We start from the raw sequence: 71,116 nt of genomic DNA on the forward strand, positions 1-71,116 counted from the left end.
CACGATCTTGCTTTCAGTTTTAAAAAAGCAACAACACTACTTTCTTTTAAAAAGAAGCTGATAAAATAAAGTTTGCACGAAGATAGAGGGAAAGCGGAAAAGATAATACAAAACGCTACCAGAAGATATTACAAAACAGTAACGTTTAGACAATAACGAAAACATTGAATATTTAGGCCCTTAGAACCTAAAACCTTGGACTTTTGGTGTACTAAGTACATCATACTGTATTTAGCGTATTCATATCTCCATATTGATAAGGAAAAAAATCTCCATTTTGATATTTGCAAGTGTATGAACAGTTTTTACTCTTTCCCACCAAACTCTTCATGCTTTGACAAAAATTAATCAATACAGGGTTACCTCTAAAGTAATAGAATTATAAGGTTTGGTTAGTCCAAGGCAGCTTTAAAGAGTTTTAAGCTGGTAAAGTGATGTAATATTGGTTAAATCGTGAGCAAGACTCGCGAGTGGGACTCCAAGACTCTTTGCACCACATGCACCGAAAACACAACATAGGACCAAGAGAAGTTAAATAAATTATCATATATGAAAAAGAATACGACTTTAGTCTTTCATTAGTACCACCAAGAAATCCAATATATTAATTTATAGTCCTATTTTTATCTACCATTAGAAGTTGTCTTTAAATTTTGGATCAAATTGTTACTATCTACGTATATTTTGGACCTTTACAAGTTTGTTACAATAATATTATTACACGCTGCATAGATAACAAAACCAGATTACTTGAACTAAATCAATATCTAATCTATTAAAACCATCCAAAATATTAAACTAAAACTAAACGACGTCTTATTTACTATTAGAAGAACAATATAATAATTCTAAATTGGACATCATGTTAGTATTGACGATCGCTTTTGTTTCTCTTCAGATCACTAACTGCAACATAAAAAAAAAACTAATTATTTCATATTTTGTTCATCTTTCACTGAAACATTCTAACAACTAAAATAAATCTGATTATTGACACAATATTTTCTGCATGTAAGCTTCAATCATATAAAGATAGATCATGTTCACTATTCACGTTACATATTTTTTCTTTTTAAATTAATAGATTAGATGTTCACTTATATATATTAATAGATTAGATATTTTGTAATTTCAATTAGTTTAATATCTATTAATTATCTACATAAAATCGTTATTCAGAGTATCCTAACCACATTAAGAATATCAATAATTAATATCAACAACCACCAATATATAAGCTACTAGGGTCGGCCCGCCCTACGGGCGGGATTATTTTTTAAAAAATTATGTAAATAGTTAGAGTAAATATTTAATATAAATTATTATATTTTAAAATATACATATTAGTTAAATTCTGTATATGTTATTGTATTTGAAGATTAAATATATCATGATGTATTGATAAGCAATTTTTTGCATGGTACCATCACATAATTTTTAGTAGTTTTCTGGAGTTGGATGAATCTAAAGAGTACCGTGAGGATAAAGACGAACTTGTAATTATAGATTAAGTAAACATTTATTAGTAAATTTTTTTATTAGGTCGGTTAATTATTAGTTGTGTAAACCGGAAACAATAATATTAAAGTATCGTATCTTGACATGTTGGACAGCTTAAATTTGATAAGTTTGGATTATCATTTTTTTTCGTACTCAATATATATTATGTGTTGACCTTGAAAAAGTGACTATAAATTAATAAGCTGTTAAATTCTCACTGAAAATTTGTGATTGATGTTTAGATAATTATAACATAATACAAAAGAACACAAAATCGTACGAAAAATATTTAACAACTAAATATTTATTGTATTAAACTAAATAATTATTCAAAATTTGATCTAAATATATGCATTTTATTTTGAATATCAATTGTTAATTAGTAAAACAATCACCAGTTTCAATTTTTTATCTAATATATATAGTTTTCCATCAAAATATATGAATGACTATTTCTACTTAACAATAAATATTTATAAAAAATATGAAATCTATTTTTTTTTAAATACTACTATTATTTTTTTAGTTATAAGTATGTTTGATTAGTTTTTGTTGTATGGATAATATTTTATGAGATTATGTTATGCACCAGTTGTGTCGATTTATTTGAAATATATTTATTTTATTTGCTGTGTAAATACGGTAGTAAATACATATTAGGGACTTTGTATATGAAGCCAATTATTTAAGTAATAGGGTCAGTTTTAATAGGATGTTTTATTTGGTCACTCCCTTTCATAAAAAAACAATTTTTAATCAGGATAAGCAGAGTAAATCAGTTGTATTCATACGCTAAATTGTCAAACAATCCTGGATGTTTTTTAATCTCTGAGCAATCAATATTTCAATATTTAATTATACAGAAGGGAGTGTATGGATTACTTGATCCTTACGCAATCTTAACTTATATCAATACATCTATCTACGAATCAAAATTCATTTGTGATGAGTGTATGGATTTACTTGATCCTTACGCAATCTGAACTTATATCAATACATCTATCTACGAATCAAAATTCATTTGTGATGTATATTTTATTTTCTATCAAACCGAAACAGATATTTGACAGCAATGCCTAAGAGGTATTAACAAAATCTGATCTGTCTGCTCGAATATTACAAAATATAATTGATCAAAAATACCAAACTTCTAAATATTATTCTCTTCCATCACACCAAATAATAACGCGAAACCATAACTCTGCATGAGTATTTAAACAAAACACTAAAAATCTACATGAGTATTTAAAGAAAACTCTAAGATCTCGTAGGAAAAGTGTTTGGAATTACTCTATCCCTGCCCAATTTAGAAGCATCATAAGTATAATGAACATTTTTACCCTCTCTGAAATTTCAACAATTATACAGATTCCCAACTTCTTATTAAGCAGAAACATAAATCCACATATATATAGAGGTGGAAATAAATAGAAATAGCTTTTCTTAATTATACTGAAACTGACGGACAATATTTGGTAACCAAAGCATGACAAAGCTGAAACAAAGATAGTCAAAGACGTGAAGAAACTGGATACTGATACGAAGCATTATTTAAACCCAAACATAACGACTGGTAACTCATCTCAGACAACACGGGCTTTCTTGGCAGCCTTATCAGCTGAGCGGATAACATTTTTAGGTGAAGGACCATTTGGAATCTCTTCAGCATCATTAGCTGCACCACTACTGCCCTCTCCATTTACGACCTGAACAGGAACTGCACTACCATCTGCCCCATCATCATCATCAGCATCGTTTCCACCCTAATCCATTCGTATAGTTTAGAGAGTATTAAAATCATGATTGCGTAGACGACAAAGATTATTAATAGATGATGAAAACTAATAAAGTCATTCTTACATTGACTACAAAGTCAGGAACTGGAACCCGCCCATGTTCCTTGAGGATGCGTGTGATAGTGAATGTCTGATGGTGCGCAGTGAAGTTGTATGAACTAACCCTGACTTGGAACGTTTTTCCTTCCATGTCTGTGATAAATGGAGGAACTCTAGACTCTTCAGGATTTACACCTTCCTCAGCCTAGTTGTCAGATTCAAGTCACCGTATGTTAGCAGCTATCTATAATAATCATGGTATAAAAGATAAAGCATAACTCACCAACATCTGACCAGCTTCACTTACTCTAAGGTTGTGCAGCTTAGTCATCACACCATCAAAACACACGAAAGCACCTTCAGCAGTATCATCAGCAATTGCCAACTCCACACGATAACTAAAGATAATAGATATTCATACTTCAAGTCAAAGCACTGTCACGAATGTATATGCGTACAGACACATCTAATTATATACTTAAGAGTACAATACGCACCGGAGAACCCCGACAGCATTAGCATTACTGCATCGCATACACTCCAAAGCAGAGACAGTACGCTGCAACTTTTTACTGCATTTGGAGCAGGCAACATAGCACCATCCCTTGTCCACGTCGAGTCGAACGACTTTACCGGTGCAAATAAAGTCAATTTCCTATACACGTTGAGAAAGATCATATATCGAGTATCATGATCTAAATAACTGAAACACACAGCTCTAAATAAGATACCTGTGATGATGCAGAGGCTATAAAACCATTGAGCTCTGATACGGTCAGGGTCTCGACCTTTGCATATCCTTTCAGCAATGGCGCAGCAGGTGGGGCTCCAGTGTCTCTAGCAACCAGCCTAAACAAATACCCAAATCTCAGTAATAATTCAGGATGAACTCGTAGATATTTAACAAAAAAAATTTGCTTACTTGTAGAAGTAAACCTCCCCTGCATTTGTCTCCTTGTCAAAGTAGATGTGTGTTCCTGATGTTGCATTGAGGAACAACCCGCCTACAGATCATAGTATATATAATTAGATTTATAATGAATTATATCTCAGACAAAATAAGTAGGTTATACGGGAGATTACAGTACCTCCAACCATCTTTGGGTTTATGCTAGTAGCGACAATCACCCTTGGATCACCATTCATGTCTTCAAGTTATTTGTGGAAAGACACAGCCTGAGCATCGAATAGGCTTAGAGTGACCGTTGTTTCACTGCAAATAAGCAGATTTTTAACATTACATTAACTTTGTGTCCACCACGTCATATGAAAACGCATGCATACTCAGCAAATAAAAAATGTTAAAACTAAAGAATACTTATCCAGCTTGATAGTTGCCATGATACGGTTCTTGTCTCCAAGAGTATCGCTCACAGTGCTCTTAACTGAAGTGATCTCACCTATAATGTCTTTGAGAGATAAATGCATTAATCAGTAGGTTGCTTGATAGAAAGGATCATGTCAATAAACTAATTTTACCTGGGAGCTGTGCGTTCGTGTTAGCTAATCCGGCGAGCTCAGATTGATTGCGGAACCGGAATCCTTCTTCAGGCAGGGGAGAAACCGGCTCGGTCAGCTCTTCAAAATCGGTTAACTCATTAAACCGAATCAGCAAAGGGGAGTCGGAAAGCCTGTATCTCTGAGCACATCTGGCCACATCGAAACCGGAGATGGAATACATCTTCCCAGCGGCAAGCTTAGACCGGAATCTTGGAAGCCGGTTGGCATAGATGGTGGCTTGCATTATGGTCGCCTGAACAGAATCAATATATGACAGAAACAACAACCAGCCAGAGAATTTAAACCAAAAATATACAAAAGAGGAAACAAACTGTAATAGATTCGCCGGGTCTCGAAATAAACTTACATTGACATCGATCATCAGCATGTCGACCCACATCAGCTCACCGCCGCGTTTCACATTCCGAGCCTCCCAGTATCGCAGGAGCCTAGCCTCGACGACGGACGAACATTTGCCGCCGGACTTCAAATCGGAAAAGAACATTCTGGTAGCCATATCACAGCGAATTAGATAGAGCAAAGAGATATAAAGAGAAGATGAGTCCAAGAAGAGAAATACTCACATCTATTTATATAGATTTCAGACCGCCTTTCACATCTAAGACCAAACATTGAAGATGGATCGTGGTGGGGTGAATCAATTTGATTAATGACGCAGCCCTTAATAACACCGTTTCAGATCGACAACGGAATCGCGAAAGTCCATGCTTCGCCGCCGCGTCGAAGAAGAAGAACGATATCGTTCTCTCGTGATTTTGTATCAGGTCTAGCGCAAGCAGCACAATCGGGCCATATCTCTTAAAGCCCAACACGAACTCTCGATGTCACAAAAACGCAGCCCAAACCTGATTTCGTTTTAATAAAACGTGGACAGATGTCGCAAGGATATTAAGTGACTTTCCTAGCTGGATCCTAGGTGGCATCACAGGAGAGAAACAACATCTTTTTATATAATTAGATTTCCAAAAATATACCTATCTAATATTTGTTTAAACTAAAAAATATTTACTATTTTAAAATAATATAGGTATATTCAGACTTGGTATATAACCTTCAGATATACTAACATATTTAAAATATAAAGAAAATCAATAAGACAAAATAAAAACTAGAAAATGTAACCAAAAATATCGCTATATAAATGAGAATCAAGATTAAAAAAATTACATATCCCTATCCTAACTCACGTGCTAAGATTGAACTCAAAATTTTAACCAAACCAAAACCCAAAATAAGTAAACACAAACAAAACTCAAATTCATAAATAACCGAACATTTCTTATATTTCTTGAACCGAAAACCAAAAAGATACAACCGAACCGAAAACCAAAAATACAATCTGAAAGTGGATCGAAAATTAATGACAGAACCTAAACATATAAGTGAACAAACAAACATATTAACAAATTTGTAAATAAAAATAATCCCGCAGTTTTAAGTATGGGTCATATACTAGTTTAAAATTAAAACAAACAAAACAAAGATGATATTTAAAATTTTTGAAAAAGAAACATGCAACAAAAGCATTAGCAAAATTTTAATATTTGTTGTTTGTTAAAAGTGTCTAGGTCAAGAATAACTATTTTTTCGTTTACAAAAAAAAAAAAACTATTTTTAAGTTTTCTAATATATTAGTTTTTGCCAACTGGGTTTCGTTACATGTTCAGATCTGGCTATACCCACCAACCATATTTTATTTTGGTCAGACAATATATATGCAAGAATGTTCTCGAGTGGGGACTTTATGACTTTAGGATGACATAGACCAAATACACAACTAAAAAGTGAAAGAATTCGGAGCTAGATAGAAACACTATTCTTGGATTGTTTGGTATTTAATTTATGAAAAACTCGTAACGATAAAATGTTTCGAAAAATCACATGGGATGCTCTTGAGTTAATTAGTATTAAGGAAATATATCATTATCGATAATGACTATATTTCTGATTTCCATATTGTTTGTCATAATTCTTCCAATATGACAAGGATGAAGTTTCATAGTTTGATAAGGCTTTGGAATATGTTTAGCTGACTTTGATATGTTGATATACAGTTTAACATGAACATCATTAAACAAGTTAGTTCGATATCTTATTCTAAATGTTCTACATGGTATCACTGTGGTGCGGTCTACTTTTTAACGATTGTTGATGACTTTTCTCGGGCAGTATGGACATATCTTCTGCTTCCAAAGTATGAAGCTCGTAGTGTTCTGATGAATTTTCTTGTGTACGCTGAAAAATAATTGGTAAAACTGTGAAAATCGTTCGTAGTGATAACATGATAGAGTTCATGTATCTCTCTGCTTTCTTCTGCGAGAAGGGTATAATTCATCAAACCTCTTGTAATTCAACACCACAATAGAATTGTCGAGTGGAGCGCAAGCACATACACATCCTCAAAGTGTCAAGAGCTTTATTATTCTAGGCATGTTTGCCAATTAATTTTTGGGGAGAGGCGGTTCTTACTGCTTCTTACTTGATTAACCGCACACCAAGATCTCTCCATAAAGGCCGGTCGCCATTTGAAGTCTTGCATGGAAGTAAACAAGATTTTTCTCAGTTCCGAGTGTTCGGCTATGCTTGTTATGCTCACCGAGTAACAAGAGACAAGGACAAGTTTGGTGAACGCAGCATACCCGTTTGAGAAGAAGGGATATAAGGTCTTTGACATAGAGCCTAATGAGTTTCTTGTCTCACGGGATGTTGTGTTCTGAGAAGATGTTTTCTCGTTCGCAAAACAAACATCAGCACCACAGCCATTAGGTCTAGTGATGGAAACATGTGATGATGATTGGTTTATTGATATCATGCCACTAGACAGGGGGAGTACTACCCTGAAACCTGATGCGAGCTCTCCTTCTCCCACTACAGCACCATCAGAGTAAGTCAATAATCATGGAAGAAGTCGAAAACATGGAAGAACTTGAAAATAATCATATAGAGGAGAATGAAGGTACATAAAATATTTCACGAGTGTTGATATTGTTGAGTCACAAGCTACTGAAGAGCTTGTCCATGGACATATAGAAAGCATGTTCCCTCTGTTCGTCTGTAGGATTTTTTCACCTATAATGCAAAGCTCTTCCCAGTGGTCAAGTACCCCTCACACTCTCATCAAATTCTCTTTTAAGGATTCGGTATCTGTAACATCCCCGAACCGTCCTAAGTATAGGTCGACCCACCGGCCAACAATCAAACAAGAACATGACCGATGGACGACCCACACCAAGGGTTGGAGATGAAATGCCAACCGGCCAGCCAACAATCAAACAAGAACATGACTGACCGTCCAACCCAACACCATGGTCCGGAAGCGCTACATGACGGGTTAACGGGCAATCCGGCCAAGGTCACAAGAATTGCAATTCGTGACTAGGCCAGTTTACGCATTAACACGTCCCGTCAGATTCAGGCCTAAGGCTTTTCAACCCGTACTAGAACCTAACGTTGTGTTAGCTGGACAAGCTAATATCAAAAACAACAAGTCATTTTACACAAAATATTCCTTTATTTATCATATATGATTCATGTTCGCAAACACAACATATTATACAAGTAATGGCTAGCCAAACGAGTAAAAGTACATACTTATATTCTGAAAACGTCTTTAGCAAAAATATGCAAACTCTACACCAGCCGGCTTATCTCCCCGCGACTTCTACAGGCTGACTCGGTCTACTGGTCACCTGAAAACAACAACGAGTGAGGAGTGAGTAATCTAGTATTACTCAGCGAGTTACAATCCCCAACTAACAAATACAACCCCTCGCTATCCCACCCCAAACAATATAAAGCGAGAGGTTCACCTAACAATAAATCAATCCAATTCAATAAATAAGCATTCTGAGAAATAATAGCAAGATAATTAATGATATGAAATCATAACCGCTAATGACTTGCTAACCACTTAAACTCAAACTCAACTCAATCTAGGGTTCAACAACCCTCTACACCCTCTACACTAAAACTAGGGCCCTTTGTGAGTTAGTGTTCCTCCTCTATCCTCGGCAATATCCTATCTCCCTACCACAAAGGCCAGAAGAAGGAACTTTCAACCGAACGCGGCCCACAGTACGTTCGGGTCACCACGCGACAGCCCCAGTACGTTTGGTCCACTGCCGGTTGTCACACGACGATTTCGGCCCACAGTACGTTCGGGTCACCGCAAGACAGCCCACAGTACGTTCGGGTCACTGTCGGTCACTACCCCGTCATGCAACAACTCAGCCATAGGCCATGACCCTGTCTCTCTGAGTGTTCTCGATCCAGCGAATAAGGAGTTTCCTTAAACCCGCTGGGTACGAGGTCGAGGAAACACTAATCCACCTCAAACATGCCTAGCATTGTGGGTTACACAAATGCTATATGGCCATACATGACTAATACTAAACCCGGTAAAACAACACAAGGTTTCAAGTAGTAATCACAACCCCAATCAAACACATTCTAGAATCTAGCATAAAGACTAATTCCAGAATACCTAACTATCCACAACTTAGTGATATCATCTAAGCATTCAGCATTCGCTAACTAACCAATCAACATAACCATTAGCATGCTACTATGGTTCTCAAGCAGTAACTAAGCATGCTATCAACTCAATCCACCAAACCTCAACAATTAACTAATCAAACCGTTACTCAGTTAGACCCGGCCCCCTGCCATTATCCAACTTCCAAGTAACGGGAACCTGCATGAAAACAAGTCAGCAATCAATTGATCATAACTCACAATTCCTTGGCTGAACGTGGCCTTGACCCCAAATCCGTCTTCTGTGATCCGAACCCTTTTTCCCGAACTTCTCAAGTAGACTCACGTCTGGACTGGTCTTGAACTGATCTGGTCTTCACTTGACTAATCTCCACTCAAACAGAACCTCCCCTAGGCACTATCCCAAAACTGGCAGAAAAACTGTTCTCGAAAACTGCCTAAAACTCCCGAAAAAGCTCGAAAACACTTGCTTTCTTTTTAGGTTTCTCTCTCACGTTTTTCACTATCTTTGAAGTGGTCTGGATGTCCTCAAATGAGCTGGGGTCGTGGCCTATTTATATAATACAACAGCCAATCAGATTCAGGTTGGTGGCCGCCCGTGTGTCGCTCTGCATGGTTTCGGACGCATGCACGGCGACACCTCGTGCTCCACATGTTCTTCAGCATGCCAAGGACTCATGCAGGGCGCCACCACTCCTCCCATATGTCAGGCTCCATGACTGGAACTCATGCAAGGCGCCACAGCAGCTCACACCTGGCTGGCCGCATGCTTCAGTTACATGCGCGGCGACACCTCGTGCTTGGTTGATCCACCTCGTGCTTCTACATGTCAGGCTGCATGTACTGCTTCCATGCATGGTGACACCTCTATCTTCTATAGACACTCAGTTTTCTGGGTAGTTGACACCACGTTCTGAACACTCCCACCAAGCCACATCGTGCTTCTCGGTCTATTCGTCTGATTTCGACCCTTCCAGTGAATTTTCGTCCCGCAATCAATCCCAAATATTTTTCTACACCCTTTGTCATGCTCTAAACATTTTAATAAACTCCACTTGATCTCTGAAGTTGAGAGAAAATATTTCTCGAGCCTCCGGCTTCCTCGAAAAATTCCATACTACCGAAATTAGGGTTTTTGCCCAACTTCGGGTCTTCATGTCGTGCTTCCAACAATGTCATGCTTTAGACGTCCTTTGTATCAATCTACCACATTGTCTAACCATGGTATAGTGGCATACTTGACTCATGGTTCATAGAAGCACAATCTGATTGCCCGCGACTCGACCACCACAAAGATACTCGACCTTTTTTTTTTTTTTTTTTACGGGTTTCTAAAGTATCGGTCAAAGGTAACTCACTGTATCCTTAACAAATTTCATCTCCGATACTAATTTATCTCCATTGCATCATGATTTCCTAACCGCTATTAAAGCTGCTGTTGAACCTAAGCACTTTAAGGAAGCAGTAGGAGTAAAAGTATGGGATAACTGTATGACCACTGAAGTTGTCGCACTTTAGCGTCAACACACTTGGGATATTTTTGATCTACCATCGGGAAAAATAGCTATTGACAGTCAATGGGTGTATAAGATTAAGTATAATGCCAATGGAACAATCAAATGGAATAAGTCTCGTGTTTTAGTGTATGGGAATAAACAAGTTGCAGGAGAAGACTATAACGAGACATTCACACCAGTGGTGAGAATGGTGATTGTTTAGAACACTGTTTCATCTTGGTTGCAGCACATAAGTCGGAAGTTTTACCAAATGGATGTTAATAATGCATTTCTCCATGGTGATCTTGAAGGGCAGAGGGGGGGGGGGGGGGGGGGGGGTTGCATGAAACTTCCTCTTGGTTTTCGACACTCACATCCCAACAAAGTGTGTCATTTTAGGAAGTCTCTTTATGGTCTTAAACCGGCACCGAGATGTTGGTTTAAAAAGCTATCAGATTCATTTCTCAGGTTTGGATTTGTACAGGAATACAAAGGAGTGGTGCTTCATGTCTTAATATATTTTGATGATTTAATCATTACTGGAAACAATTCATAGATGATTAAGAATTTTAAAGAATACTTAGAAGATGTTTCTCAATGAAGGACTTGGGAAAGTTGAAATACTTTCTTGGTATTGAAGATAGCAGAGGGCTAGAAAAAGTACGCTTTAGACATCGTCACTGTAACATCCCCGAACCGTTTTTAGACTTTTGTCAACCATTCAGACAACAATCAAACAAGAACATGAACATGCCCAACGACCTTCCTAAGTGTTACAACGGGTTGAGAATAGACTTTACAAGTCACAAAAAATAATTCAGTAACCCAGAATATCCATTCAAAACTCATTTCCTCTAATATTTGGCCTGAGGCTTTGCAACCCATACCGAATCATAGAGTTGTGTTAGGTTGGACTAACCTAATATCAGATTCAACACGTCACGAATATAAAACATACTTTATTTCATATATGTAAAACATGAAATTCACAAGCCCAAAATATTATACATAGGATCCATGGACGCAGCCGAAAGTAAAACATACATTCATATATCTTGAAAACGAGTCTTTAGCAAAAGATGTCTAATCTACACCAGCTCCTACAGTTCCGCGAGCGCTATGGTCCTTTCTACTGGTCACCTGCAAAAGAATGTGAGGAGTGAGTGAACTAGTTACACTCAGTGAGCCAGTGTTCCTTATCTAGCATATACAACTACCCGTCAACCTAAACCAAACCCCAAACACAAGCAAAACGGGTAGTTCATCAATCAATATTCAAGATAATAAAGCATAAACAATTTAAGCAAGTAAACCATAATAAATCAAAACACTCTTTATGAGTGTCAGCACATCAATCAACCATATATATATATATATATATAATCATAGGGCCCAACAAAATCATTCTTCCTCCACATAAGGGACACCGGCAATCCCTTCACTATTACACCACACAGGCGTAGGCGCTTGGGAGTCGCCCTGTCACGGTCCTCAATCGGAATCGCCGTGCCTCGGTCCTCTATCGGACTCGCCGGGGGGATGTCACATCCACGTGTGACACTCGACCTTGGTGATCAAGCCAAGTTAAACCGAGCCCACCACTTTCCGGACCACGACCGGCTTAGTGGTACCATTTGAGGAAGCAATCACCTGAAACTACTACTAGAACCACCACAAGGTTCTCACACAACAGTACCAACACGAGGTACACACCATAACAACATATAATAATCACACAATCACAATAACCCGGGTGCTTAGACCAGTCTGGCTATCTACTTAGCCCAGACATCGTCTCAAGGATCCACAAACTGACACCTAGACCGGTCCGGCTTTCATAGCCCGGAAGCCGTCTCCGATGTCAGGAACCTGCATTAATTTTTTTTTAACAAACAATTAACCGTAACTCACAGTGATTAACCGATGTGGCTTGAATTTTTGATTCTGGATGTTGACCAAACCCTTTTTACCCCCTCCAAATCTTCGTCTTGGTACCGTGATGTTAAATCCCAAAACCCAACGTCAATGTCTTGAATGGACTGGTCTGGACTAATCAGGACTCGGAAAGAACCTTCTTTCACTTCTGGACAGTCTTTCGGAACTTCCCGGCAGTTTATAAGTTTTCGGAAATGTCTATACTTCTAAAGCACCTCACTTCTTTTTCTCTATCTCTCTAACCCACGTTTTGGGGTGTCTTTGGTGTGTCTGAATGAGTGAAAATGAACCATGGTAGCTGGGTATATATAGAAGTTGCCGGCCAATAAGAATGAGCCACCCGGTCGCATGTGTGTCGTCCCGCATGCTTCAGGTCACATATGTGGCGACACACGGACGTCCAAATGCCCTGTTTCATGCCTCCTTTACATGCCAGGAGACACCACCATGTCCACATGGCTCTCAGCATGTCTGAGGTTCATGCATCGCAACACACAGGCAACTCGATGTCAGTTCGCATGCGCTGTTTGCAGATACTGCGACACCTCGTGCTTCTGCTCGTCAAGATGCATGAAACACTCCTTCCTGCGGAGACATGTCGTGCTTCATAGAAGAATAGTTTGCTAAGTGATTGACACCATGTTCTGATCCCTTGCGTTGTGACACTTCAAGGTTCTCGGTCGATTTGCGCGATTTCGACCCCTTCCGGCATATTTTCGACCCGTGATCAATCCCGAATATTTTTCAGTTCCCAATCTGATGAGCTGAATATTTTTAATAAACTCCCGACTAACTTTAACCTTGAGGGCAAATATTTTCCGAGCCTTCGGCTTCCCCGAGAAATTCCATAATATCGAAATTAAGGTTTTTGTCCAACTTGGGGTTTTCCCGTCGATACTATTCTGAGCTCTGTATTATTATTATTATTATTATTATTATTATTATTTTAACACGGGGTATTACAGTCACCGACACATGAAATATTGGCTTGGGTCCTGCACCGACACCTCTCGAGAAAAATACCAACTTGCAGTCGTCGAGAGTAAATTGCTAGCTGATCCTAAGAAAATTTGGTGTCTCATGGGTCGTTTAATATATCTTTATCATTCAAGACCAAAGTTGAGCTACTCAATACATATTTTGTCTCAGTTTATCTAAAATCTGAAAGAAGCTCACTGGGAGTCTTCTCTTCGGAGTTTCAGTTACTTAAAAGGCTCGCTTGGTCAAGGTGTGTCATGTTCAGTTCGTCTCTTGGTCTGTTATTGACCATTTACTGTGACTCAGATTGGCCATCATGTCATATCACCCATAGGTCTCTTACTGTGTTTGTTGTCATGCTTGGTAACTTTCTGGTTGACTGGAAAACAAATAAGCAATACACAGTATCTCATTCTTCCGCTGAGGCTGCATTTTGTGCAATGGCAGCTGCTCTGTGTGAAGTTATGTGACTGCAAAAAAAGTTGAAAGGATTAGGTATCAAACAATCACCCACCCGGTTCTATTAGATAACAAAGCCGCTATACACATTGCTTCTAATTTAGTTTTCCGTGAACGTACAAAGCACATCGAGAATGATTGTCATGCACTGTGTGACGCAGTTTGTGATGGTCTCATCAGTCTCTACCACATACATACGACTGATTAGGTATCCGACATTTTGACTAAACCGCTTCTGTGGGCTCAATTCAGTATGATGTTATCCAATTTGGGAGTTCGTAATCCTCAAGCTCCAACGTGAGAGAGAGTATTACATAAATATATCATTATAAATAATGACTATATTACCTATTGACATATTGTTTGTGATAATTCTTCCAATATGGTAAGGATGAAGTTTCATAGTTTGATAAGGCTTAGGAATATGTTTAGCCGACTTTTATATGTTGTATATATACAGTTTAACATGAACATCAATAAACAAGTTAGGTCGATATATTATTCTACAATTAGACACTGAAAGCATAGATTGACGCAAATTCAAAAACATCGGATGAGACTGAAACAATAAACCAGTCAAGTAATATACAAGTCTTAAGCTTGAAGAATATTTATCTGGTAGATGGATCATGGACTACTGAGGCACAATACAATGGATACGGTTGGGTATGGATGGATGAATCAGGAATTGAACAACTTCTAGGGATGGGAAACAAGTATAATCTTATGGCTTCTTTGCATTCATAACTGGAGGTATAAATTTGAGCAATCGAATCAATGCTACAACACACGAACTGTCAACATTTTTGGACTTACTGCAAGGATGCTTAAGGACCCGAAAGAATGGCCAAGTTTCTCCACGGAGCTGGGGGAGGTGGCATTACTTCAGAAATGATTTCCGGACTTCAAAATTTCTCACATACCAAGAGAGCAGAATCAGACAATAGATGGCTTAGCTAGGATTACTCGTACTTTTCATTGTAGTTTACATTTTGTTGATTGTTCTAGTCCGGTCTGGATCTCAGACTATCTCTAGTTTAAATAATAGAATAACCTTTTGATGTCAAAAAATGGAAGAAAGTCTTAATTAGTTATTACTAGAGATTGATCCGCGCAACCGCACGGGTATTATTTTTTACATTCTTATACATTGATATTTGTTTTTCATAATTAGTGTCATATATTTTAGATGTGTCGTACTATAACTAATTGTATTTAAAAGACCTGGATCGCATCGAGTAATATGGTTATTTTTGATACAAATATCCAAACATGTTTCAAATACATTTGTTACTTAGATATTTCAGGTTTATATACATCAGAAAAATCATCCATGCTCAGAAGGACCCAACTCAAAACCCACACATAAATTTATAATATTCAAGTGAGGTCTAATTAAAAAAAAAACGATCCCAAAATGATAGCCATGTTCATGCCTAAATAATTTTATAAACTAATAAAATGACCTTTTCTATGTGTTTGGCTAAATTAAGTGAAATAAAAAGAATTTTTTTATTTAGTAAAATAATTATATGGAGTGAAAAATTAAGTGAAAATAAATGTAATACATTTTTGTTATTTTGATTCAATTTATTATTTTATTTACAAAAATATGTCTTTGAATTATGTTTTTGGCTACCTAATTTTCTACTGATTGAAACAAAAATAAAAAAAAAATAGTTTTAGTAAAACAAAATAGGCCGAACGTTTAACCATATGTAAAACCCATATATTTTACATTTTTGATTTTATAATTGACACAAAGTTAATGTTAAATAACTAATAAATAAAAATGTGCATTATTATTATTACGATAATATAGTTAATGACATGGCATATTGAGTGCAATATAAAAAGATAATTAATAGAATTATATTAATGAAATTAATAAAAAGACATTGTACCTTCCTGGAAACTTCAACAATCTCGGAAAAGTCGGAATATGTGGCATTCATCTGGATATCTTAATACCAAGTTTTACCATGCTCTAACAAAGCAGCATAGGGTCCGTAATAAAATAGTAGGACTCCATGATGAAATGGGTAATTGGATATCTGAGGAGAAAGGAATTGAGAAGGTGGCGGTTGATTATTTTGAAGGTCTGTTTAGTACCACCACTCCAACGGAATTTGATAGTGTTTTGGAAGAGATAGTACCGTCTATTTTCCCCCAAATGAATCAAGTATTATTGAGAATAGCAACAGAGGAAGAGGTCCGATAAGCTTTATTCATGATGCACCCGGAGAAAGTGCCATGTCTGGATGGAATGACAGCCCTTTTTTCAGCATTCCTGGTATGTTATTAAGAAGGATGTGGTTGAGATGGTGAATATATTTTTGGTTCAGGAGACATGGATCCACGGTTAAATATCACTAATATTTGTATGATTCTGAAAGTAGAGAAACCTACAAGGATGACGGAACTGAGGCCGATAAGTCTATGTAATGTGGGTTACAAGATTATTTCAAAAGTTCTGTGTCAACGACTGAAAATTTGCCTCCCACGACTAATATCGGAGACACAATCGGCTTTTGTGGAAGGAAGGTTAATATCGGATAATATTCTTATAGCGCAGGAAATATTTCATGGACTGAGAACCATAAGTCATGTCAAAATAAGTTTATGGCAATCAAAACGGATATGAGCAAGGCATATGATATGATAGAGTGGAGTTTTATTGAGGCTCTTCTTCACAAAATGAGGTTTGATCCTCGTTGGATCAATTTAATGTTGAAATGTATATCTTCAGTTCAATATAGGATACTTCTCAATGGTCAGACGCGAGGCCTTATAATTCCCCAGCGGGGCTTACGTCAAGGGGACCCTTTGTCTCTTTATTTATTTATTATGTGTACTTAGGCTTTAATTATGAATATTAAGAAGGCGGAGAGAGTGAAACAATTAACCGGTATGAAAGTAGCAAAAGCTTGTCTAGCAGTCTCTCATTTGCTATTTGCCGTTGATAGTCTTTTCTTTTGTAAGACAAATAAAGAAGAGTGTCAAACTATTTTCAGAATTTTAAAGGAATACGAGGCTGTTTCAGGGCAACAAATTAATTTCCAGAAATCTTCAATTCAATTTGGACATAATATCGAAGAATCCAGTCGCCAAGAATTGAGAGATATTTTGGGTATTCAAAATCTAGGAGGAATGAGATTTTATTTAGGGTTGCCCGAAAGTCTTGGAGGATCTAAGGTACAAATGTTTGGTTTTGTTCAACACCGCTTGAATAATAAGGTTAATGGATGGACATTTAGATTCTTTACTAGATGAAGAAAAAATGTGATAAAATCTTTTTAAACAATATCAAAATGTATTTTAGTTTTAATAATATAGATAGATATAGACAAAGAAATATAAAAAAATAATCTTATAATTTTCACTGATAGTACCAAATATTGTCTAAATGTATAATTGGCATCGTAAGAGAACCATAAAAACAAGCAACTAAACGTTATTATATCAAGAATCTTTGTTGTTTAGTTAAATTATTGAAGTTAGGAATAACTAATTTTGTTGGGGTTTTGTTATTATTACACCAGAGTGCCGACGTGTTAATGTTATTATATCAAATAGGCGCTTGATCGTGTCACCATGATGTTGATGTGAATGATAAACTAATCATAATGATATACTAAAATAATGGGTATATTTGGCCAACAAATCTGTAAGTTGCCTTGAGACTTTATTCCTATCAGAAACTAGTAATCAGATATTATTTATTACTGATCCGAAATAGTGTATAAAATAAGTAGGGAGAATTTTTCTTCCAGACAAAAAAATAGTAACTATGTTCCATCAGAAGAATCTCATATAATTTATGTCCTATTAAACTAATTATTTTCAAAATAGCAAGAACATCCTTAATTTCAGTTATAAATTTTAAATTAGAATTAAAAAATAATTATTAAATATTAAAATATAATAAATAATTAAAGTAATTAAAATAAAAGAAAACATTAAAAAATCCTCAAACCAAAAACAAAACTGATTATTTTCTTTCCATATTTATTCATATATGGAAACTAAATATTTTCAAATACTTTTTTCCCATATATAAAACTCGGTTTCTACAGGTTTTCAGATTTAAAGTAATGTGTAAATTTTAATTTCTACAGGTTTTAAATTTACAATGTATTTGTAGAAATCATTTTCTACATGTTTTAAATTTACACTAATATGTAGATTTCGATTTATACAAGTTTTATATTTATAAAATATGTAGATTCTGATTTCTACAGATTTTAGAGCGATAGGTTAAGCGCAAAATGTGTATTCTAATTTTTTCAAAGTACTCTTATTTACGTAAATCATGTATTCCAAATATATTAGATTCAATAAAAAATGGATTTCAATTTCTACTTCGTAGAATGCCAATTCTATTTTATGTAAAACATAATCTGAAATTATGATTTAAACATGTTTAGAATTGGAAAAAAAAATACCACTAAGTTCATATAGGTATTTCATCCGTAGTTACTATTTTTTCAATTTTTTTGTGTTCGTAAAACTATTTATTTAATTTATTTTCAAAAATTCTAAAGGGAGCTAGAGGCAAAAAAATAGTACAAAATATAAATTAGTCTAACGGAATATAGTTACTATTTTTTTGCTAAAAAAACAAATTTCCCAAATAAGTATCCTTTGTCTACTAACTTGATCATGCAACCAAGGATGGATGCAAATGTGGGCCTGACTGGTCTAACCGCAGCTGTTGCGGTTGAGGGAGTTTGTGGATGCGAATGGTTGTGGTTTTAAGCGGTTTTAAAAGATTTGTATGAGTGATACTGTGGTTAAAAATTGGTACGTTTGCGGAATACTTATGATTGGTAAACCACCAAATATAACAGCAGTTAAATAATAAATTAACAATATTTACATTTATATAATTATAAAAATATTAAACAACATAATATTATAATAAATATAAAAATTATATTTATAAAATTATATTTTAATTTTTTTTTAAAAAATATAGAAAATATTTTTATTTAAAAATTTATAATATAAATTAATATAATAGATATATGTTAGTATTTCTATTATTTTAATTTAAAATTTTTATTTTATTTTTGTATTTATATTCTTTAAAAAAAAAAATTCCGCAACTGCCCGCAACCGCAAACACGTTGGAATCAGCTTTCGAATTTAAGAGGTTTAGAACGGCTTGAAGCGGTTTAGAGCGGTTTGAGTGATTGTTACAAAACACCAACAACCACAACCAACCACAAAAACTGCGTTTGCGGGTGGTAGCGGAAAAACCAAGCATGCCTATAATACGTTTTCTATTCCTCCTAAATTAATCTTATTACTTAGTATTTTTCTAGTGATAAACGTTAAAGAACTATTTTAAATACATCGTGAAAGTCAAGAAACATTATAACTACTGGCTTAAATAAGAAAATCTTTTCTAGTAATGCAACCATAATTCTGGAACTTTTTGAGCATTTTATGTGTTACCACTATCATTTGCTTTTTCTTTTCTGTTGTGTAACTAATTTAAGATCTACATGTTCATTGTTTGGACTTTTTAAACTAGTTTTTGGTGTTTTTTTTTTTTTGAACGCCGTGTTTGATTTTCCAAAATCCAATTTCTACCCAATCATGATTTTGGTAAAATAGATTTCCCATTTTATAGAGAAACTAGTTTTTGATTCATTTTACTCTTTTTTACCTAAAAGCCAAAATCTCATTTTTTTTTCCTTGGTTTCTTCTTAGATTTTGCTACGAGCAAAAACAAAAAAAAAAAAAATTTCCTAATTAAAAAAAAAAATTATTAAATTTAGATAACTAATGTAGGATATAAAACCTACATTTATGACTCTATAACAGCACACAAAACACACGTATAACAACATTAGTTTTCTAAGCAATTGGAGTTAATTATATCTTCACTACTTATTGAAGCAATTAAAGTTTTATTAATATAATTTAATTTATTAATGTTTTTATAAATATTATTTACCATAATGAATATATATAGATTATAGTACACATAGAATTAATTTTTTGTAGTTAACCATTAATATATATATATATATATAGATTATAGTTATGGAAAATTTTATTAAAAAATACTAGTGGTTGGCCCGCCCTACGGGCTGGGTATATAATTTTAGGAAAATATTTTATGAAGCAGTTTTTAAAAAATATTCTAAACTGAAAAATAATTTTAAATTTTTTGAAGCATTTTAAAAATATATATAGATTGAAAACAATATTATAAACTAACAAATAATAAACAGAGTAGAATATGTGTTTGTTTCAGTTCATAATTGTAATTTATATGATGTTATCAGGTGTGGCATTTTGATGTTTTTTATTTTATTGTGAGGAACATTTTTAGTTCATATCATTGTGTTATGTAGTAAAAGATGGTTTATTTATTTCTGGTTTTGTGGTAAAAAATGAGAGATTATGTGTAAAGTATGACAATTCAGAGTGCGGTGTCTGTTCGAAGAAGGAAATTAGGTTTTTTTTTTATCAAAGCTTGTTTTTATGCATTAGTGTCCTATAACTATTACATTATTTCTATTTTTATGTATTCAGTTAAGTTACTTTTCAATACTCCCTCTGTTTTTAAAAGATGCATATTCTAGACTTTTCACATATATTAAGAAAACTCATTAAATATGCATTGTTTTTTGTGAATAACAATTTTTCATAATTTTTAGCCAATAGAAATTCAATAAACACCATTAATTTTTTTGAAACTTACAACTTTTCATAAAATCATACATTGAAAAAGTAAAAAATATATCTTTTTGAAACAAATTTTTTTTCCAGAACATACATCTTTTAGGAACGGAGGGAGTAGTATTTATAATGCTGACTGTGTGATATCACATTTATATGTTCGTTAGCAGGTGTGGCCCGACCGTAGTTTTATATTTGTAGGATTATGAGAGTTTGAACAGAGGGATCCTTTTTGAACAGTGTAGTTTAAAATGCATTAAAGAAATTTTATTGATTTCGAGCTAAATGTGGTGGTATTACAAATGAAGAACAGTGGATATTGATGAAGCCATAGCCTTGAAATCATATACTTTTTCTATACAGATGGCATCTTGGATGTTAGGTGTAGTAGTGACATGAGCCATATTATTTCAGAAGTTTCCCTTCATGCAGGAGGGAGAAATCATTACCCTTGACGTAAGATTAAATAATGGGTTTTGCTGCTGATGAGTGATTGGTAGGGCTGCTAATGTGGTCTGAATCGGTGGCTTATTTGGTGTTAATGTTGGTATTATGATGAATGTAGTGTTTCTTGTGCTTGAGTGAAAGACGTCCTAATTTTGTTATATTTCAACACCTTCCTTGCTAGGTAATTTTGTTATCCACTTGACTTGCTTTCTCATCCATTACAAATCCTCCAAAAGCTTGCAGTCAACTCCGACGGAATCTACTTCCTCTGGTCTAGCTCGAATCAGAGGGTCAGACTCCGAATGAAGCACCGAACCGAGGGTCTGGAGAAGAAGTGCATCATCGTTAGAGATCTGAAGCACCTGCTCATTGGAGATCTGAAGAGGAGCCACAAACGAAATCACCAACAGACCCAATTTCCATCGATTCATAATCCAACATATCTGTAATATGAAAAGTTCTTCGAAAGCAACTCACGAATCTCAGATTTTTTTCTTCGACGGAGAAGGAGCACCACCACAATTTTTCATTCCCGGCGGAGCTCTGTTTTCTAGGTTCCTAAGTTGCTATTATCGGAGGTGAATTGAGGGAAAAGCTCAAATCTTTGTTTTAAGTAAATCCAAAATCAATTTAATTATAAGAAAGAAGGAGGATAGCGTTGTAATTTTATCTTCCTATCTGTGTGTACAGAGTCAACAAAAATGTGTCGGTAACGTAAAGTGGCAGAACAATTATAAGAATCGGTTCTTAGTTTTTTTAGTTAAAAGTTAAGAGACGGGTTCTTATATTCCGCTAAGAATTCCACTTTAACAACCCTTCAATAATCATGCTCTGATGATATTACAAAGATGAAATGTGACTCTGTATGTAATTCTTTCCGAAACTAATTGTTCTATATCCAGAAAAAGGAAAAAATACATAACTATCACCCAATACAGCTTGTCTTTGGACGAACATATCACAACACATTGAGCATGTAAATATTTTATTTTGACAAAACCCGTGACACTACTAACATAAATATAAGCCTGGATATAAGTCAACAAGATCTTCCTGTCATCAAGGCAGTTATTTTGCATCTGCAAATGTGTTAAGTCCCTTCACCAAGACATGACATATAGCCATGTTCGGGAACGCGCTAGGCGCTAGCCGGGCGATCGGATTGGACCTAGCGCCTAAAGAAAAAATCGGAGATTAATCGGAAATTATGCGGGGCGGAATTTTTAGATGGTTTATTATGTTATAAAACATGTTAATTTTTAATTGTGAATTGTGTATAACATTAATACATTTTCATGTTTAAGATTGTATAAAACACACAAATATAATATATAAACTTAATATAGTGTAATTTTATCAAAATTATGAATATAAATGATATTTATAAAATTTTAGATCAAATAAACAAATAAAAATATTATTTAAAATAAAATAAAAATAATAAAATAATAAAAAAATAATGAAAAAAATAAAAAAAAATAGATTAGACGGCAAGGCGGTCATTTAGGTGGTCTAGGCGGAAAAAATCGGATATCCGATTTTGTAAACCGATTTGGCATAATCGGGGCGGAAGAGTGACGCGTAGCGCCTAGGCGGCCGATTTTTAGAACATGGCATATAAGTCATATATGGAATACTTTTGAGTTATTTCTCAGCTCATTACGGTCATCTTCACTCAATTCCATAGACAGCTGTCTCATATATGGGATTCTATATGTTTCACAGCATCTATGCAGTGCCATATCTTCCATGCGATTCCTAAGCCACAATCCTCCATCTGTACGATAAACATCAGGACAGTACGAACACATAAGCCCCCAGTGGATCCATAAAGATAGTAAATCAAAGTGACACATATCAAACACAACCTGATGGAACGCTAGGTGAAACAAATTAAATGATAAACATCTAGAAATGACCTAGTCTTTATACGGCTCAAGACCATCCAATACCCATTACGCCAATCGAGAGATTTCTTTACAACCTGGAGAAGTTGATGGTCCTTAATAATCTCAAAAACAAACTTAATGGCAAAATGCCTTATCCAGAAGAACCACATCTTGTGACCCTGTAAAAAAGAAAAACCTCCAGCTAGAGCCAGTGCCACAAGTCCATAACCACAACCGATGTTCTAAATTTTATTGTAACACACAATGCTAACACTAAACATACCTCAAATCTCTACTAATATAATACCAACTGCCACCTGAAAACCCCATAATCCACAAAACCAGAGTCCTATGCTCAGCTTGACTCCTAATTATAGGAAGAAAGATGCCCCAATAGCTTACAGCAGGCGGTTATCCCTGAGAGGAACCCATCCTCTGCATTTCTAGACTATAAAAATGAACCATAAGAGAAGGAATCTTTACCAAAGAAGAGAAAACAAATTTATGATTCGAACTCCCTGAAGACTTCAGAGGCAACTCATAACAAGAATAGAGAAATAAAGTAACAATAATATCCTGGGAATTACTAACTCTTTCCTAACACTTATTCATTAAACTCTTAAAAAATTATGCGCTCTTTAGTTCTGATCTGGAACTGGCTTAACCGTAGCCTTATATGGGGGTGGCATACCCTTCTCCCCCCACCTTACTCCCCTGCTTAGCAGTGTGTTTCTTTCGTGGGGAAACGACACTCTGCACCAACCTCTTCTTAAGGACCCTCCCATAACAGAACCACTTGCCTTCCCCAACTTCTTCTTATTAGCACTTTGACGTTACTTGTCTTCAGCAGCAGGCAAGCCCTCCTTAGTTTTTGTCTCCATCAATTGATCATCCTCCTCCACATCGAAATCGGACTCTGCACCAACCTCTTCTTAAGAAACCCTCCCATAACAGCACCACTTGCCTTCCCCAGCTTCTTCTTATTAGCACCTTGACGTTCCTTGTCTACAGCAGCAGGCAAGACCTCCTCAGTTTCTGTCTCCATCAATTGATCATCCTCCTCCACATCGAAATCGGCCTCTGTACGAACCGCATCGCCCACTTGCTCAGAGCCATCCTCTTCCACTGCTTCAGTAAAACCTGCATCACCAGTTAACTCCAGATCTAGATCTTCAGACAAACCCTCCATGTCCTCTTATCTTCTCTCCCCACTCTCCTCTTTGTTGAAAATGACGGGTTTATCAGCAACATGACTGTCAGGGAGAAGGAGTTTCTCCTCCAATGCCTTAGGCTCCGCCTCCTCCACACTCATACCATCTGTGCCACTCGCACCATATGTACCATCCAAGCCCTCCATAGCAGTTCCAGAGCTGTTTCCTTCAAAGGTGAGAGCCTTACGAGCTTTAGAGGCTGAGATCTGGTTTGTCTCTCCACTCTTGCCACTTTTGAAGGCATCAAGCATCAGTTTTTGTTGCTCGTCCAAATGTTGCCCCATCTCTTGAGTGTTGAGCTTTTTTAAACCATGTGTATCTATAGCATACCTCACTGGGACCTCTAATGATGTAAAACGACCAGTCTGCCTCAGATTCTTTGAGTAGCCACCATCTTGATCTCTGTAAGGCCTCTTAAAACCCGATTTATGATTGCCCTCATATTTGTTGTCGTCAAAAAGCAATACCCTTACCTTTGTAATCCCTGTTTCTTGGGACTTGTTGGCCATGCCTTTGATTGTTCCCCTCAGCATCGACACCAACCTCTCTTCCTTCTGATTCCACTGGTCCCTTATATCTTAACATGGATGGGTCCTGTTCCGGTTTTGGTAGTTGCACCTCAGACTCATCGTCAGTACTCTTCTTCACCGCCAGACAACGAAACTGTTCGTGCCTCAAACTCGAGCAGATTCGACAAAACCCGTGCAGTTTCTCGTACCTCAAAGCGATGGTCGACTCATCACCACTGTGGAACTCCGCAGTAACCGAAAACACCAGGGGCTTGAAAGCATCGATGATCACCCTAACCTTCCCTTCATCTATATCAATATCGTCATCGCCTCGGACCTCTCCCAATGCCTCACCTATGCTTTTGAAAGTTGGTACAGCCATAAATGCGCGCACCCCAAACGTTATCTTGGAAGGATAGTTCTCCTCCACCACCGGTGCCCAACGGACAATGGAAAGCATCCAGTTATCGAAATGAAAAGGTTCCTTCTTCATCACCTCAACAATATCTTCCTCCTGGTCGAAGTCAAACTGAAAGCGTCCTAGTCCCAGATCAGCGCCCACCACTCTCTCATCAACGTTTCAAATCTTTGGTAGATGGAACAGCAACGCCTTCATCTCCTGCTTGAAGGGATTCATGCATCTCCCAATCAACGTCTTCGAATATTGGGCAATGAGATTTGAGTTGTCGAATTTTGGGATCGAAATCTTCAAACCCATACTTGGGGCCTGCACCTTTTTGCCACCAGACTTAACCATCCACTGACCCTGAGTCATAGTTCTCCAAGAACAGAGATGAGAAAAGAGTAAAGGTAAGACGAGGAGATAGAGAAACAACTGAAAATGATGAAAACAGAGCACGCATTCTCTAGTAAATATATATTCCTTAAAACACTATCATTATCAGATCCTAATGAAATCCTTTAAATAAAAGCAGATAACTATCCGAAAGCAATACTTGATATGAAAATATTCACTATGGTACTAAGATCCCCCTTCTGATATGATATATGTTCATAAATCTTAATCCAGATCTTTTGAAATTCAAAATCGAAAAGAGTATAACTAATCTCGGATCCAGAAATCAAAATACACGTACATATGTGAAACAAAACCATATCTCCTTGTTAATACTGAATCCATTAGAATCTTACAGAATTGTTTTATGTTTAAACCCCAAAATAAATGTGAAATCTGACCCAACGCTTTCCTTTTTTCCAAATCAAAAATAGCGTACCTTGACAAATCTGTCAAAACAATCTGGATATTTGCTTTAGCAAAACCTTCCTTGTATACCTTTTTGAACCATCGATTTTCTCCCCTTTCCTTATCCATAGGTCTGCCACAAGCAAGCAAGGAAACCCCTCCCTCCTTACTCCATGATTCTTCTCAATCAGGAAAATCCAATCAGCTCCGATCCTTTGATACCCAAAATAAATTATTTTCTCTCATAATTTCAACGCAAACTCCTCAGTAAATCAGTGAGACCCAATTTCATCATCAATCTGCCCCACCAAGATCCCTAAAAATACACTTATCGATCCAATCTTCATGTCGTCGAAAAAGTCGCAATCGCCATCGCCGCCTAGGGATTTTTTTTATATTGGAGGTTCATTTTTTTCTGGTTCTGTGTCTGAATAGGCTGTTTCATTTTCTGTGGAGATTAATCTCAAAATCTTTGGCTTCAGGGAGAAATCTCCAGAGACGACACATCACTAATGATAACCAATGCAAAGGTGTTGTGCAGCCATAGAGACGGATGAACATTTATTCTTTGACTGTCCCTATGTGCAAATGATATGGAGAGGATCGGGCGTGTCAAGTACGGTGATCAATAACACACATACAACTTTTGAGGAAAAGCTGGAAACATCTATAGAGGGTTCTACTTCAAGAGCTTTGGCGCACATACATGATTTACCCATCTCATTCTGTGGCGTATTTGGAAGAGTCTTAATATACTTATCTTTCAACATAAACATATTCCGTGGAGAATCATTATCAAACAGGCAAAAGAAGATTCACAAGAATGAAAGGAATTTGGAGTAAGAAAAGATACAAGAAGATTTAATTCGATTCAGCAGATAGAAGGAGGACGATGGCAAAAACCGCCATCAGATTGGTTAAAGTGTAATGTGGATGGTTTTTATCAGAATCAAAACATTCAAAGTAAAGGAGGATGGATTCTTCGAGATTGGAATGGTGCATACATGGGAGCGGGTCAAACAATAGGATACAAAGTTAATAATGCAATGGAAAGTGAACTACAAGCATTATTGATGGCCAATGGCCATGCAGCACTGCTGGAGTCGAGGGTATAGCTAGGAAGGTGATATTTGAAAGTGATTGCAAGAAAGCAATAAATATATTTAATAACCGAGCTTTTCATTTTGATCCTTACAATTGGATTCGAGAAATGAACTGGTGGAGACAACAATTTACTGAAGTGAAGTTCAATTGGATAGAAAGACAAGGGAACAAAGTAGCCGACTCATTGGCGAAACAAGATTTTCAAACGCATGAAAATTTTGTTTTTCATTATTATGTTCCTAGATGTATATCATCATTACTCCATCATGACTATGTATTTTCAAATTAATCAATAAGAGAATGAATTTATAAAAAAATAAAAAAATAAAGTATATAGATTATAAAAATCATGTTTAAAAATAGAATTAATTTTTTTTTCTATATATGTTTAAACATAGAATTATATTATTTTGTGCTTATTTTTATTTTAAAATAAGCCTGTGTATTATGGTAATGATATTTTATATTTTATTATTTCCAGAATAAATATTATTAATAATATTTTCATTTTATTATTTTAAAAGAGAAAAACTAAAACTAAAAACTAAAAACTAAAAACTAAAAACTAAAACTAAAATCATCATCATGCTTTTTAAAAGACTAAAATCTACTGAAAGTAAGTGTGACACCGCAGGACCTCCTCGTGATATTTTGAGTCCTGTTAACTGTTTCTCTCTTTCCTCTTTCTTAATATTGGAAATACGAGCTTACTTTTCGCCGATGATAGTTTGTTTTTCTGCAAGGCAAATGTGGCTGAATGTGATGTTATCCTTAAGCTTCTTAAAGACTATGAAACTGTGTCGGGTCAATTAATAAATTTTGAGAAATCATCTTTGCAATTTGGTCACAAGGTACCAGAGGATCAGAGGGTGGAAATTCAAAGTAAACTTGACATTACTAAGTTGGGAGGTATGGGAAATTATTTGGGAATACCAGAAAGTTTGGGAGGATCCAAAACACAAAATTTCGGCTTTTTGAATGAACGGGTCAACAATAAGGTGAACAGTTGGACAGTTCGGTTTCTCACTAAAGGTGGAAAAGAGGTGATGATAAATTCAGTGGCGTTGCCAATGCCAAATCATGTCATGTCATGTTATAGGTTACCAAAGGCAGTGACAAAGAAAATTATAGGGGCTATTGCTCATTTTTGGTGGAGTAGTGGTAAAAATAAAAGAGGTATTCATTGGTTCTCCTGGGATAAGGTATGTAAATCTAAGGAGAAGGGAGGACTTAGCTTTCACGATCTCCAAGATTTTAATACCGCTTTGGCGTTTGATTGACAAACCAGATTGTTTGTTCTCAAAAGTATTTAAAGGCCGATATTTTCGGAATACTGATCCACTGGATCCTCACAAATCCACTGGATCCTCACAGATCTTATTCTCCGTCTTATGGTTGGAGAAGTATATGCTCAGCTAGATCTCTGGTTACTAAAGGGCTAATCAAAAGAGTGGGAACGGGACAGACCATCTCCGTATGGCATGATCCATGGTGATATGTCCTGAATTGAAGGATCACTTTAGCTGGGTGTTGGATATGATCCGAGAAGGCAATTGACACTTCTGGAACTGAGATGGATTGAAAGGATCGCCGAGAAATGCGGGATGACACTTGATATACCCACGATCTAAGGCTAACCACCTAAGAAAGAATGTAGTGCGTTGGCTAACCACCAAACAACACACAAAGATGAATTGGCTGACCACCAAATCAACAAGCCGGTTCACACCAATGAAATAGCTAAAGAACTCTCTCTTTCTCACTCAGAGAAGAAACAAAAATAAACTCAAAAACATAGACTGATTTTATTCATAGAATGAGACTACATATTTATAGTGTTTGTAGTCAAAGACTAATAAAGAAAATACACGGAAAATAATGCATAGAAAATACAAATTTGACCAGATCTGAATTAATGAGTCAAAGACTCAGTCTTCCATGCAGATTGGTCAAAGATGGCCCTTCAGATAAAGTCCAGGTTCATCCGAACTAGATGGATGCACGGGGTAAAGAAAAGGACGCTTACTGGACTGTCCGGATGGTCCGCCGGATAAGAATGCATGTTCGTCTTCGGTTTCTTCACGACCCAAGCTAAGTCTGGCTCGACCGTGGGTCTTAGAATGTCGAGTTGGTCGGGGAAGACGGGCTGTGGTTCGGTCGGTTTGGTCGTCTGGATGTTGTTCCAGCCGAAGCTCCAATCGGGACGCACGCGGGACGGCTCGGTCAGTCTGATCGGTACGGTTGGATGAACGAACCTCATTTGAAATGATCTTATCGTCCTGAGCTCCATCCTGGACTGGTTCCATGTACTGGTCCATGTACTGAGGCGCATCACATGGATTCCTGCTCCTCGGCCGAGATCAGCAAATCAAAAAACACTATCCCAATTTTTAAATCCTTCTTTGAAGGTGGATCATCTCATCAATCCGTTGACGAAATATTGGACTGTGGACTTTCTCAATGCATATATACACCCGGAGGATGTCAAAATTATTAGAGGTCTGGCTATAAACCGAAATGATAGGCAAGATTCTTATGGATGGGATTTCACAGAGTCAGGAAAATATACAGTTAAGTTTGAATATAGGGTGGAATCATTATTTATAGATAACGTACAAGATTTGGTTCCTTATGGTCCTCATATTAAACCATTACTTGCTTTCTGCTGGAAACTTAAATGTGCCCCGAAACTTAGACAGTTTATTTGGCAAGTTCTCTCCGGTACTATTTCGGTGGCAAAAATATTAAGGGCTCGTCGTATTAATTGTGATACACGATGCAGTATTTGTGATGTCGAGGAAGAGTCAGTGAATCTTGCTTTATTTGAATGTCCACCAGCTCTGCAAAACCTGGACTTTATCAAAAATCCCTTCAGCCCCTGGTATTTTTCCTACCGCTTCGGTGTTTACTAATATGGATTATCTTTTCTGGAGATTGCCAAAAGAATTTGATTTTAACAACTTTCCATGGATATTATGGTACATTTGGAAAAATAGAAACAAGAAAGTTTTTAATAATAGAGATGGAAACCCTCAGGAAATTCTTTGAATTGCGGAAGTGGAGAGTGAGGTATGGGCGGAGGCTCAAATAACAATTCCAGAAAGGCAGTTTCAGGGTACACAAGCTTTTGACTGGCAAACTTCGGGTCACTCGAGAACTTGTTTTATAGATGGTGTGTGGAAGGAGAATGATAAGTTCTCTGGGCAGGGATGGTTCTGCCGAGGCGTAGGATTAGAAGAGAAGATGATGGGGGCGATGAATCTCCGAAGAAGCTTATCAGCTCTACATGCATAATGTGAAGCTTTGATATGGGCTATGGAGTGCATGAAGACCCTTGATTTTTCATACGTAGTTTTTGCAAAAGACTGTTCTCAACTAGTGAAGATGGTGTCCTCACCTGGCGAATGGCCAGCTTTTGCTACACATATGGAGGAGTTTCAACGCAGTAAGAGTTTCTTTCATTCCTTCAAGATTCAACATATACCAAGAGCAACTAATCTAGTGGCAGACAAGCTTGCACGAGGTGTTCGGAGTTCCCTTTCAGCTGTGTTCTATGTTGATTCCACCTCACCGGCTTGGCTTTCCGAGTCGGTAAAGCATTTATCTTAGTTTAGTTATTATTGTTGTAAAAAAAAAATAGAAACCTAAAACCAGAATCTACAATCCAAAAATCAAAAACTAAAAACTAAAATCTAGAAACTAGGAAAATAATCATCACCCTAGTATCTTGGATGTGAACCCAGCACAATAATTTTTACAGTTCTTGCAAGAGAAAATGAGTCAAGCTTTTCTCAAAAAAAAAAAAAAAGAGAAAATGAGTCAAGCTTTTCTCCAAAAAAAAAGAAAAGAGTTAAGTTAGTGCAATTAACTCCATTTATGTCGCCTCATCTTCGACTTTTAAGAGAACGATTATTGTAGGGTTCTTAACATAGGGTTTTTAGTGGAATATAAGAACATGTCTCGTAACTTTTAACTAAAAAAGTTAAGAATCGGTTCTTAAATAAGAGTTTTAATAGACGGTTCTTAGTTTTTTATTTAAAATTTAAAAGTTAAAAGACGGGTTCTTATATTCCGCTAAGAACCCATAAACCTCCCAATAATCATACTCTAATATGTCTCGTCTCGTGTGAACGCTTTTCCCAAGAGCATAAAATTAGTGTGAGTGAATCTCCAGAAAATAGAAAAAATTAGTGTGAGTGAATGATCCAGAAAATAATGTCTCGTGTGAACGATTCACTCTCCAGTTTTGAGCATAAATGTCTGGCCAGATTCGGCGAACATGGTCCACGTAAATCACACAAAATTTCATGAAAAATCCCTGATTTTCAACTAATAGTAAAATCAGGGCTAGCAAATTTGAAAAAAAATGTCGATCCAGAGCCACCAACCAAAAAACAGGTTCCTGACTTTCCAAAGAGGCGAAGACTAAACATGTGACATCATTTCATATTGGGAAATTTGGAAATATGACCATAAAAACTATATTTCCTTGATTATCCATATGATGTACTTAGTAGAATATGCAGTTTATAAATTGGATAAATACCAAAATATCTTTACGGGGTATTTAATCTAGTTATTGAAATTATTTGAGTTTCATTAAGTTCTTAGATGATGTTAGGTGAATTGAGAATTTACTTTGACTTTTATCAAACTAACCTAAAATCTTATCTACAACCATGAGTTTTGTTTTTTTTAATTTTAACTAAAAGTAAAACCTCACTAAAACACTCTAAAGCCACTAGAACCATCCTAAAATTCACAACTAATAAAAATTTTAAATAACAAAACATTTCAAAGTATTTATTATAGAAAAAATTCCCAAAATAGAACAAAAAACACAGGAAATGATTGGTAAGTGCTGTAACTTTTATTTTTTGATTTTAAAATAATAGCTGTAGATTTTATTGCTGTAGCTGTAGATTAATTATTTCTAGAGCACTAAATATAAAACTCTAGAAAAACTGATTTCCAAAGCTATTTTGTTTCCTATTTTAGTTTTTATGGCTGTAGCTTTAATTTTTTTCTTAGAGCATGATTGGTAAACTAAAGTGGATGTAGAAAAAAAATGAGCTGTGGAAAGCACTCACAACACTTACCAATCACCCTCACAGTCTTTGTCTCATTAGTATAAATCCAACCTTAATTTTTCCTATAGTATAATAATTGTGTAAAACCCAAAATTAGTTCTTATTTAATCAAATTAATTATTTTCTAATTACATTTTAAAATTAATTTCTAATTACTTTTAAATTATTCTTCACCTATTAACATAAACATAAAAGAAAATAAAATAAAATATAAAAATCAATAAACTAATCGATTCACTTATTAATGTCAACAAAAAACGGGAATAAAAATATTAAAATTTAATAAATAATTAGTAAACATGAAAATAAATATAAGGTATTTTAAAATAAAACATTTTTCAATTTAAAAAAAAAATCGTGTAATAGTTTGTATTTACGAAATGTATATATGTGATTCAAAAACTGATTCGCTACTATAAACATTTAATATTTGAATTATATGATCTATAATATATTAAATATGTTGTATAAAGTATTCACCCAATTTTTTTTTCTCATAGTCAAATAAAAATTTAGTTAATATATATTGTTTGAAATTGTTAGTAAGTAATATTACGGTTTTTATTTCAGTATTTTATTAATATTATTAGCAAAATGTTTTGTTTTAATTTTTTTATTGGTAATTCGAAATTGTTCATCTAGATAGCTGGACGACGAATAGCAGATCTGTTGGCGTATTACTGATCTGGACGGTTGTCTGTTGGCGTATTACTGATCTGGACGGTTGTAGTCATCCAACGTTTTGGGTCGAGCAGCCTAGTTTACAGCTTGAGAAACTGCAGCGATATTAGCATCTTGATCAGGAATTACAGCCCTTTGATCATCTAACCTCTGACCTGCTGCATTACGCAGATGATCCTCCTGGTCATGCAGACCTCCATTCTCCTCTCGCACTAAGATAAGGGTCGCAACCATGTCTCGCGAACGGGTGTCAATCAATGTTCTGATGGAAGTGTTGACCGGCGGTAGCTCACAACTGCCGGTCGACAGATTAGTAGGACCGGTCGACATTTGCTGAGAAGTGTCGGTCGACAAACTGATGTTGTTGTCGATCGATGCGGGTCTCTTTTCTTTGCAGATCGTGCGTTCCAAGAGTGCATGGTCTGAGAATAACAATAATATTTTCTTGTTGCTTCTGGTACTGATGGGAATGCACCTAAAAGAAATTATGAATTTTTTTAATTAGTTTTCTTGAATAGCAGAAAAACCTAAACTAAATCTAATTAGATAAGATCTAATGGCGATCAAATCTCTCCGGAAACGGCGCCAAATTTGATCACTCAAATTACCATAAAGAGTGATTTATCCTCTCAAATAAGAGGTTCAATTGTAGTACTTAGGGATCGAATCCACAAGGAGCTAGGGCACACAATAGATCCTTATAGCAGTGATTAAGCTAGGTAAATTATGAAAACAGTAAATAGAAAGCAAGGCGAACAAGACATTTGTTCAGTTGATTGGTTTGAGGTTTGTAAACAGTTAAATGAACGCGCTAGATCTAGGGTTTCTATTTGGGTAATTAGGACTATAGAGGTATAGAATACTTAGACTAATGGCGATCAAAGCTCACCGAAAATGGCACCAAATTTGATCACTCAAATTACCCTAAGGAGTGATTTACTCTCTCAAATAAGAGGTTGAATTGTAGTACTTAGGGATCAAATCCACAAAGAGCTAGGGCATACAATAGATCCTAATAGCACTGATTAAGCTAGGTAAATTATGAAAACAGGAAATAGCAAGGAAGGCGAACAAGACAGATGTTCAGTTGATTGGTTTGAGGTTTGTAAACAGTTAAATGAAAGCGCTAGATCTAGGGTTTCTATTCAGGTAATTAGGACTATAGAGGTATAGAATACTTAGGTTGTCAATCCTAGAACTCGACTTCTAGTATAAATATATCCAGTTTTCGCATATGATTATTATGTTTTGACTAAGTTTAATATCTTAGATGTCGCTTGTTGATACGGATCGAACCTCGATCGACATTATGGTAAGAACGTCGATCGATGACAGACTTTAGCGAGTTGATCGATAGGTTACTAGTATTGTCTAAATCAGCTTTCGCTTGTTTCTAGCAATACTAGCTCAAAGGAATTAGTTCTGGTGCAGAGCCTACCGTCGTAGTTGTCCACAATCCTAAGTTCAAGGTTCTATTTAGCTACTCTAAAACACATGCATTAATCACAATTCTTTGAAGAATATTTATCACCTTAGCAATTCTGTATTTTGGGTTAATCCCTCATAACCTATTTGAACCATAAATCTAACAGATGAATTACTCAGATATAGCAAAGGAATTCATAAACATAAACTGAATAAAATGCATAAACAAAATATAGTTAGAAATACTGGAGTTTCAATACATCTCTGAAGTAGTCTTGAGTCTTCTCTCCAAATCTACTAAAAACCCTAAGTAATGTTTGCTGTAATAAGTATAAAATATGAAAGCGCGTGTTGCCTAGAACAATAGCAGAACACATAAATATTAGGTTAAAATCGGCCAAGAGTATTTCTGTAAATGTGTTGTGACTTAGGATTTAAGTCGGCTGAAAACTTAGCCGGGTCTTGTGCGCTTCGCTATCGATCAACGACACATGATGTGTGTCGATCGATGTTTGTCTTTGATTGTCGACCTTCGGACTGGTTCCACGGTCAGCTACGGGCTTCTTCTCATTTTATTTCCAAAATGCATTAAAATCACTATTTTCCTCCAAAACACTCATGAACCTGTAAATACACTTAAAAGACTCCAAAAAATAATAAATAGTTAATAAAACACATATATACCATGGCTTAAAATGGATAAAAGCCATGGTATATCAAAGACTTACCTTTTATAGATAATTTGGAGATTAAGGTTGAGTATCTTGCAGTATGCTAAGAATGATGCAAAAGAAAAATATACTAGAAATTACTATTAATAATGAGATTGGATATTAGAGAATAATATAAAGTCGAAAAAGATGGAAAAGGCCGAATGAGGGGTGGGTGAGTGGATGGAAGAGAATCTAACAAGATAGCAGATAAGTTGGCAAGACAAGGACTCCCACATGCCACATGGTGTTTCATTTTTATTACATTATGGTGCTCCTTTCTTCGTAATAGACTCTTTTGACGAGGATTATATATCTTCTTCATTATATTAATAAAGTCAGATGTTATAAAAAGGAAATTAATCAGCCAATAACTTCGGAGCAAAGTCTCGCAGTCTCCTAAACAAAAAAAACTGATATGTAGTACTTTTAATGAGTCTAACTTACTCTTATTAATTGATACTAGATTCTTTCTCCGCGCTACGCGCGGATAATATATTTAAATTTGTTACATTTATCATTTTTATTTCTATTTGAACTTTTGTATATTAAATTATATATAACTAATTTTCAAATTTGATTTTTTTTTTTATATTTTTAGTTTGAAGTAAGTATTTTTATTATATGTAACACAATTAACTAATAAAATATGAAGAATCAAGTCCGAGATTTTAGACTTATGTAAAAAATATATAATTATGTGTAGAATGGAAATTATCTTAGTTTAAAATATTGGAATCTCATCTCGAATAAATCAACGAAAAAAAGTACTCCAATAACCTATTTAAAATATAAAATCTCCATTTCAAAAAAAAACAGGCGTATTTAATAATATTTTTTAAGTGTAATAGTTGAAAACTGACAATTGAATATAGATTTAGAATATTATTTTAATATATCTAATGGTAAAATATTAATTGTAATAAACAGATTTTGAATTTTGTAATACTACATGAATTAGAAGTCTTTAAAATCTAAAATCTATTTTATTTACCTAATATATGTTTTATTCATTTATTATTTTGACGTTAAAAAATATTGCTTTAGTTTTATTTGTATATTTATTTTTAATAATTTAGTTTCTTTTTAAGTAATTTTAAAATTATCAAGAATATAATATATTTAAAATTATTTATTTAAATATATCCAAATATGATGTCTCATTTTTATGTGTGTTTGCGTTAAGCATATTTAATTTGTAGTTTGTATAGTTAATAACACCTTGTTGCGCGTCGTTCTATGGTTTTAATAAATGTGTTGTCATTTCATTTTTATTACTACTAACATGATTTTTTAGTGATCAGTAATGTATTTTTAATATTATGTATTATATTTTATCGTATAGTTTCTAACTCTTCATGCTGGCACTTTCCTTAGAATCATTTTAATTAGATAATAGGTTTAAAGATGTAAATAAAACTGTGTATGTTGTAAATTTAGACTTTTTAACTGAGCACTATCAATTATGAAAATTATATTACGATTTTATTTTACTAAATCTTTTTCTGTGTAAATTATTTTTTTGTATTTTTACAATTTTATTGCTTTATTATTCTTTAATTGCAGATAATTGATATTTCCAGTTTTTGTTTCATATACCTTTGTTTGTTTTCTTTTTCCAATTACAATGTACAGTTCGACTGTTTTCTTTTTTGGATCAAACTACTAATATCATCAGATAGAAAAGCTTAAACTCCAGAATAAAGTGAGTATTTGTGCTAGAGAAAAGCTTAAAATAGTGAGATATTATAATATTAGAAATTATGGAAACTCTTCTCTGTTGTTCTACGCTGAACATAATTAAGTTGCTGTCAATTGATTCTATATTTTATGATAACTGGAAATACATATTTATGTCTTCCTTACATCATCCTTAATTGGTTTACGGTTCGATCATTTCTAATATACTGAGAGTAACATAATATTAGATGTTGATTATCTCATTCGAGTTAGGAATGCACATAATGAGAGAAATTCAAGGTATATATATAGAGTTAGTTTATAGATTACTCCATCTGCTTCAAAATGTAATCAATTTTAATTAAAATCTGTAATATTTAAAAGTTATTTCTTTAGAAAACTGTCATTTAATATTTAAATTTAAACAATTATACAGTAATTTACATAATTTAATTGGCCACGCAATATATAATAAATATAAAGTTACATTGAAATATAAAAACAATTTATATAGTGTAACAAAAAATACTTTTAAACCATTATATTATAAAACAAAGAGAATATTCAAATTGAAATATTAGAATAGTAAGTCAACAGTAAAATTATTTTATATTAAATTTTTTTTATTTTATAAATTTTTTTAAAAATTACTATAGCTCTTCTGGATCCGCTGCTAATGGTACTGTTTCTCAAGATCCACTTGTCGAAACACCTTCGCACAACCCTTCTCCTAGAGGCCAAAACCAGAGGAATGGCTCTGCATCACAAACCCATGGTGGTTGTAGTGACAACTTTTCACCACGGCACTCGCACAGGAACCAAAATGGTAACCACCACCACCACCACCACCAAAGTCATGGTGGCAGGCGCAGCCAGGAGCAAGGGAATCAAAACTGGAATTTTTGCAGAAGCTTTAGTGGGAGAGATGGAAATGCACATTCACAAAGAGGCGCCCCAGCATTTGTGAGACATCAACCTCCAACTATGCAGTCAATTCCTCCTCAGTTTATGGCAGCTCAGCCTATTCAGCCTTTTGGCGGGCATGTGCCTTTTCCTCCTAGTGAGATACATTGAAAGATCACGTTTTGGAACTCTTTTTTTTTTTCTAATGCGTCTTTCATTTCAGAATTGGCATCTCCATATTATCCCCGTATGCCTTTCATCAGCCCTCTCTCACCTGGTCCAGTCTTTTACCAAGTCCAAGATCTTCCTCTAAACGTAAAACTACAGAAGCAAATACAATATTATTTTAGGTAGTACTTTTGTATTGAATCTCTCTTATTCGTCTCATTTCTCTTCTGGGAAGGAGTAATTTAGATGCAAATGTTTCTTTTTGTTACAGTGAAGAGAATTTGATTAGAGACACATACCTTCGTGGGCACATGGATGATCATGGTTTTGTTCCGCTGCATGTGATTGCTGGTATCAAGAAGGTAAATTACTTTCTGGATGTGCCGTCATGCATGTTGGCCTGATTCACCTTTCTCACTGAATCTTATTTATTATTCTCGAGTCTGTAGAAATTGAGGATTAGCGTGTACTTGTATTCAGTCAATAATAAACCAGATGTTTTAAAATTCAAAGATCATGTTGTAATTTTTGTTTGAGTTGAAAAATCACTAACTAAGCTCAAGACTCACAGATATATTTAGACAAACATAGAACCATAACCAGAGAAGAAGATAAACACTTGAACCAATTATTCAAACACTATCTCCAATTACTATATTCAATAAATAAAAAAAGAAAAGGATTTTAGAATTAGTTGACTAACCTCCGTAAGCTTGGTGATTAGCTGCACCTTCTCCCTGTTCTTTTCGTTGAATGCTTCAAGAGCTTCTTTGTACTCTCGTTCCTACACACCAGATTAGCATCTTAATAATGATCCTCAACCAGACATATAATGGATTTGGTTATGTGCAATGGCCATACCTTTTTCTGAACAGTATGACCCAAAGGCTTTAACTCTTTGTTGACAGAATCAATCTTCTTCCTGGCCAAAGCAACTTCTTTCCTCATGGGTTCAGCTAAACCTTCAAGTTCCTAAATATACAATTCAAACCATTAAGCTTCTTAATCATGGTAGTTTTCATAAAAAGGAAAGAACTTTGATCCACAAATCTCATTTTTACCAAATGGATTTTACAATTAGTGATACAAAAGTGGAAACACTCACAAAAGTCCCAATCTTTACTTATAATTTAAAAGAAAAAACAAAAAAAGAAGCTATTTTTTGTTCAATGTTTCTTGAAAATTTCAATACTTGGGGTCCTACAAATCTCCCCCTAAACATGAATCACAACCACATAGCTTCACTGCATTAAACCCCCATATGTCCAATTTTTATATCTTAATTTGTTTTTTTCTATGTAAGAAACAAAATTAAAGCACAATTCTCAAAAAAAAAAAAAAGATGAGGAAGTAAAGATGCTATACCTCACGGATCAAAGCGAGGCGCTTAGTCTCCTCTTCGACACGACCAAGCTGAGCTTGAACCCTTTCCCTAATCTCCATCTTATTCTTCTCGATCTCCTCTTCTTTCGCCCTGATAGCAGACAAAGCCGTCCTCGACATCTCCTCGTCTTCATTCGACATTTGTCTGCTGAAACTCATGCTTCCCGACAGCTGAGCTCCTAGCTGTCGGCTGTGCTTCGCCGGAGGAGCCACCGTCGGCTGTGACGTCTCTATTGCTTTCCCTCCTTCATCTTCACTCGAAACCCCTTTAGCTCTCTCTCTCTCTCTCTCTCTCTCTCTCTCTCTCTCTCTCTCTCTCTCTCTCTCTCTCTCTCTCTCTCTCTCTCTCTCTCTCTCTCTCTCTCTCTCTGTGGCAGAGAAAAATAAGATATTGAGAGCTTTTCTTTTTAGAACCCAGAGACAGTGCTGTGATATGAACGAAATTGGGATAATATTGATACTAAAACCCTAAATTAGATCGAATCGCATATCCAATTTAGTTATGAAAACAATTAAGAAGTAAGAGAGAGGGAAAAAAGAGGAAGCACCTTCAATTTTCCAGGGAAGAAGAAGAATCCAATATATTTTAAGGAAGCCAACTGACATGGAAGCAATCAAACAAAGCAAGAGATTAGAATACTATGATTGATTTTCGCAGATAAGGAGAGAGGTGGAGACGATAATGAAGCAAGTCGAACGTTTATGTTATTAGAGGTTCAATTTATGGCTTAGATACAGTAGGGAAGAAACGTAGAAAACTGGGGAAGGTGAGAAAGAGAAAAAGACGATGTTTATGAGTTTTGCTAGGTTTATTTTGGATTGGGCTTTTGTGTCAAATTTTATATTTTACGGATCAAAGAAACAAAACAGCCCATCCTTCGCGTGACGTGGAAAAAAAAAGACATCCTATTGGTTGATTATTATTAAGGACGTGGAAGCATGTGGGAAGCCCTTATTCCCCTTTTAGTATTGTATTGATATTCTCTAGAGAAATGGTAAAAGTCAAAAATACTCTCACTTAATTAATTCAGTTTCAACCAATCATTCTCAATCGTCACATGTGGATCCGCTTTCTAATTAGACGGACATTCCTCTCTCTCTCTCTCTCTCTCTCTCTCTCTCTCTCTCGGGATTCAAAATATAATAGAAAAAAGGACACGAGGGACGAAAATTTGGGAAATACCGACGGACTCGCGACTTCCATTGTTTGAAATTGGATTAAAACAAGAACCACATTGAAGCCACTGGCGAAGGACAGAAATGTAACCTTCAAATTTAGGTATTTCTTGTTTTATTGTTTAGTAGCCGAAATCCATATGAAACTCAGTTGTAATCGATGATGTATATTGGGTTTGTTAATTGGAGTTGAAATCAGTTTCCATTTAGAATGTCCTTCCATTTATTCCACCTAGTTCATATTATTTTGTAATTGAGAATTTGGGAGCAACGTCTAGTGGATCCATCAAAAACTAGGTGAATAGAAGATGTTTTGGTAGGGGTTGAACTAGTGAAACTTAGTATAACTTTGTTCAAATATAATCGTACAACTTGTAGAAATAAGTAAAATTGTAACCGTAAAACTGTATAACTTTGTCTAACCTGATTGGTAAAACTGTATAACCTAGAATAACTTTGTTTGTAAAAATTTAAAATATTGTATAATTTGGAAAAAATTTATTGGTGAAAATTTAAAACTTGGTATAACCTAAGAGTTTAAGATATACAACTTGGTATAACTTATGTTTATCATTTTAATTTGTACAGGAGACGATGGATTCTTATTCAACGAACATACACTTTGATTATGAAAGATATTATACACAGACATGAGATGATTATGAATGGACTCCAAGCGACGCTCGATTGTATGCTTTATATTTCTGGACATCTTCGAAGGAGGATATCACTTACTCGGCCTTAGTGGATGATATCACTCAAATTACCCTAAGGAGTGATTACTCTCTCAAATAAAAGGTCGAGTTATAGTACTTATGGATCGAATCCACAAGGAGCTAGGGAACTAATTAGATCTAATAGTTATATGATTTAGCTAGGCTAATAGGTTTAAAGTAGTAAATAAAGATAGCAAAGCAGTAAATAAATTAGTAAACAAGTTGAACAAGACAATTGTTCAGCTTGGCAGAGAGTTGTTTGATGGAAGGATGGTTTGCTAGTTCTAGGGTTTCTATTCAGGTAATCAGGACTATAATGATATAGAGGCTAATTGTTGCTTGCAAGATATTATAGAACTCAACTGGGAATACAAATCTAACAACTTCTGTTGTATAGACAATCTAATATCCAGATCTTGGATCTCAACTCTCGTTTATTGATCACAAGAAAGTGTCGATCGATTATTCTATAGGAATATCGATCGATACACCTTTCACAATATCGATCGATTAATCTATTGGATCATCGATTGATATCGCTTCTAGCAAGCTTTACTATCGGGTTGAATATGTGTTCAATAGGGTTCCTAACTCAACTCTCGTATGTTTCTAGCAATCCTAGCTCAATAGAATTCAGTTTAGAGAAAAGACCAAGCGTTCGCAATTGTGCCTAATGATTCTAAGATCAGGGTTCTAGTTAATGACTCTAGAACACAAGCAGTAAGAAAAATCCTATGATGAATATCACAACTTAGCAGTTCTATATTTTGGGTTAATCCTTCATAACCTATCTGAACCCTAGACCTAACAGGTGGATCTATTCAGACATGAAGTTTGTCACAGTAATCATAGATGAATAGATGAAAAATCATAAATAATATAAAACCAAAACCAATGGAGTTCCAGGAGGACTCTGATGGAGTTCCTCCCTTCTCTCCTTACTAAGAACCAGAAGCAAAGAAAGCTTAGATAGCGTAGCCGTCAACAATGGCTTATAAATAACATAAATAGGATTTCTGGTCGTCCAAGCGTATTCTGGTAATTTGGGGTTGCTTCTGGGCTTCAGCGGTCATAAAATATGCTCAGCCCATATTCTGGAATCACTGTCGATCGACACCAATGCTGTTTCATCGATCGACAGTCATTCATCTCCTCGACAGCTTCCTCTTGCGAGGCAGACTGACCACTCTTCAGTAAAACGGGTATAACTTATGTTACAAGATGCTGATTGACCTAAGACTGGAGGAATTGGAAAGATAACTAAAAGATCTATCTTGTGTAAAAATATGGGCTCAATCTAACTGTTGGAAGGTCTCGATCCATAGCTAGACATCTGACGCACCTGTGCAGTTCTGCACCTCTCTGAAAGAGGTTTGAAAACAGCAGGGACTCACATGATTTAAAACTTAGAATCATAACCTCTGCAATATTGTAATCCACATCTAAGAAGTCCTAATCACAAAAGCACATTATACCATATCCTAACTTAGCAACCAAATTCACCTAGCCAACAACTTAGCAAATCATGTCTGACATTCCCCTATACCAACCTCATTTCTTAACATAAATAAAAGTGCAGGCTTTACCTTGGGAGTATCGATCTCAGGATGCAAGAATTTTCAAACAAGTATATGGATCTGCATGTAAAAGATAGTTCCTATCTTTTATCTCTACTAATTTCTATCTTTAATCAAAGTCTTCTTCCATTGCAGGATCATTGACCAAGATTGGACAGACTTCCATGAATCAAGCCTTAATGGTGGTTGCCACCAAGTCCTGTTCACTTCGTTTTGACCTATATCCAAGAATTCATGTGAATCGAACCTTGATGATTGTCGTCACCAAGTCCCGCTCGAATTCTATTTTTTTACATAAATATCTCTACCTATAAATCTAGGGTCGAAATAGAGAGAGAAAATGTGATAAATCTACGCAAGGCTTTACCTCCAGACTTGTTTGAAGAATCCGATCCCATGTATACCAAGCCCCAAGACAAGCAGTTGTGTCAGGTTTAGTGTTGGAGGTCAGTTTTGGTTCCTTCAAACAATCTCAGCAAGTGATAGTTGACAGATTGATCCACTTTAGTATCTTTAGTACTATCTGCAATAGTAAGTCTAGAATGGTGCTAAAGAGTGGTTAGATAAAAAGCAAAAATCTAATAAGTTCAATATCCCCTTCTTGACTCAATAAAACTCTTTTTAAAACATTTTGATAAAACTCATGAACACAGTAATATCAGTGAACATCCCCCCATACTTGAATTACACTGTCCCCAGTATATATCTAGTCGGAGTTATGGTGAGAAATAATCATAAGTATATAATTTAACAAGTAAGAATGTTGACCTACCCAGTGTCGATCGACACCATGAAGTGACAATCGATCGTTGTTGATGAAGTGATGTCAATTGATAGCGACATGGTCTCATCGGTCGATGGCTAGAGTAATCATTCGACACAATGAAAAGACAATCGATCGTTGGATCTGAAGTGCTGTCGATCGATATCGAGCTGGTCTCATCGGTCGATGTGCTGAGAAATCGTCTACTCGGATCTCTTTTTTTTTCTAAATAGCTAACTAAAACACAATATTAGTAGAACCTCCCCCAGACTTAAACAACACTTTCCTAGTGTTATACAGTCTAAGATTGGTGGGAAAATAAATCATAAGTACTAAATTTAACAAGGTTTCGCGAGTATACGTGTCATCGATGTGAGTATCGATCAACACAGTTAAGTGGCGATCGATATTTATGATGCTCTGTCGATCGATACGCTGGCCAGCCGTCGATCGATGCTGGTTCAGAACGCATGGACCTTGGATCCTTTTTCCTTTTACCTAACATAAATAAAACACTAAAACTCAGTAAATAATAAAACCATTTATCTAAATATTTTTTTCGATAAACAGTATCCTGCTACAGTACCTTTGCTACAGTGAAACAACTACAGTGTCGTTGGTTGGTTCTGCTACAGTGTTGATCGATTTCCTTGCTACAGTGTCGATCAATTTCTTTGCTACAGTGTTGATCAACGTTTCCGCTACAGTGTCGATCGCTGCTACAGTGTCGATCGCTGCTACAGTGCCTCTGCTACAGTGATTTTGCTACAGTGTCGATCGATGTCGGCTTGTTCATGTCGTTCGATATTGCATTTGTTGTGTCGTTCGATGGTGCCCGGTCGATGTCAGCCGATGCTGCTTCTGCTGGGCCTTTATCGACTTTATCTCTAAATGGCAACCCTCTCTGAGAAGCTTCTACGTGCTGATGATCATCCAAAACCTCATTGTAAGAGCTGAACTGCATACTTCTATCAGGTGGAATAGGAGATTCAGCTTCAAATACAGCGCATGGAACCACAAACTTCACAGGATCATGTATCCTCTTCACTTTTTTGTGAAACCCAACAACTTTTCTCAGCATTGTGTGAAGCCTTAGACTCGTGCACTCTTTCCTCAACTTGTTCCAGATCGACTATGTAACCGTGCGGTTCGTCCAACAACGGGTGTCGATCAATGCAATCGGGTGGGTGTCGATCGATGACGGAGTGTGGGTGTCGATCGATGACGGAGTGTGGGTGTAGATCGATGCTATATGATGATTGTTGATCGATGATATAAGGTGGGCGTTGATCGATGATGTGGGGTGGTTGTCGATCGATGCCATCAGGTTGGTGTCGATCGATGCTAGCATTTGGTGAAGTTTCTAGATCTCCTCTCGAAGTATGCTGATCATTATCAAGCTTCTTCTTCGAATTCTGATCTATATCTTCAAGCCATTCCTCCAGCTCCAAGAAGTCTTCCATAGAGACTTCTCTACTCGAATCCAAGTCTTCAAGCTTTTCTGCATCCTCCAACTCCAAGAACTCTTCTAGCTCCAAGAAATCTTCCATGGTGATTTCTATGTCTCCATCTGAGGTAGGATCACAACTTGATATATCAATGCTCTTCTGTGCCGAGTCTGTGATGTCCTGAGAACAACTCGAACTTTCAGGGATTTCAAGTGGTCTTGTTCTGAAACAGGAGTCTCCGTCGATCGATGATGGGATTGTGTGGGCGATCGATTCAGAGGTCGTTCTGTTGATCGATGTTGAGGTCGTGACGTTGGTCGACGTTGAGGTCGTACGGTAGATTATTAATGTGGTACTGGTGTCGATCGTTTCTGAAGTGCCGATGTCGATCGATTCTGAGGTACTGCTGTCAATCAACATTGATGTGTTGGTGTCGATCGATGTCGCATGCGCTATATCGATCGATGTTGAGGTCGGATCACTAGTCTCAGATTTGGCTGCTCTACTTGGCTCTCCAAATCCATGTTGTTCATCCCTTTTTGCCATAATGTCGCCGAGCAGCTGTATTGGAATCATATACTCCTCATCTAACGATGAACCTGTCCCATTTATCATTTTTCTCCTTTTCTCGAGTTGCTTCATCATCATCAAGAAATTTGTAAAGGAAGGCTCTTTCATTGTCATCCCAGCTGGTTAGAGATCCTGGTTGCAGTTGACTGAATCATCTAAATGCATCTCCAGACAGAGAATAGGGGAAGATCTTGCAGAGCATGTGGTATACAAACACTTCATTCTGCTCACTCCTTGACACGAGATCCTCAAGCTCTTCGATGTGGTTTCTAGGGTCTTGGTGAGGAAGACCCTGGAAGGGGTCTTGACCTACCCAATCATACCACTCTCGGCTCAAGTCAAAGTCATTCATCTCAGCAACAGAAATCACATCAGGGATTACAGCACCCTGAGCATTAATCAACTGTTCTGCGTTGTTGCGAGTGCGACCTTCTTCTTCTCTTAACATCCCATTCTCATCGACCTTAAGTATGAGCACTTCGATCTTCTCTGTCTCCCCGCAAGTGGTGTCATTTTTCACCGGATGAACAGTGTCTCGATGAACAGTGTCTCGGTGAAAAGTGTCTCGATGAACAGTGTCGATCGACGCATGATGAACAGTGTCGATCGACGCATGATGAACAGTGTCGATCGATGGGAGAATGAACAGTGTCGATCGATGGGAGAATGAACAGTGTCGATCAACGGGGAATGAACAGCGTTGTCCGACACAAGTTTGATAGTATCGCTCGATGCTTGGTTCACGATGTCAATCGATGCTGCTTGGAGGGTGTCGATCGATGCTTCCTTCGTAGACTTATGGATTGTGCGTGAATCAGCAGGCTCCTTCAAAGAAGGACCTAGAAATCTTGTCTTCATTGTTATTCCTGGTACTAAGATGTATGTACCTGAAATAGAAGAAAAAATTTTATCAGTTTTTTTTTTTTGGAACAATAGTAAAACCTAGACTTAATCTAACTAAACATGATCTAATGGCGATCAAAGCTCTCCGGCAACGGCACCAAATTTGATATCACTCAAATTACCCTAAGGAGTGATTTATTCTCTCAAATAAGATGTCAAGTTGTAGTACTTAGGGATCGAATCCACAAAGAGCTAGGGAACCAATTAGATCTAATAGTCATATGATTTAGCTAGGCTAATAGGTTTAAAGTAGTAAATAAAGATAGCAAAGCAGTAAACAAGTTGAACAAGACAATTGTTCAGCTTGGCAGCGGTTTGATGGAAGGATGGTTTGATAGAGCTAGGGTTTCTATTTAGGTAATCAGGATTATAATGATATAGAGGCTAATTGTTGCTTGCAAGATATTATAGAACTCAACGGGGAATACAAATCTAAGAACTTCCATTGTATAGACAGTCTAATATCCAGATCTTGGATCACAACTCTCGTTTCGTTTATTAATCACAAGAAAGTGTCGATCGATTATTCTATAGGAATATCGATCGATACACCTTTCACAATATCGATCGATTAATTTATTGGATCATCGATCGATATCGCTTCTACCAAGCTTTACGATCGGGTTGAATATGTGTTCACTAGGGTTCCTAAATCAATTCATTTCAGAGAAAAGACCAAGCGTTCGCAATTGTGCCTAATTATTCTAAGATCAAGATTCTAGTTCATGACCATAGAACACAAGCAGTAAGAACAATCCTATGATGAATATCACAACTTAGCAGTTCTATATTTTGGGCTAATCCTTCATAACCTATTTGAACCCTAAACCTAACAGGTGGATCTATTCAAACATGAAATTATGAATAGATGAAAAAGCATAAATAATATAAAACCAAAACTAATAGAGTTCCAGGAGGACTCTGATGGAGTTCCTCCATTCTCTCATCACTAAGAACAAGAATCAAAGAAAGCTTAGATAGCGTAGCCGTCAACAATGACTTATAAATAACATAAATAGGGTTTCTGGTCGTCCAAGGGTATTCTGGTAATTTGGGGTTGCTTCTGGGCTTCAGCGGTCATAAAATATGCTCAGCCCATATTCTGGCATCACTGACGATCGACACCATTGCTGTTTCATCGATCGACAGTCCTTCATCTCCTCGACAGCTTCCTCTTGCAAGGCAGACTGACCACTCTTCAGTAAAACGAGCATAACTTTTGCAACATGATTCTTATTGACTTCAGACCAGCGGCATTGGAAAGATACCTCAGAGCTATATCTTGTGTAAAAATATGGGCTCAATCTAACGGTGGAAAGGTCTACATTCATAGCTAGACATCTGACGCGCTTGTGCACGCGTCTGTGCAGTTCTGCACCTCAAAAGGCTCCAAAATCACCATATTTCTCCAGAACGTACCTGAACCTGTAAATACTCTAATAGACTCTATATAGTAGTAAATATATATTAAAACACTTATAGACCATGGCTAAAAGTGGGTAAAATCCATGGTCTATCAGTGGATAGGATATGCAAGAATATAGCCATAGATCCATCCATGAAGAGGCTGAATTTGAGTTACATTCCTTTGGTAGTGAAACCTAAGAGTCAATCATATATCTTGGATAATGAGGATGTGTTTGTTTATCTAACATTAGTGGATAAATACCAAAAAAGAATTATTCTGCATGTAGAGGGTATCACGGAAGGGAAGAAAGTTCACATAACTGAGAAACTTTCTAGAACTGAGAAAGCAAGTTCACTTGGCGGGAATTTTAGTGCGATTTGAAGTGGGGTAGCCAAAGTTGAAGGCAACCCTGGTGCAGAACAACATCTGGAGGTGAAAGAGGCAGTGTAAACTGTTGTAATTCTTCATGAAGAAGATGTGGTGTTTGGTGGAGAAAACATGCGGCATTTGAAGAACGTAGAGAAGGTGGAGAACGCGGAGAAGGTGGAGATAGCGGAGAACGTGGAGAAGGTGGAGAACGCGGGGAACGTGGGTAGCCATGTGTGTAGTCGTGCTAGATATGTTGATCTTCCAGTTTTTGTTGAAGAACTTCGACCAATGGAGGAATAGAAAGATGGAATGGGTATTGAGATGAGTCAAAGTTCCATGTAAAGAAGCTGTAATTGATAGAGCATCAACAAAGTAACTGCTTTGGGATTATTGTCTTGAACTCTGGTACGTCTTGATATGTGGTTAGATGTCGAGGAGCGGAAGACGGTTGTGAATGGTATGTTAAGGCTACGAAGGTTACGAATTCTGAAATGTTTTCGATTAGGAGATACTCAAAAATACATGCATGCTCAAGGGAAAATTCAGCTCTAGAAAAGAAAAGGACGAAAGGTAACCCACAAATGGTTGCAGCTGTTATTAAGAATAATTTTCCTGGACACATGGAGACCCCAGATCCTACAACTCTCATGACTCTGGTCAAAAGAAAATCGGGTGTGGAAGTGTCTTACTCTACAGCTTTGAGAGGACAGCATAAAGCAGTTCATGATCGACGTGGTACTCTAGAGGAAGGTTACAAGAATGTGTTTTCATATTTGTATATATTGGAGCAGAACCTCGGTTCAAAAGCGAGTATGCTATTGGGTGGAGAAAAAAAGATTTAAGTATCTATTTTTTTCTTTCGTAGCTTGCATTGAAGGGTTTGGGTACATGAGGAAAGTCATAACTGTGGATGCAACTTTTTTGAAGGTTGTGGAAGGCGGTATTCTAATCATTGCCACCGTGCAGGATCCTGACCATCACAACTATCCTTTAGCTATTGTTGTTGCTGATGGCGAGAAAAAAGAATGTTGGAACTCGGTTTTCACAAAGTTGAAAACCGTTATAGCGGATAGTAGTGAATTGGTGTTTGTTAGGGACATAACTGGAAGTCTCATCAAGGCAATAGCTAAATTGTTCTGATGGCTCAACATAGGTATTTTATCTTTCATCTATCCCACATTGTGAAATTAAGTGTTAAACATGATAGGGATGAGGTTGCATCACGATTTCGTTAGATTGCAACGATTTATTATGAGGCTGAGTTTGAAAGAAGATATGCAGATTTCAGGGAGAGGTATCCAGCGTGTGGTATGTATCTTGCTCAATCGTGCGAAATGTTCAAAAAGGCAAAATGTAAGTTTCCGACTGAAAGTACAACATAGACACCTTTAACGTTGTGGAGTTTCATAATAGAGCTTTTAATAAGGCACGTTGGTACGATTTACTGCCTATGATTGATGCCTATGATTGATGCAATTCTTCATTAAATAGGTGAGTGGTTCAACAAGTACATGAAAGAAATTGCTTATGTGCCCATGTCTCAAAAATTGGTTCCTTTTGTGGAAAATGAATTGCATCTTAGATGTTGGGTGGCTGCAACCCTTGAGGTGACTGAGCTGAACTCTTTTGATCTTGTATATGGTGTCATTGGAGATGACGGCAAGAATTATTTGGTGGACTTGAAACGTGAAACTTGCAGCTGCAAATACTTTGATATAGATAAATACCCATGTGTACATGCAGTAGCCGCATCGAATAAGTTCTTCAAACAGGATGATTGTCCATATGACATGCGTGATTTGTTTGTTTTCTGTTCGCCTTATTACTTGATGAATGTTTGGGGAATAGCTTATAGGAGAACTATATATCCAGTTCCGCATATGTCAGAATGGATTGTTCTGGAAGAAACTAAAAAGTTGTATGCCTCGCCTCCACAATACACGAAACGGCATGGAAGAGTTAATGAAAGAAGGTATCCTTCAGTTGGGGAACGTTAGAAGAAGAAAAAGATAGTAAGGAATAGGAAGATGTTGGAATCGTATTTCTATGCTTCGAAGGAACACAAGGCTCATAAGAAATCCAACAAGGAACACAAGGCTCACAAGGAGCACAAGAGTGAAAGTAGTTATTTTGTTTTATGTTAGCCAAACTTTGAATAATTTGGAAAGACTTGGTAAAACTAGCTTTGTTGTTTGTAAAACTATGAAAGTAAAATCTAGTGAAACTTAGTAAGTTGTTGCAAAGTCCATGGCATTGAATGAAATTAAATTAGAACTTTTCTTTGTTTTTTCTGTAGTTATTGTTTGAATTTTAATCAAATTTGATGGCATTGAACGAAAAATATATATTTACCATTTACCAATTTTCATCAAATAGCTAGGTTTTCATTACAGTATATATACTTCTGTGGCTTCTTTCTTCGTATTGCCTATATGAAATAATAATTCTTTTAAATTTCATGGAATTATTTATTTTTTACATGTTTACATGAGAAATGATCATAGCAAATTTAATGTAACTGGTATAACCATAATATAAATCCCTTCAGTTCAGTAAAACCAAGAAAATTGTGAAACAAATCAAAGTGAAACTTTGAAATTTTTTGTAAAACTACAAAGGAAGATTTTTCCGCCAAAAAATACAATTTATGATTCGACTCTCCCTCGCCAGTTCATTTCGTCCCTAACTCATAACTCAAGTTCTCTCTCTGTCATATCTATCTTTATACCATTTTTCTTCGCTCTCTCAAATCCTAATCTCAAATGTCAGATCCTTACTACAACCTGATGAAGGCAGACAAAAGGGAGTGTGATTGGCTCTATGCCGTGGCGGACGCAAACTATGGCATTCCAACGAAGTGTGCTTGTAGCCAACCTATCGGAGTGGAGACCGGCGACCAGGGAAGACATTACTATGTATACAAACAGTGTGAGGTTAGAATGAAAATGTTTTTTTCAAGATCTAGAATTGGTTGTCTTCAATTTGAAAGTTCTGTTGACCGTACATGATGATGGGTTGCACTTTCGCATAAGTTGTCTTAAAGCTATCGAACACGAGTTGACTATGTTGAAGAACGACGTTCGTGACGAGGCAATCAACTATGCAAAACTGGAATCTAAGGTTATGCAAATAATCTTGAAATTTGCAGAGCTAAATAAATTAGTCAACGGTTAAAACTTAAAACTCTAATCATAAGTTGTATTTAACTCGAAGCTGGAAAGTCTTTCAACTTAAAACTTATCGGAACAAGTTTATGTTTCGGTATTTGTTTTCATATCGGAACAATCATACGAAACTGTAAAAGTTGGACTACTTCTACCAAGTTTTCCAAAAGATAAAATAAAACTTGGCTAATTTTTGAAAACGAAAACGTAAAATTTGAGAATTTTTGGCTAACTTTTGCAAATGAAAATGTAAAATTTTGGAAACTTTTCCCATTTTTTGCAAACAAAAATATAAAACTTGGGAAACTTTTCTCATCTCTTGCAAAGGAAAACGTAAAACTTTGCAAACGAAAACGTAAAACTTGGGAAAATTTTCCCATCTTTTTCGAACGAAAACGTTAAACTTGGGAAATTTTTCCCATCATTTGTAAACGAATACGTAGAAGTGGAACTTTGTCTAAAATTGGGATAAATGATAAGTTTTCCTATCCAAACATCGATTTTTACAATAGTTAATTTCCCATTCAGAGTTTAGGAACATAGTTTAGCTCTACTTGTGATTCCCCTGCTCATCTTTCTTAGTATTCTTCGGCTTCTCCTTATAGTCCTTCTCCTTCGTCTGCTTCTCTTTCTTGTCCTTCTCCTTCTTGGCACTTTTCTGGATGGGACTACTCAATCTAGGCTTTTTGGACGGTTCTTCTTGTCCGTTAGATACACATGCCCTCTTGACAAAGGCCGACAAAGTTTCACCATCCTCCAATTCTTTCTCAGTTGGTTCATTACCACCTTCCTTCACCGCGGCACGAGCAATTTCCAAAACATAGAGTGCACGTCTGACCACCAGTCTGTCCATCAGGCTGTCCAACAGCCTCTGCGCCAGGCTCTCCGTCAGCCTCTCCATGAGGCTGCTCTACAAAAGGCTTTCCAATAGGCTCTTCAACAGGCTCTCCAACAGCCTCTCTTAGAGACTTTACTTCGGCTTCCACATGTGATAGCCGGTCACATAGAGAATCAAACTTTTGATTCATAACATTCATTCCACTTAAGACAAAAAATTTATGTTCATAAAAACCCTCTTGAATTTCCTTCTTCAAGCGAGATTCAGTCCCATTTAAATTAGATATCCCAAAAATCTCAAACGAGGGAGTCTTTTTCTAACGAGTAGGAGTAGAGGGAGCAGAGGGAGCTGCGAGAGCTTCAACCTGAGTTGTATGAGCAGCGTAGTCATTCCTGTACATTTCTTCAAAGAATATTTGTTGCTTCCCTTTAAAGGAAAACGTAAAACTTTGCAAACGAAAACGTAAAACTTGGGAAAATTTTCCCATGTTTTTCAAACGAAAACGTTAAACTTGGGAAATTTTTCCCATCATTTGTAAACGAAGACGTAGAAGTGGAACTTTGTCTAAAATTGGGATAAATGATAAGTTTTCCTATCCAAACATTGAGTTTTACAATAGTTAATTTCCCATTCAGAGTTTAGGAACATAGTTTAGCTCTACTTGCGATTCCCCTGCTCATCTTTCTTAGTATTCTTCGGCTTCTCCTTATAGTCCTTCTCCTTCGTCTGCTTCTCTTTCTTGTCCTTCTCCTTCTTGGCACTTTTCTGGATGGGACTCCTCAATCTAGGCTTTTTGGACGGTTCTTCTTGTCCGTTAGATACACATGCCCTCTTGACAAAGGCCGACAAAGTTTCACCATCCTCCAATTCTTTCTCAGTTGGTTCATTACCACCTTCCTTCACCGCGGCACGAGCAATTTCCAAAACATAGAGTGCACGTCTGACCACCAGTCTGTCCATCAGGCTGTCCAACAGCCTCTGCGCCAGGCTCTCCGTCAGCCTCTCCATGAGGCTGCTCTACAAAAGGCTTTCCAATAGGCTCTTCAACAGGCTCTCCAACAGCCTCTCTTAGAGACTTTACTTCGGCTTCCACATGTGATAGCCGGTCACATAGAGAATCAAACTTTTGATTCATAACATTCATTCCACTTAAGACAAAAAATTTATGTTCATAAAAACCCTCTTGAATTTCCTTCTTCAAGCGAGATTCAGTCCCATTTAAATTAGATATCCCAAAAATTTCAAACGAGGGAGTCTTTTTCTAACGAGTAGGAGTAGAGGGAGCAGAGGGAGCTGCGAGAGCTTCAACCTGAGTTGTATGAGCAGCGTAGTCATTCCTGTACATTTCTTCAAAGAATATTTGTTGCTTCCCTTTAAGTATATTCCTCGTCCAACGATCAACAACCTGAGTTGTATTGACAAGAAGAAGAAGATAATTTACTCAGTTTTCTTAGGTTGGACCAATTTATACAATTTTCAAATTTGAAACTACGAGTAAATATTTAGGGTTTACCTCTTAAGGAATACATAAATTAGAAATTATCCACTTTGTTTCCCAATCCCTTCGGCCTTCCGCAATAACCAAAACACATCATACAAGTTCTTATCAAATGCAAAACATCCCCATGGGAATGTTCTGCACAAATCTAGATTATTGACAATTCTTAGGAAAAAACGGTTCACAGATGGTGCATTGATATAACATAGATTTTACCACTTTTAGACCATAGTATATGACATATTTAAAGTATATTATATGGGTTTGGAGTATGTTTTAGAGTGCTTTCAGGTTCAGGTACGTTTTGGAGAACTTTGGTGATTTTGGAGCTTTTTGAGGTGCAGAACTGCACATACGCGTCAGATGTTTAGCTATGGATGGAGACCTTCCCAAGGTGTTCCTGATCCCATCGTTTGTCACAATATATAGATTTTAGTTATCTTTCCAATGACACCGGTTTAAGGTCAATCAGCATTCTACAGCAGAAGTTACGCTTGATATACTGAAGAGTGGTACGTCTGCCTCACGAGATAAATCTGTCGAGGAGACGAATGAATGTTGATCGACGACACAGCCTTTCTGTCGATCGACGGTGATCCCAAAATATGGGCCGAGCCTATTTCATGACCGAATTAAGCCCAGAAATTACCACAAGTTACCACCCTAGACAACACAACCATATTTATGTGTTTTCTAAGCCATTGTTGACGGCTACACTTTCTATTATTCAATGATATTAGTTTTAGGTTAGGAGAAAGAGATGAACTCCTTGAGAGAAGAGAGGAAATCCTTCAAAGTCCTCTTGGAACTCTTTCTGAGTCCTTTTGGAACTCCATTGGCTTTGGTTCTTTATTGATTTTCATTATATCTACTCAGTTCATGATTTTCTGTGACAACTATCATGTCTGAGTAGATCCATGAGTTAAGCTTAGGGATTTTCTAGGGTTTTGAATGAACTTCTTAATCATAGGATTGTTAAGTTATCTATAGATCTCTAAACCAGGGTAGATTGTAATACTAGGATCTAGAGTAGTTGGAACAACACAAGAGTGTGACTAATTATTTGAACCTATAATCATAGGATAATTGAGAGGCACGTTAGTCGCATATGAGAGTTGGTCTGGAAATTTAGTTGGACATTATCAAATAGGGCGTTAATGCTTGTCTGAGGAAGCATCAATAGATACCTACTCAATAGTATCGATCGACGTTCATTCCTTGTTCGCATGCAAGACCTGGAACAAAGACTTAGACATGCGATTAGTAATTGCATGCGAGAGCTGGATTATTTCCTTATTGAATTCGAGTTATAGGATCAATCCTTAGCATCTATAGATTAGAGTTTTGATAACCTTAATGAAACTGTAAATCTAGCAACCATCCTTCCATCACAAACAAACACCTGATTAACTGCTTTATGTATTATTTGACCTAGCATAGTCTGAAGCTAAAGTATATTGTGTGAGATATCGAATCTTTGTGGATACGATCCTCAAGTACTACATCGAACCTTTTATTTGAGAGAGTATCTTAAAGGTTAATTTAAGCATATCATGCATCTTTTCCAGTCTTTTTGGGTCCTAGGATGATACTGCATAAGAAATACCGGACGGCCATCTTCATACGACCCCCAGAGCAAGGCCCTTTCATTGCCTTCAGATTTTTCTCCACTGCCTCGTATTTAATCTTCTTCCCTGATTCAAAATGCTTCTCGATGAAGCCTGAACAATCCATCATATCATAGTTGATGGGATAAGCATGACAGTGCAGTCCCGAGATGATTGACATTTCTCTGAGGGAGTATCAGATAGGAATGCCATTGACAATGAACCATCCTTACGCTTCTTTGTTTTAGCTGTATGAAAAGCGAGCATCAAGGTTCCCGTCCACTTGTGTTTTGGGTTTTTCAAATGAAATATATGTTTGAACTGTGGGTGGTTGTAGAACTACTCCATCTCTGTCTCATTCAATTTCTCCGTTAGAAGTTCTATCGTATCGGCGATGTACCACTTTGATGAAATCTTTATTACTTTCCCATACTTATTTGGAGGAAAGTACATCTTCACCGGTTGCACGCTTCAGTTATGTCCTCCAAAAACTGCTATCAATAGCAAAGTTATACAATCAAACAGCCTAAATTTTACTCACTTTTACTAAGTTATACATTTCAACTTTCACAGTTTCACTATGTTCTACCAAATTATACAAACATAAACACTATAACTATTACTGAGTTCTACACACTTTTACCACTTCACCTTATTCTTACCTGTTTAGGAGTAGCCTCCGCTCCTTCTAAATCCTTCATCTTCTTCTTCATCTCCCTCTTCCTCTTCTTCTTGTTATTTTTCCTATACCTCTTGTTTTTGTTTTTGTTCTTCTTCTTCATGTTCTTCCTCGTGTTCGTCTTCCTCTTGTTCATCTTTTTCTTCTTCTTCTTGCAATGTATATTCTTCTTCTTCGTGTCCATCCTCTTGTTCTTATACTTCTTTTAGAACTATTACCTCTCCTTCTTCACTTTTTGGGTTCCCATCGATTTCACCAATTTCCATAGATGTTACGAGGTTGGATTAGGGATTACGTTTACTAGAATCGAGTTGGATCCAGAGTTCGGATTCTCTGCAACCTTCGAACGGACTAATGCCTTCTTTGAACGGGACCCTTTCGGTGGCACCATTTTAGAAATCGACGGTTTAGTTCTTCTTTGTTCATTTGACAACGGTCAGACGAAATGGGAAATGATCTGAATGTGGGTGGATTCGAAAAAATCTAATTTGAGTTCATTTAGAGTGGATTTAGTCGATCTAATGAGTAATAATTTCGGGTTTAACGGGTGTACTATACCAAGTTAGATAGTCCGTTTGGGTAGAGTGTACTTCTTTAAACTGTACCTTTGTTGTATGGTCTTTTACTATTTTTTAATAATTAAATAAAACAAAAAGTAAATTGAAAAAAGGAGAGCATATGGGAATTTTCTTTTCATGCGAGAGCACATTCCGAGACTTTGATTCAATAACTGCTAGGCATGAATTTAGAAATGCCTTTATTGAACGGGACCCTTTTGGTGGCACCTTTTCAGAAATCGACGGTTTAGTTTTTCTTTGTTCAGTTGACAACGGTCAGTCGAAATGGGAAATGATCTGAATGTGGATGGATTCGAAAAAATCTAATATGAGTGCATTTAGAGTGCATTTAGTCGATCTAATGAGTAATAATTTCGGGTTTAACATGTGTACTATACCAAGTTAGATAGTCCGTTTGGGTAGAGTGTATTCCTTTAAACTGTACCTTTGGTTGTATGGTCTTTTACTCTTTTTTGGTAATTAAATAAAACAAAAAGTAAATCGGAAAAAAGAGAGCATATGAGAATTTTCTTTTGTCGTGCGAGAGCACATTCTGAGACTTTGATTCAATAAATGCTAGGCATGAATTTAGAAATGCCTTCTTTGAACGAGACCCTTTCGGTGGCACCATTTCAGAAATCAACGGTTTAGTTTTTCTTTGTTCAGTTGACAACTGTCAGACGAAATGGGAAATGATCTGAATGTGGATGTATTCGAAAAAATCTAATTTGAGTGCATTTAGTCGATCTAGTTAGATAGTCCGTTTGGGTAGAGTGTACTTTTTTAAATTGTACCTTTGGTTGTATATTGTATGGTCTTTTACTATTTTTTAGTAATTAAATAAAACAACAAGTAAGTCGAAAAAATGAGAGCATACGGGAATTTTCTTTTGTCGTGCGAGAGCACATTCCAAGACTTTGATTCAATATTCCTCCCCCCTCCCCCCCAACCAATTCCGTTAGCCTAGATTTGTCTCAATACTGTAGAGAAGCACGAAAATGATATTGAAGTGAATGATTTCAAACTGTCAAGAAACTACAGCAAATTATGATGGGTTCAACAAAAGACAGAAGAGAGATGCAGAGTTACCAATAATCAAAGCCAGGAAGCAAATCTGAACTTTTTCAGTTTAAAGATGAAAAGAAAAGAAAAAACAGATATGGGATTTCGGAGAATCTCACTTTGCCATCATAACTTTAACGAACTCATCATAGTTGATCTGACCATCACCATCCACGTCAGCCTCTCGGATCATCTCATCCACTTCTTCGTCAGTTAGCTTCTCCCCAAGATTTGTCATCACGTGGCGGAGCTCAGCCGCGGAGATGAAACCGTTCTGGTCCTTGTCAAAAACCCTGAAGGCTTCTTTAAGCTCTTCCTCTGAATCAGTGTCCTTCATCTTGCGGGCCATTAGGTTCAGAAACTCCGGGAAATCTATCGTTCCATTCCCGTCTGCGTCAACCTCGTTGATCATGTCTTGGAGCTCAGCTTCTGTAGGGTTTTGCCCAAGTGATCTCATCACCGTCCCGAGCTCCTTTGTGGTGATGCAGCCTGTACGCAAACCAATTTCAGGTTTCAGACTTCAAGTTCAAGTAAATCAAATTTGGAACACACTAAATAGTCAACATTTAACAAGATCAGGAAGAATGCACGGCCCAAAAATGCTCGTATTCTACTACCCAATCATCGTATTTGAATTAACATGTAAACCCGATTTATTACTTGTCCAGAAAAAAGATGAAAAATAAACTTGTTGCATACAGTCTAGCAAGAAACATGTCAAGTATCATACAGTCAACATCTAACAAGTTGAACAAAATATCATAACAAAAGTACAATGTCAAGTTCCCAATTTAAAGCAAAATAATTGTCTATAGAAAAGCTCTTATAAACAATTTTATATATTATTATTGAGAAAAAGACTACCAGAACAGAAGTACACTGTCAAGTCTATCCCGAAGGTCAATAAGGGAAACAATGCTCCACTAATCTAGAGCAAAACAACAGAGATGATATTGTGGACTGTTATTATTAAGCAACAACATCTGGAATCATATTCTCAGACAGAAGCAACACAGAAAATTAAATATTAAAAACCATACGCCGCGAACAAGCCTCTTGTATCCATCAGATGTACCCAAATCGGCAATGATTTGTCACATGATTGGTTCATAATCAAATCAGGTACGGAAGTATCACAGAGAAACAACGATATCATCTGCTACAGCGAACGATATATAAATCATACAAATATTGATCGAATCAAAACTAGATCCTCCTCGAATCACATGAATAAAGCACGAAATGAATAGAAAATCAGGACGAAACACGATCGTAAGAAAACGAAAAGGCGAGAGATCTGAGAGAACAAGAGACCATCTCCGTCCTTGTCGAATAGGCTGAAGGCTTCCTTGAACTCGGAGATCTGGTCATCGGTTAGCTGGTCCGCCATTGTTTTTCTTCTTTTCTTTTTCAATTTAGTTCGCTGGTATTCGTTGTTTCTTCTATTCCCTAAAGCGCGTGGTGGATGCAATATGTTTACAAGTTTATATATATATATATTTTTTTTTTTCAACTACAACTTTCATTAACCAAATGGGATTACATACGTTGAAATGATCTAGTATCACTTAGGAACACATAGATGGATCATACGTTACCCAAATCAAAATTTCAATGTATTTGTCACCCAATGAGAACAAGTTTACTCCACATAGAATAAACTGCCTCCCAAAACGAACTTAAATTGACCAAACGAGATGAGAATTCTGAAAGCACGACTCGGACAAAGCTAAGACCAAATCACAGTTTGACTCATGACACTGGACACCTAAAATTTAGAATGGCAGTCTCGGTCCAACGTCTCTTCACCTTGCGGCGCAAATCTGATAAGAGCCCATCATAGTCGGAAACAGAATCCTCTCCTTAACCATAAACCGGGACTAACCCGTACTGAAAGGCGAGCCTTGACGACCAACCCATGACTAGACCAGTAACAAAGGTTATCAATGGCGTGATGTTTCACCATCAGACGAGACAGGAACGTCATCGTCGACACTGGGATATGAACCCCCACCGTGTGCCTTCTGCAGATCTCATCCTCCGGTAGACTCCTCCGGCGGAACAAAACCCTACGATGTGTCTTCCACGGGAACCGAGGACAAAAGCCATCTTCACCAGCCATCGCACCACACCTCCGATTGACACACCGTCACAACAGACCATAGATCCAGGGTAGAGGAGGCTTCCCACTGAGCCACGCGCCGCCGCCATGAGAGGAGCGTCGGAGATCTAAAACGGTAAATCGACCCTTCAGCTCCTCTCAGCTCTAAAATCCGGCCTGCTCCGCTTCCGCCGTCCTACAACTCACTGCTCCTCTAAGAACGCCGTGAGATAACCCCTATGACCACGCAAGTCTTTAGAGTCACTTCGACAGACCAGAACAGCACGCATCTCGCCTTAGGGTTGGGTCGGAATGGAGAAAGCAAAGAGAAAAAATATTTAGGGTTAGGAGGGATCCTCCGACACCGGACGAGACGCCGGGCCGGAGATAGAAGATTCAGACGCTTTGGTTTCTAGAGATGGAGCAGAGGTTCTAGAGAGAGAAAAAGTCGTACGCCTGTGAGGCTTCACTTAGTTTTGTTTATCAGTTTATATAGCGATGTTAGTCGTTCAAAACATATATATATATACAGCGATGTTAAATTGAGAACACATTGAAAAAACATGAAAATTTGATTGGTTTATGTTGGGGGTGGATTTACATCCTCCCTCAAGGCTCATTAGACAATAAATTAGGCTCATTTTACTATGAAGCCCTAGCTTCTTCCTTGTATAAATAGAGATACATCTCTCTTTATCAAGAGATTTTCTCTCTTTTCCATTTAGATCTAGAACACTTCTTACAAAGAGTTTATGAATTCTTAGATTTACTTTACACTAGAAACCATTCTTGTAATACAATCTTTGATCAATAAACTCTTTTTGATGTTCATTTCTCATTTGATTCTTTCAAGATTTCTCCTAAACCTCAAGAATCTAATCATTATCCTTCAAGTGCCAACTGTTTGACCCAAAAACGGTGTTTATGCTGGTGATGTTTGTTGGAATCATACAATAAAGAATCTAAGGATTTTCTTCTCGTCAAAGCTTCTATCGAGACTTAGTGGTGGCAAGGCCTTTCTTCTTCGCTGAGGATCTGGAGACAAGCTTGCCATAATAGGGACGTCTCAGCAACAAGGGACATCTCGTCACAAGCTTGCCTTCTCAGCACGAGCTCGTCGTCTCATCCTTTCACTTGAAAAGATTGCAACAGAGGTCACAAGCTTGAGCTCGGCAGAGCTCACGAGCTTGATCTCGTCCAATGCTATCTACGGCTCGATCATGAGCTTCATCATAACCGATTTTGAGAAATGAAGACTGCAACATCACGCTGGGCATGCTTCAGCTTTTTACTGCTGCTGTTATGATTCCACTCAGCTTCACCACTTCTTCACTGCTCGAATCTCATTACAATCGTTTCTCTCATCCCGTCGTCAAGATCTGCTTCTCGGACAGCAACAATCATGCCATGTTTTCGGCAGCAAAGAGTTGATCTCGGCGTTTCCGACAACTAGAAACAACTCATCCTCAAAAGATAAGTGTTTACAACCCTTATGAGATAACTAGCGTTGATTGCTTTACTACTTGTAAGATGTGCATATTGCTTAGTAATTATTCTGACATATGCAATTTGCGAGCATTAAGTAATAATGAGTTCTACAGCCTGCTTATTGCTTATGCCAAAGTTGGTTATGTCATTTGGTTTATATTGATCTAATCATGATCATGCTTTTTGTGAGCCAGCGATCGTTGAGCAAAGACAAGCGGCTGCCACCATCATGTCCTCATGCTTCGAAGGATGGCCCTCAGCTACGAGCTTGCCGAAAGCGGTACAAGCAGAGCAAGCCAGAACGTTTCTCAACGTCATCACAGCCTGACGAACATACAATCCAACAACTTGCTCGGCACACACGATCTCAACACGAGACTTCGAGTCGGGAATAGTTTGGTAAACTTGTATATTAGGCACAAATTGAACTTGCTTGTTATTGGGCACGAGTTTGCAGTCGTCTCGCTTATTGTTAGACACGAGTTTACAAAAACTCGCCTTTGGCTAGGCATGAGTTTACAGAAACTCTCCTTCTACTAGGCACGAGTTCTCAGTATACTCGCCTTTGTCTCAGCGTGAGTCCAGTAAACTCGTCTTTCGCTAAGCATGAGTTTAAAGCAAACTCGCCTTTTACAAGGCACAAGTTTAAAGTAAACTCGCCTAAATCGTTATAGGCATGAATGTGTCTAGTTAATTGTCTAATAAACCATATTCGTAAGAGAATCTTTCCAAATACTTAATATGGAAAGTACTTAAACTATACCTCTTTGATGTAGGGTTTGGACCAAGGCTCCCACATCTCGGGAGTCAACTGTCCACCTCCATAAATCGAATATTTGAATGCAGTGAGCTACGTGCTCAACTTTGTACACAACATACTCTGTGATGACTTTGGTTATATTAGATATTAGAGTTCTCAGTACGTTTGGTGCAGTGTCCAAGGCGCTCCAACGAAACCCAATACCTTAGCATGTTCCTCGACCTCTTGTCTCAGAATCTTGAGAGAGTCTTCAACGAACTGAAGTTTCTCAAGACCAATAGGATGAAATCTCTTTATATATTCTTCAGGTCTGATGAGATACTGGATCATAGGGCCTTTAACTTCTTCGTTGTCAAACAGGACACCAAACGCAGGTAAATGAGTGAGGATGCCCGATAAGACAAATGACATCGTCTGGTATGAACAGAAGCCAAGGCTGCAAAGATATTACCACGATAAGATCAGTGTTGTCTCTGAAGGAAGGGTGTTTCTGAGCGAGCTTCTGGTAAACAGCCGTATACTTTCCTGCTTGACCTTTAGCAGTGATAAGCAACAGCGGATTTGTTAATAATGTAAGAAAGGTTTCTATTAACTGAGGCTACAGATTCATTGATCTCTTTGTCTTCTATTTCACATTCCAAACAGAGAAAGAAGCACCTTTCAAAAGTTTTGAAAGAATAAGAGAAGCAAACATCTTTAGAGAAATTGGTTTGCAAGAGATACATACCAAAAGAGAAGGAAGAACAATCTACGACGAACTTCCAAATCCAAGCAGCGTTACTGAATCTTCTTGGGTGACAAATTAATCCACTTTGATGGGACTGGATCGAAACCCTTGACCCGATGAGTAACATGTCGATGACTGCAAGCACTATATACCAGAAAGAGAAGTCTCTGATTAGATTCACAATAAAAGTATAACTTAAATCGTTGTAGGTAACTGTTCTCATACCTGTTCACAATCATAAGCATCAGCTCTATCCAATTAAACTTCCACTGTAGTTATGTTTCTTGCTTTCAGAAGATGTACTAAGCGGAAATGGAGCTCTGGTTCAGCATAAACCAGTGAGACGACGCTAAAAGAATTGAGCCATTGCAGCCTTTCGGCGGATTTTTTGGAAATGGTCGCTATTGCTTGATGTGCTTCTAGGGTTTGCGTGGTTTCTCATTTAGCTGAGAAATCAATATGAATTTGTATAAGCTAAGAAACGAAGGAAGTCTAACGCTTCCATGTCTTCGATTGAAAGAATAAATAAGGGGACTTAATGAGAATTAGCTGTTGGAGGCTAGCGTTATTGTGGAAGAACGGTTCAGTTGAAGAATGCTTGGGTTTGTTTCTCTCACGAGAACGCTAAGATGAAGTGGATGGTGACATGGCTAAAGCTAATGTACTCATTGGTTGATTTTCCAATCCCACATCCCTATCAATCCTCAAACCCTTTTATATATTGGGATTTTTATTTTGATGATATTGGTTATTCAATTATATGAGTACAATATAACTGTTTTTTTGTTCAATCCTAACTTTAGCTTTGATCGAGTCGGTTCTGTTACATATTGGACAATGGCAGCACATCTCAATACATTATGGTCATCTTATGCGGATGACATAGTCATTTGCATGCTACGATTCTGGAAGATTGAAGTTTTAACGGTTAGGTAAATACATATCATATGTTTATTCTAATATTTATTATTTTAACAGTATGATGCAATGCTCCATATTTGTATACAATATGTAGGGGGATATAGAGAGATTACAAACATTCTCGAATGCTCTGACATAATGTTCCATCAATTAATTAAAGTAGTTACTACGTTCAAAACAATTTTCTTAAACATATCCAATTAGATATATAATGATTTTCACAATATCTATTTACAATTTTTTTTATTGTTTAACAGGATCGAAGAAAAGCAAAAGAAAACAATTTGAATTTTTTTTCCACAATCTATGTGTTTTATTTCAGTTAGTTTGGCTATATGTATTCTCATTTATTTATTTCGGGAATTTTTATTTATATCATTTCAAAATTTCCAAATAATTAATGGAAAATTTTTTGTCACAAAAGAAATTAACAAAAAAGTTGCAAAAATACTGTAAGTAATTAGTAAGATTGTGTAAATAATTAATATATTTTCATTAAATCGTACTGATATAATTCTATGCTTTATTAACTGATAATATAACCAAACTATACATAGAAATATATATCCTGTTCTTTAAAATATATTATAAAGACTATTGTACAATATTCTTTTTCACCTATGTCGCTATAGATAATATACATTCATCATAGTCGTTGCTAAGAATCTTCTGCAAAAAAAAAAAAAGCGAAGAAGAATCATGAGTTCGTTTCGACTTTCAGATCTAAGTGAAGATTTTTCAGTGTTTGTTATTTGGGCTAAATTTTGAGATTTTGGATAACAGATATAACTCCGAACACGTCTCGCATACACTTTTTGAGAGTTTCGAATTTTGAGAGTTTGGATAACAGATGTAAACAACAGAGATGCAGAAATAGCTACTATCTTACTGTATGATCATTTTGGGCTTTATGTACCTTTTCGATTTCAAGATAAAAGATGCAAGGCATGATCTTATTGATAGAATAGTTTAATTTAATTTTATGCTGCCATTTAAAGTTTTTATAATACTGTTTGTACCAAGTTATTTGATTTTTTAAAGAAATTTCAAATTAATTGATAATCGTAAAATAATATATTTACAAGGCCTAAACGTTTATAGTTTAAAGAATAGTATCAGAACCAAAACATTAAGAGGTATGTGCTTCAAACCATCTTCTCACCAGACCTTGTAGCCTCGGCTTCAAAGTGTAACCAGTGGAAGAGATACGGGTCCGAACCGTTTATCCACAAGTTCAGCAACTTGATCAACTGGCCAAATGTAGTAGATGGTAATCTGCAGTACAAGTCACAATAGGATGAATGTCAGCCTATCATAGGAACCCAATAGGAGGTACAGCAGAGTAGTATCCAAGTCAAGATCAGGTTCTTGGCCGAACAGGTTCCCAAGCATCCGAATCCAGAGCGTGAAAGTGTATGGACAGGTGATACCACTCAAATTAACCTAAGGAGTGAATTACTCTCTCAAATAAGAGATTCAATTGTAGTACTTAGGGATCGAATCCACAAGGAGCTAGGGAACCTATTAAATCTAGTAATTTATTAATTCTAAGTGTTTATTGTTTTATGGTTTAAATGTAAATATCAATCCTAATTGAGCAAGTCTATTGTTCGACTAACAAGATGATTAGGGGGTGTAACTTATTGGAAAGGTATTAGATGTAGGGTTTCTATTCAGGTGTTGGAGATTATAATCCTATAGATGCCTATCAGTTGCATGCATGATATATTAGAGCTCAACCCCTTGAACACAGTGATCAGCGATGGCAATGTTTCACTAGTTAACTAACTAGATCTTGGATCTCAACTGTCGTTTGTTGACCACAAGAAAGTGTCGATCAATGGTCCTATAGGGATATCGATCGATACACCTTTCACAAATATCGACCGATTTTCAGAAGACAATATCGATCGATGCTTCTAGTTAAGCCCTAGGCGCAGATTAATAATGCTCACTAGCTGTCTAGTTCAGCGGTAGCCTTTTTCTAGCAGACATAGTATGACATATTAGATTCAGGACTGGATGGTCAAGGATGCTTGACTCATGCAGATTCCTAGGTTCAATATTCTAGTTAGCTAATCTAGAACAAGCATTAAGAACAATCAATTAATGAATACCACAACTTAGCAATCTATAGTTGGGGCTAATCCCTCTAACCTATTTGAACCCTGAATCTAACAGGTAAACTATTCAGACATAGCTAAACAATTCATGACACAAAATATAAATAAAAACTGCATAGAATAGAATAGATGAATCAATGGAGTTCCAACCACAAATCTCTCTATGATCTTCTCTCCTAAAACTCTCTGCTGAAAATAAGAATACAAAAGTGGCCAAAAGCTCTCTTGCCTCCTAACACTTAGGCAAGTATATAACTATTAGGTTAAAAACTCGTCAGGGGTAATCTTGTAATTTGGTGAAGTCTTGGGTTTAAAGTCGGCTGAAACCAAGTCGCGCTTCCGCGTCTCGACATCGATCGATGGTACAGGATGTACTTCGATCGATCATAATCTTCAATCGTCGAGGCTTCTCCTCTATATCGATCGACGTCACTGGATGTACATCGATCGACTGTTTCTTCTTCGTATCGACCTCTAATAGTCAGCTCGGATGAAATCTCTTTTAAGCTCCTAAATGCTCCATAATCATTACTTTACTCCAAGATACTTTTGAACCTGAAAACATACCTAATAGGATATAATATATAGTATATAGATAGTAAAATACTTATATACCATGGGTAAAAATGGGTCAAATCCATGGTATATCAACTCCCCCAGACTTACCTTTGTGCTTGTCCTCAAGCAAAACAAACAGGCAGTCTCTCTGAAAGAGGTTTGAAAACAGCAGAGACTTATAGATATAAAACATAGAAATCATCACCTCTACAATTTCGCAAAGCACATCTAAAGTCCTAATCACAAAAGCACATTATGCAATATCCTAGCTTAGCAACCAAATTCAACTAGTCTACAACTCAGAAAATCATGTCTGACATTCCCCTCTACTAACCTCATTTCTTAGCATAAATATAAAAGTGCATGCTTTACCTTGGGAGTATCGATCACATGATGCAAGGATTTCAGACAAGTATCTGGAACTGCAGGTAAAAGTTAGTTCCTAGTTTCTCTCTTGAGTCAAAGTCTGCTTCCATTGCAGGATCAGTGACCAAGATTGGACATGCTTCCATGAATCAAGTCTTAATGGTTGTTGCCACCAAGCCATGTTCACTTCTTTTTGACCTATATCCAAGAATTCTTTGTGAAGCGAGCCTTGAAGATTGCCGCCTCCAAGTCCCGTTCGAATTCTTTATTTGGAATCTTTATGAAGCAAGCCTTAATGGTTGTAGCCACCAAGTCCTGTTCAGATTCCTCCTAACTAAATCCTAAGTCCTATTTAAATAATAATTTTCGGATTTTTTTTAAATAAAAATTAACTACTCTAGGGTCGAAATAGAGAGAAAAAATTGTGATAAATAAATCTACATAAGATTTTACCTTCCAGACTTGTCTGAAGAATATTATCCCATGTATACCAAGCCCCAAGACAAGCGTTTATGTCAGGTTTAGTGTTGGAGGTCAGCTTTGGTTCCTTCAAACAATCAAGGCAAGTGTGTATAGTTGACAAGTTGATCCACTTTAGCATCTTAGTACTATCTGCAATCAGTAAATCTAGAATGGTGCTAAAGAGTGGTTAGATATTCAAGTATAAATAAGGTCATAGTCCCTTTCACATAGCTAAACATAATTTATAAAAATCTTTTTTTTTTTTTTTAAGAATCAGAATAAACTATATCAGTAAACCTCCCCCCAGACTTAAATTACACTGTCCTAGTGTAACACAGTCGGAGTTACGGCGGAAATAAATTATAAGTACAAATGTAACAAGTTAGGGAGATAAACCTGACCAGAGTGGGAATCGATCGATGTGCATAGGTATGCATCGATCGTCGTGTGTGAGTGTATGTCGATCAATGTCGACGTGTCGTCCACAGTCGATATGTTGGTAATCATCCTACTTGGGTCTTGCAATAAATCTGAAAGAATAAAAATGAAAGTAAATACTAGTAACTAAGAAAATCAATTAAAATTACCTAATAGTGGGTTGCCTCCCACTCAGCGCTTTGTTATAGTCAGTTAGCTTGACTTTGGAGGTATGTGGCTAGTTGGTGGAAAAATAGCTACTTGCTGGGAAACAAGCATCCACTTCATCTCTGCACATTCTGGACCAAGCTGCAATGAAACTTCTTATGGCCTCATCATTTCTGGTCCATCTCTCATCCATCTTTTGTACTGCATTTGAGATGTTCTGTAGCCTTTCTAGGATGTCTTCAATGCTGAACTGATACCATCCTATATTGTTGTAGACGTATTCAGATAGCTCGTTCAGTTGCTCCTGCATTGACTCCATGTTGTTATGCATCAGCTGCTCATCGTCTGGTGTACACGTGGTGTCGATCGATGCGACCAAGTGTCTGTCGATCGTTGCTGGTGCTTTACTGTCGATCGATTTGGAGTGTTCTCTGTCGATCGATGCTGATATTTGGTGTTGAGATGCGAGTTGCCTCTGAATGGCTTTGACTTCTTTTTGTAGCCATTCTGCTTGGCTATCTAGTCCACTGAGTTTGACGTCGAATGGAAAATAGATGTCATCACATCACTTCTCAAGTCGTCCCTCCAAGGTGTCTATAGCTGTGTAAAGCTTTGATGTGATCTGATCAACTTCTGCTGCTGTGTAGGGAAGATGTTCTGTAGGTTTTTTGTCGTCGAGCGATGTCCTTCGGAACCTTTCGAGCGATGTTGAACCTTCTTCCTGAAAATCATGTTGATCATTAAGCTTACTAATTCCTTCTGGGTATTCATCATCTGTGTAGACAAGGTGTCCAAGTAGCGCATGATAGGTGAGGTGAAACGGTCGTGCATATCCTCATAAGATTTTAACCTATCCTCCATGGCTGCGAACCTTGTGTCGATCGATGTGATGGTGCAGATATCGATCGATGTGGCTGGCTGTGGATCATTCATGCGAATGTTATCCAAATCTTGCTGTAGCAGATCAATTCTCGTGCTCAACCAGTCCACGTTGTTGTTGAGAGGGTTGTATACGTCGTTAATCCTCGTGTTGATGTATGCGATCTCCCATTCATCCTTCTTCTCTGCCAAACTTTCCGGTTCTGCAGGAATCTGGGATATCTGTGGCTTGACGTTGATCAATGTTGCTTTGTTGGCGTCGATCGATGGTGATGTCATAGCTTCCTTCTCAAGGTTGTGCTGCATACTCTCAATCTCTGTCCTCATCTCTGTCATGCTTCTGAAAAGCTCATTGTAACCTCTATCCAAAGGTTGATAGGTGTCATCTACCAATGTCTTGAGTTCATCTCCTAGCTTCTCATGGGCTCCACAAATATCAGTCACCATCTCATTGATCTCATCCTTGGTGTAGATCTCTGGTACCAGTCTTGTAGGTGTGAAGGAAGTGACATGTTCTGGAAGACATATGTGACTCTCTCCAAATAGGGATGCTCTCTCCAGAATTTTTCTGATGTTGTCCTTGGTAACAGGAATCATCTCACCATCTACGCTTCTTGCATGTCCAGACTCATCTCTGTAGACTCCATATTCGTCCTTCTGTTCCCATTTGAACTTTCTTGCTCCATAGCTGTCATAAGCGCGACGTCCACATTCGTAACGTCTATCGATCGATGGTGAAGGTGACTTATCGATCGACGTTGGTGTTACCCTGTCGAGCGATGTTGAAGCAACCTTGTCTATCGATGCTTGGCCAACAGGTCTGCACGATTGGTGTGGACCAATTCCTGTTGTGGTGGCCCTTGGATGTTCTTCTGGAACAGCTGGATTGTTGTCTGGAATGCTGCGTTGCTGCATAAACAAGTTGTCTGCTCCATTGGCCAACTGAAGAATATATGTTATGTCCTCTCTGGATACTTGTAGAATCCTACCATCCATAGCTCTTGCATGGCCATATTGGTCCCTGAAAATACCAAATTCATCAGGCAATAGAAAGTCGTAATCAATACTCATATTCTTCTTAGTAGATAAAGAAAGTTTAGGTTTAGAATGAGAATCGATCGATGTTGATACTGGTGTATCGATCGATGGTAGACGTTTTTCTGCTGAATTAGGGTTTTTGGATCGAATGCTCTTCCTGGATGTTCCTTCTGATTGGATTGTGGGAACATTCATCTTTTCTGCTTCTGTTTCGTGAGAAGTAATCTGGGGTGCAAAACTCCTTATATAGGTATTGGTAAACCTATTTGGAATTGGAATATTCCCTTTTTCCTTTTCTAAGGCGGCGGCATTGATATCGATCGATGTACCAGGTAAGGTATCGATCGATGTAGAAGATCGTTTTCCTGGATGAGGGTGTGTATCGACTGATGTTGTGTAGATGTTGTCGATCTATGGTGGAGGCGTGTTGTTGAAGGAATGGGTAGACTATCTTTCATCCTGCATAGCAATCTCTGTAGCTATTTCCTTCCAGTAATCCTCATCATACTCCTCAGTAGGATCCTCATTGGATGAAGGAATCACAGTCTCCACTGCAAAATTTTCATGGAATCCACTATCTGCCCAACTGCCTATGGAATAATCATCTCGTCCATTCTTGTTGGGTTGTTGAAAGGCAAAGTCTGGATAGTATTGATCTGGTAATGTGGAGTAGTCTACCGGTTGCATCCCGTCGAACGACGTGGGATAGCGTTCATCGGTCATCGTTGACTCATTGGAATCGATCGATGTGATAGTGTGTGTATCGCTCGATTTCGAGTACTCGGTTTCGTATTCTGCTCCACAGTTGCATGCTGCAATGTAGCCAAGATCATTTCCAAGCTCCACGACGTTGACCTGTTGTCTCACAACTCGAACTAGGTCATAGTGGACGTCTAGATCTATCGGTGTCAGACACAATCTGTTGGTGTTCATGTCAAATACAGCTCCTACTGTAGCTAGGAAAGCTCTTCCAAGCAGAAGTGAAGAGTTCTAGTTAAGCTTGATGTCCAAGACATGAAAAGCTACTGGGACAAGGGCATTACCAATCTGTACCTCAAGGTCTCTTATGATGCCTCCTGAGCTCCTTTCTGAAAGATCCACGAAGGTGAAAGATTATGATGAGGGCTCTATTTTCAGACCCAACTGGTCTGCCATAACGTTAGGTAGTATACTGACTGATGCTCCTGTGTCACAAAGTGCATGGGGAAACTCAATACCCTTTACCATACATGGTATTGCAAACTTCCCAGGATCACTCTTCTTCTTCAATGTGATCCTTAGTTTCATCCTTTCCCTGATGTAATGAAATATTCTCCTAATGTCCTCCTTAGTCTCCTTAGTTTCTCTAAAGAACATCCACAACCGGTGTGTGTAATAAACTTCATCAAAATGTTTCTCCACTGGGATTCTGAGGACTCTCTTAGAAAAACCATCCATTTCCTTCTCATTAGCTTC

General features: G+C 36.9%; 6 protein-coding genes, 1 long non-coding RNA gene and 1 pseudogene across 14 annotated transcripts; 1 reads left to right on the plus strand and 7 right to left on the minus strand.

The window, feature by feature from the left end:
- Positions 1 to 2,924: 2,924 nt before the first annotated feature.
- Positions 2,925 to 5,693, minus strand: LOC106446734. Of its 4 annotated transcripts, none has more exons than XM_048751588.1 (11): positions 5,420 to 5,693; positions 5,203 to 5,341; positions 4,815 to 5,088; positions 4,654 to 4,744; positions 4,424 to 4,548; positions 4,258 to 4,339; positions 4,067 to 4,184; positions 3,833 to 3,990; positions 3,643 to 3,733; positions 3,361 to 3,540; positions 2,925 to 3,263 (listed from the first exon to the last, which is right to left on the minus strand). In XM_048751588.1, exons 5-11 carry the CDS (start codon positions 4,479 to 4,481, stop codon positions 3,084 to 3,086), a joined length of 867 nt encoding a protein of 288 aa, XP_048607545.1. In that variant the 5' UTR covers positions 4,482 to 4,548; positions 4,654 to 4,744; positions 4,815 to 5,088; positions 5,203 to 5,341; positions 5,420 to 5,693; the 3' UTR covers positions 2,925 to 3,083. The 4 variants fall into 4 exon arrangements, with proteins under 4 accessions (XP_048607545.1, XP_013743963.1, XP_022573939.1 ...); XM_013888509.3 differs by having other exon boundaries at positions 3,619 to 3,733; positions 5,420 to 5,686; XM_022718218.2 differs by having other exon boundaries at positions 4,424 to 4,744.
- LOC106448646 lies at positions 4,491 to 5,352 on the minus strand. Its single transcript, XM_013890505.1, has 4 exons — positions 5,203 to 5,352; positions 4,815 to 5,088; positions 4,654 to 4,735; positions 4,491 to 4,548 (listed from the first exon to the last, which is right to left on the minus strand). Exons 1-4 carry the CDS (start codon positions 5,350 to 5,352, stop codon positions 4,491 to 4,493), a joined length of 564 nt encoding a protein of 187 aa, XP_013745959.1.
- An 18,021-nt stretch (positions 5,694 to 23,714) lies between the features above and the next one.
- On the minus strand, positions 23,715 to 26,661 carry LOC106429456. Of its 4 annotated transcripts, none has more exons than XM_048751591.1 (2): positions 26,265 to 26,661; positions 23,715 to 25,736 (listed from the first exon to the last, which is right to left on the minus strand). In XM_048751591.1, exon 2 carries the CDS (start codon positions 24,992 to 24,994, stop codon positions 24,446 to 24,448), a length of 549 nt encoding a protein of 182 aa, XP_048607548.1. In that variant the 5' UTR covers positions 24,995 to 25,736; positions 26,265 to 26,661; the 3' UTR covers positions 23,715 to 24,445. The 4 variants fall into 4 exon arrangements, with proteins under 4 accessions (XP_048607548.1, XP_048607547.1, XP_048607546.1 ...); XM_048751590.1 differs by having other exon boundaries at positions 23,715 to 25,749; XM_048751589.1 differs by having other exon boundaries at positions 26,206 to 26,661.
- On the minus strand, positions 25,033 to 25,745 carry LOC106403238 (uncharacterized protein At4g02000-like). The gene is made up of 3 exons (XM_013844085.1): positions 25,691 to 25,745; positions 25,100 to 25,510; positions 25,033 to 25,055 (listed from the first exon to the last, which is right to left on the minus strand). The coding sequence occupies exons 1-3, from the start codon at positions 25,743 to 25,745 to the stop codon at positions 25,033 to 25,035; spliced, it is 489 nt and encodes a 162-aa protein (XP_013699539.1).
- On the plus strand, positions 26,365 to 27,770 carry LOC125583958. The gene is made up of 2 exons (XR_007320965.1): positions 26,365 to 26,577; positions 26,657 to 27,770. It is a non-coding gene; the product is annotated as an uncharacterized LOC125583958 (long non-coding RNA).
- An 8,713-nt stretch (positions 27,771 to 36,483) lies between these two features.
- Positions 36,484 to 40,277, minus strand: LOC125583959. 2 transcript variants are annotated; one of them, XR_007320966.1, is made up of 5 exons: positions 39,301 to 40,277; positions 38,797 to 38,907; positions 38,639 to 38,719; positions 38,235 to 38,378; positions 36,484 to 38,088 (listed from the first exon to the last, which is right to left on the minus strand). XR_007320966.1 is itself a non-coding variant. In XM_048751592.1 (4 exons), the coding sequence occupies exons 1-4, from the start codon at positions 39,475 to 39,477 to the stop codon at positions 38,367 to 38,369; spliced, it is 381 nt and encodes a 126-aa protein (XP_048607549.1). In that variant the 5' UTR covers positions 39,478 to 40,277; the 3' UTR covers positions 37,407 to 38,366. The 2 variants fall into 2 exon arrangements, 1 of the variants encoding a protein (XP_048607549.1); XM_048751592.1 differs by having other exon boundaries at positions 37,407 to 38,378.
- Positions 40,278 to 57,365: 17,088 nt separating this feature from the next.
- On the minus strand, positions 57,366 to 59,136 carry LOC106406584 (calmodulin-like). Its single transcript, XM_013847274.3, has 3 exons — positions 58,968 to 59,136; positions 57,773 to 58,142; positions 57,366 to 57,571 (listed from the first exon to the last, which is right to left on the minus strand). Exons 1-3 carry the CDS (start codon positions 59,041 to 59,043, stop codon positions 57,550 to 57,552), a joined length of 468 nt encoding a protein of 155 aa, XP_013702728.1. The 5' UTR covers positions 59,044 to 59,136; the 3' UTR covers positions 57,366 to 57,549.
- Positions 59,137 to 60,439: 1,303 nt separating this feature from the next.
- On the minus strand, positions 60,440 to 65,042 carry LOC106403237 (annotated as a pseudogene).
- Between the last annotated feature and the right edge of the window lie 6,074 nt (positions 65,043 to 71,116).

This window comes from Brassica napus, chromosome C3 (assembly GCF_020379485.1).
Source record: "Brassica napus cultivar Da-Ae chromosome C3, Da-Ae, whole genome shotgun sequence".
Lineage (NCBI taxonomy): Eukaryota > Viridiplantae > Streptophyta > Magnoliopsida > Brassicales > Brassicaceae > Brassica > Brassica napus.

What these genes read in the sequence shown, in the direction of transcription:
- LOC106446734 (XM_013888509.3), bottom strand. Translation starts at nt 4,481, where the DNA reads ATGAATGGTGATCCAAGGGTGATTGTCGCTACTAGCATAAACCCAAAG. An exon ending in TAGCCTCTGCATCATCACAG is followed by an intron (nt 3,991 to 4,066) that starts GTATCTTATTTA and finishes CAACGTGTATAG; the next exon opens with GAAATTGACTTTATTTGCAC. An exon ending in AATGCTGTCGGGGTTCTCCG is followed by an intron (nt 3,734 to 3,832) that starts GTGCGTATTGTA and finishes TATTATCTTTAG; the next exon opens with TTATCGTGTGGAGTTGGCAA.
- LOC106429456 (XM_048751591.1), bottom strand. Translation starts at nt 24,994, where the DNA reads ATGCTGAGGGGAACAATCAAAGGCATGGCCAACAAGTCCCAAGAAACA.
- LOC106403238 (XM_013844085.1), bottom strand. Translation starts at nt 25,745, where the DNA reads ATGACTCAGGGTCAGTGGATGGTTAAGTCTGGTGGCAAAAAGGTGCAG. An exon ending in CAAAAAGGTGCAGGCCCCAA is followed by an intron (nt 25,511 to 25,690) that starts GTATGGGTTTGA and finishes ATCTGGGACTAG; the next exon opens with GACGCTTTCAGTTTGACTTC. An exon ending in TTGTCTGGCGGTGAAGAAGA is followed by an intron (nt 25,056 to 25,099) that starts GTACTGACGATG and finishes AAACCGGAACAG; the next exon opens with GACCCATCCATGTTAAGATA.
- LOC106448646 (XM_013890505.1), bottom strand. Translation starts at nt 5,352, where the DNA reads ATGGCTACCAGAATGTTCTTTTCCGATTTGAAGTCCGGCGGCAAATGT. An exon ending in TGCTGATGATCGATGTCAAT is followed by an intron (nt 5,089 to 5,202) that starts GTAAGTTTATTT and finishes GATTCTGTTCAG; the next exon opens with GCGACCATAATGCAAGCCAC. An exon ending in GCAACTATCAAGCTGGATAA is followed by an intron (nt 4,549 to 4,653) that starts GTATTCTTTAGT and finishes GCTTATTTGCAG; the next exon opens with TGAAACAACGGTCACTCTAA.
- LOC106406584 (XM_013847274.3), bottom strand. Translation starts at nt 59,043, where the DNA reads ATGGCGGACCAGCTAACCGATGACCAGATCTCCGAGTTCAAGGAAGCC. An exon ending in ATTCGACAAGGACGGAGATG is followed by an intron (nt 58,143 to 58,967) that starts GTCTCTTGTTCT and finishes GTTTGCGTACAG; the next exon opens with GCTGCATCACCACAAAGGAG. An exon ending in GTTAAAGTTATGATGGCAAA is followed by an intron (nt 57,572 to 57,772) that starts GTGAGATTCTCC and finishes GCTTCTCTACAG; the next exon opens with TATTGAGACAAATCTAGGCT.
- LOC125583959 (XM_048751592.1), bottom strand. Translation starts at nt 39,477, where the DNA reads ATGAGTTTCAGCAGACAAATGTCGAATGAAGACGAGGAGATGTCGAGG. An exon ending in GCCTCGCTTTGATCCGTGAG is followed by an intron (nt 38,908 to 39,300) that starts GTATAGCATCTT and finishes TTGTATATTTAG; the next exon opens with GAACTTGAAGGTTTAGCTGA. An exon ending in GTCATACTGTTCAGAAAAAG is followed by an intron (nt 38,720 to 38,796) that starts GTATGGCCATTG and finishes TCTGGTGTGTAG; the next exon opens with GAACGAGAGTACAAAGAAGC.